The 68,884-nt window shown below is 58.5% G+C and overlaps 2 protein-coding genes across 3 annotated transcripts; one reads left to right on the top strand and one right to left on the bottom strand.

Annotated features, from left to right (window-relative positions):
* Positions 1-9,887: 9,887 nt before the first annotated feature.
* CIMAP1C (ciliary microtubule associated protein 1C) lies at positions 9,888-13,112 on the bottom strand. Its single transcript, XM_004421843.3, has 4 exons — positions 12,992-13,112; positions 12,070-12,180; positions 11,042-11,155; positions 9,888-10,421 (listed from the first exon to the last, which is right to left on the bottom strand). Exons 1-4 carry the CDS (start codon positions 13,110-13,112, stop codon positions 9,940-9,942), a joined length of 828 nt encoding a protein of 275 aa, XP_004421900.1. The 3' UTR covers positions 9,888-9,939.
* Positions 13,113-23,059: 9,947 nt separating this feature from the next.
* On the top strand, positions 23,060-59,378 carry CSPG4 (chondroitin sulfate proteoglycan 4). Of its 2 annotated transcripts, none has more exons than XM_004421842.3 (10): positions 23,060-23,259; positions 42,525-42,688; positions 44,252-47,788; positions 49,115-49,597; positions 49,926-50,102; positions 52,086-52,284; positions 52,366-52,500; positions 52,613-52,779; positions 56,138-56,321; positions 56,631-59,378. In XM_004421842.3, the coding sequence occupies exons 1-10, from the start codon at positions 23,172-23,174 to the stop codon at positions 58,460-58,462; spliced, it is 6,966 nt and encodes a 2,321-aa protein (XP_004421899.2). In that variant the 5' UTR covers positions 23,060-23,171; the 3' UTR covers positions 58,463-59,378. The 2 variants fall into 2 exon arrangements, with proteins under 2 accessions (XP_004421899.2, XP_087284858.1); XM_087428732.1 differs by having other exon boundaries at positions 42,522-42,688.
* The last annotated feature ends 9,506 nt before the right edge of the window (positions 59,379-68,884 follow it).

Raw genomic sequence — 68,884 nt, 5'->3', positions numbered from 1 at the left:
CGAGGGGCAGATTTCCCCTCAGCGGAAGCAAGTGAAAGAGGGTGAGCTGCCCGTCGCCAGAGCTATGCAAAGGGGGCTCTGCTAGGAGACTTCTGCATCAGCCCAACCACTTGACCTTGAAGGGCCCATCTGGCTTGGGGATTGGGGCTGGGTGATGGGGTCCCTGCGTCTGCCCTGAGCTGACAGGGTTAATGCCCAGGGCCCTGAGGGCCTCTTGCCCCTGCTCCTACCCCCTCTTCACATTCACCCCTCCAACTGCCCCTCTTCCTCTGTCTCTCTCTTTCCATCCCTCCATCCCCCTCTCCCTCTGTCGGGAATGATAAGAATTAATTAAATGTGTCCTCAGCTCCTGTCTCCCCACGTCCCCCAGGGAATTAACCAGCCTCAGCACCTCGGGCCTTGTCAGATTCCAGGAAAAACGTAACGCCTGTGCGCTCTGGTGCAGGCGTGCGTGTGTCTAGGTGCCCTTGCACACAGAGGTGCACACGCAGGGCCCCAGGGGCACTTGTGCTTCTGCGTGTTCCTGCGTGTCTGGTCTGCAGGTTCAGCGATGTGCACACATTGGGGACAGTTCCCGAGTCTGGAGACACGGCAGGATGTTTGCGTGAACACGCACACGAGTCTCTTGGCGTGGGTGTGTCTACATTCCGCATGGGCACCTGCCTGCGTGCATGGTACGTCTTCGCACCAAAGTCCACTTCTGCCTGTGCACACCTCCCTGTGGACTCCGTGTGCCCGTACAGGGTGTGTGGGTGGTGTGCGTCACCGTGCCAGTCTGTTTGGATATAGACATACACGTCTCTGTGCTCCGCGTGTGTTTGTGTGCACACATCTTGTGTGCACATCTAACAGTGCGCATGCACTGGTGTATGAGCGTGTCTGTGCACACGTGTGCCATGCGTGTGCACAGATGTGTGTGTGTGCTGTGTACACACACCCTGGCCGCCCCACGCACACAGCTGCTTCCTGGCTCCCCAAGAGCCGGCATCCCTGTCCCCAGCAAGAGCCATTGTGCCACATCTCTGGGGTGACGACGGTGGCAGTAGTGGCAGTAGGTGGCAGGATCCCGAAGGTAGGAAGGTGGAAGGGGGCAGGGGAAGGCACTTGCTAATGAGGCCACCTTCCTTGCCAACCTGGGAGCTGATGCCACTAATTATCGTCTCAGTAAGCAGCTCCCCAGGGAAGGGCTGCTGCCGGAGCCCTGCTCTCTCCCTCCCCTGGGACCCCTTTCCCCACCTCCTCCCAGTCCTGAGATGCTGCAGGAGCCCTGGGCCCCAAGAAGGGCAGACAGAGCGGTGGGGGCGAGGGGGCAGTGCCTAGTCCCACCAGGAGACCCAGGATGCCCACCTGCCTGCCTGTCAGCCTGCTGCCAGGAAGCCCACCTTTCAACACCCTCCTCTGTGATAGGGCACGGTCTCCAAAAGGCCTCTGGGGATCCAAATGTGCATCTGGCAGAAGGAAGGCCCGTACCCCCTGACCAGTCCCTCCACAGACAATGAGCTTGCTTCTGTAAAATGAGCACTAGGCTGGGAGACAGGTGGACTGGCTGATAATCTCAGTGCTGTGTGACCTTGGGCAAGTTCCTCTACCTCTCTGGGCCTTGGGTTTCCTTGTCAGTAAAATAGGGGAAGAGGACTAGAGCCACTTTTTTCAAAAAATGGTGTATGCATCACTGGTGAGACTCAAGACTGTTTTAGATAGAATACAGAGATGGGCATCTGCTATTTTTAACTGTATTTATTTTCATGTATATATTCTCACATATATATGTATTTAACTAGCACATCAGACCCCTGATTTCACACATATTGCTTCAGACAATGCTAAAACACAAATTTAAATTGTAAAAGTGAGCCAGTTTAAAGAAAAATGTGAAGTAAAGAAGAGTAAAGGCGGGGTCCGGCCCGGTGGTGCAGTGGTTAAGTGCGTGTGCTCCACTTCAGCGGCCCGGGGTTCGCAGGCTCGGATCCGGGCGTGCACTGACACACCGCTTGTCAAGCCATGCTGTGGCGGCGTCCCATATAAAGTAGAGGAAGATGGGCACGGATGTTAGCCCAGGGCTAATCTTCCTCAAGAAAAAAAGGGGAGTTTGGCATCAGATGTCAGCTCAGGGCTGGTCTTCCTCACAAAAAAAAAAAAAAGAGTAAAGGCGAGCGTCTGAGTTTGACAAAAGTCCTGGAGGAAGCTGACAAATGGCGGCAGCCTTGGGCCAGAGGGCCTCTGAGGCCTTTCCCTCTCTGATGTCAGTGTGTTCAGGGCCCCAGACCCCCTGGAATGAGAAAGACACAGACTCGGCCCTGGTTCCCACCTTGTCCTCATCATTATCAAGATAGACTGTCCTGTGGGATGGCAGGAGAAGTTGCTATGGGGTAAGTGGGACTGTCCCTCCCAGCCATAGGCCCCCACAAGCTCTCAGAGGACACAGAAAGTGTGCACACATGACCCCAGGGATGATTGAAGCCACATCAGGCACAGGACTGGCCCAGACTGAAGGCAGAGGTTGCAGGGTCTGGGCAGAGACGGCTCAGACTGGGCCTGAGGTCCTGAGGGCTCAGCGGTCACACCTCTCATGGAGCCTTGGGAGGGGGCTGTCGAGACCCCAGACCCCTGAATAAGCTATTCCACCTGTTCTGCCCAGGGAGGAGCAGCCTGTGCCACAGCCCCAAACGTCTCTGTCCTCAAGAGCTGGGTGTGAATCACAGGAATTTACAGCCCAGCCTGGAGTGGGATTTATGAATCTGCCTCGAGCAGGCTGGCGGGGAGTGGCCGCCTGTCAGCCCCCCATTGCCGCTGATTGACGAGGCTGTTTCCTGAGAAGAACAACTCCCCTCTGTGGCAGGCAGCAGAGGGAAAGGCTCCCAGGCCCAAGGGCCAGCCCACCACCCCAACTTGTCCCCGACCTGGACCCCTCTCCGGCCCTCACAGCCCATGCCTCCCCATGACCCCCAGCCCTGCACGCTGATGCCCAAGCAGGTGCACCTGAGGGACCCAGCTCCCCAGCCAGAGCTCCACCCTCCAGACCCTTCCCAGTGCCCGTCACAACGGACCCCTCCCAGGGCCCAAGGCTGGACATGCCACATTCCAGAATGGATCTCTGAGGAAATCCAGAACACACACGCACACATTTCACAGGTGAGGAACCAGAGGTCCAGAGAGGATGGGCCTTGCCAGAAGTCCCACAGTGGTGTGGCCAAGACCTGAGCCCACGAGACCCTGGACTAGTCACTTCAGTGTCTGGTCAGAGCTGATTGTCGGATGGGCACAGGGGACAGTTTTCACCTCCAGTAAGGGCTCCTCTTCAGAGAATGGACAGACCCGGGTTTGAATCTCTGCTTTACCACTTTGTGTCTGAAAGTCACAACCTCTCTGTGCCTGTTTCCTAATCTGAAAAATGGGGCTCAAAATCCCGACCTCCCAGGGTCGTTGTGAAGTTCAAGTGGTATAATGCAGGTAAAGTCCCAGGACAGAGCTGGGCCCCTGGCAGGTGCTCCCTAGGTGGTGAAGATGGTTCGTGATCATCCCTGATGTCTCAAGGGGTCCCACCACCTGGTTTGCTAAGGGAAGGGGGTGCAGTTTAGGGCAGGGGAGCAGGAGGAGCAAGGAGAGGATGTATGTGGGGCTGCAGGGCAGGAGTGAGGCCACTTCCTGCTGGAGGAAATCCTGGAAGGTTCCCTGGAGGAAGTGGCTTCAAGCAGAGGATACGGAGCTCCACCTCTCTTGCTCTGAGACCACTTGGGGGCTTCCTTAGCAGCACAGGGCCAAGGGGAAGCACTCTGCCCTGAAAGCCAATCCCATCCCCAGCCCCAGCCCCAGCTCCTGCTCTGAGTGACCTGGGAGTGAGTCTTTCCTCTCCCTGGATCTCTGCACAACCGAACCAGAGAGGACCAGACAACACTCCCTAGAGGCCTCTTCTGGCTTGACCCTTATGGGAGCCATCAGACCCATCTCATGCAGTACCCAAATCTTGCCACTGGATGGCAGCAGGGAGCGAAACTGGAGTCCAGCCCCCTTCCAGCTGCGGAGGCTGCGGCTACTGCAGGCCAGTCCCTCCCACTGTACCGGGTGCTCTTTGCTCACCAACACTCTCCCCTCACCAGCTGGCTCTCTAGGGAACCAGAGCTGGAGGACCACCCGCATTCAAACATTTGATTCTCCCCACAGCCCTGCAGAGCAGCCAACATTCTCTCCACTTTTCAGATTGGGAGACTGAGGACCAGAGAGGGGAGGATTTGTTCAAGATCAACACCTCATGGCAGAGCTAAGTCTCTTTCCCAGCCCCCAGCCCCCTAGCGGAGGCTGTGTGAAGGGAGGATTGGAGTCAGACAGACTTGGGCCGGAATCCTGGTGCCCCAGCCCTGGCTGTGTCACTGGGCAGGTCACCCACCCTCTCTGACCCTCAGCTTATGTAAGTGCCAGGCCCATAACAGGTGCTGAACGCATGAAGCCACTGCTTTGTTTCTGGTAGACTTTGCACTCCACGAGAGCAGACACATGTCTATCTTACTCACCTGGGCGTCCCCAGAGCCTGGAGTGGCTGGGTGTCCAGAGAATAGTAGCTGCCTGGCACTCAGTAATGAGGTGTCCCCTCCTCAAGTCCCTTCCACCATCCCAGATCAACCCTTTCATTTTTCTCCCTTTGGCAGCCCTGCCTGGTGCCCACGCCCAGCCGGCTGCGGTAGCGGCTCTGCTAACTGGGCTCACCGTTCCCATCTCCCCAGGCCCTTTTCTCTGTCCCTGCCTCTCCCTCAGCTCCCCCTGCACTACACGCTGTTTACGAGACAAGGAGGGCAGTTTCTTCTTTCTCTCTTTTGTCTTCCTTCCTCCCTGAAGGGAAATGTGCTTCCACTCTCCCAGGAAGAGAGGAAGGCTCCGGAAAAGAAAAAGCAAACAAAGGGCAGTGGGCCCGGCCCCCCCACGGGCCACCGCACAGGGTCCTCCTCTTGTCGGAGCCTCCAGGAGCCGCTGGAGTGTTTTGGGGGTAATTGAAAATGTCGATCTTTATTCTGGAGGATAAACAGGGCAGAGGGACGCGGGGAGCAAGAGGGAGAGCAAGAGAGAAGGGAGAGCCGGAGGGAGGCAGCCTTAGAGGGGAGGAGAGCCAGACGGGAGAGCATGGGCACGGAGAGGAGGGAGGGGAGAAGCTGGGAGGAACGGGATGGCGGGCAGCCTCTGCCTCCAGGGAGCCAGGGATGCAGCTTCTGACCCCCACCAGGATTCCGGGGGGGTATGCCCTCCAACCAGCTCCCCCACCCCCGCGAGGCCCAGGACCTAGGAGCAGGAGAGCTGGCGGCCCTGGAGGTGGGGGCTGGGCGTCTCTGAGTGCTGGGGGGCAGGGAGAAGGGATCTGGTTTGTCTTCGTGGGCCACAGCTCCCAACCAAGTGCACCCTGTCCAGAGGCAGGATGCTAGCCAGCAGCTCCTCTGACCCCAGGGTTGGGAATGACACCCCAGCTCCTTCCTGAGCACAGACCCTCCCCACCTCCCCTCCCACAGCCCACCGCCTCTGCACCTGTGCACGTGCGGGGAGGGGAGGCCGACATTCTCATGGTTTGTCTACCGTACCTCTCCAGGGCAGTGGGGGACGTGGGTGAGCCTGAGTGGACGTGGGTATGTGCATGAGATAAAGCAGTGCCTGGAGAGAGAGGAGTGTGTATGTGAGGTAGTAAAAGGCATGTGTAGTGTGTGGTGTGGTGCCTGTGTGCATGTGCAGTGTCTGAGTCTATGCCTCTCCCTGTACGTGTAGTATAAGGTATGTGTTTGAATGTGTCTGGTATCAGGGGTGTGTGTGTGTAGAGTAAGGTGTGGTGTCTGTGTGTTTGTGTATGTGTGGTACCTGTGTGCGCATGTGAGTACACACTGTAGAGAGTGCCCGTGTCTTTTATCCATGTATATGTGGGTAAGGGACATGTGTTTGTGCCCAACCCCTACCTGTGTGCCTGTGTATTGTACATCAGTGTGTCCCTGCACACAGGTCCCGTCTTTTGCTCCTGGCCCAGGATTACTGTCCCCCTAGCTCCTGGCAGCCAGAGTGACAATTGGCTCTCAGGGTCTGTCCAGCAACAACAGAATGACAAAGACCAGCCCACCCACCCCCAGCCAGTGCCCAGGAGGATCATGTGACTGTAGTTTTACCACCAAGGCCTGGTGGAGGTGACCCACGGAGCCCAGGCATCTCCCTGCCCCTGAGGGGAGGGAGGGAGCTCCAGTGGGCCCCCTGCCCTGCACTGAGCCTCATCTACCCTCCAAGTCTGCTCATGGCTGGAGAGAGCTGCTTCTTGTCCTCCCACCGAGCCACCCCTGAACTCCCAGAGGGCAGGGCTGCGACTTCACCATCTTCCAGTGCTCCCAGGCATAGCCAGAGCCTGGCATAGGGCAGGAGCTCAGCACATGTTTGTTGAATGAATGAATGGTCATGTCTGTGTGATCACGTGCCAGGCCCCAGGGCCTAAGTACCTGAGGGCACAGAATTAAGTCCTATAAGAATTAAACCAGGCGGCCGGCCCGGTAGTGTGGTGGTTAAGTTCGCGCACTCTGCTCTCTCGGCCCAGGGTTCGCAAGTTCGGATCCCAGGCACAGACCTGGGCACCACTTATCAAGCCATGCTGTGGCAGGCGTCCCATATATAAAGTAGAGGAGGATGGGCATGGATGCTAGCCCAGGGCCAATCTTCCTCAGCAAAAAGAGGAAGATTGGCAACAGATGTTAGCTCAGGGCTAATCTTCCTCACCAAAAATAAAAAACAAAGAAGAATTGAACCAGGGCTTCCTGCCGGGTCAAGCTTGGCCCCCTGAGTTGTTCAGAAGGGGCAGCAGGGTCAGCACTCAGCCAGGCCTGAGAGGTCATGCCCACCAACCTTCTGCAGGTCACCTACCTCTGTGCACCAACACAGGGAGGCAAGGCCAAGAGACGGGGACTGCTTCGTCAAAAGGTTGATCCCAAGCTAAACGACCCTGTCATTTTGTGGGCTGAGACACAAGGAAAGCCCCATTCATCTTCCCTGGAGGCCGCATCCCCTTCTTGGCGGGGGCTGTCTCTCTTCCAAACATTTTCATCCCCAAAGAGTCATTCTGAACACTCCAGCCTCCTACTCTCCCTCCCTTAGGACCACAGACCCTCCCCAAGGGTTAGTTCTAGCTCTAGGGCTAACCTCCATTCCCTACCCACATCTGGTGGCAACTGGGGCCAGGCTGAGGGTCTGTCACAGCCTGAGCTATGGAGGCAAAAACTAAGATTTAGTCCTAATATAAGTCAAGGATCTCACCCCAGACTGAGCCCCGATCCTGGTCACACACTGAGTCCTGAACCTGCTCACACACTGAGCCCTGACCCTGCTCACACATTGAGTCCTGACCCTACTCACACACTGAGCCTCGATTCTGCTCACACACTGAATTCTGACCCTGCTCACACACTGAGCCCTGACCCTGCTCACACATTGAGTCCCGACCCTGGTCACACACTGAGCCCTGATCCTGCTCACACATTGAGTCCTGACCCTGGTCACACACTGAGCCCTGATCCTGCTCACACACTGAGCCCTGACCCTGCTCACACACTGAGCCCTGACCCTGCTCACACATTAGGTCCTGACTCTGCTCACACGCTGAGCCTCGACCCTGCCCACACACTGAATTCTGACCCTGCTCCCACACTGGGTCCTGATTCTGCTCACACACTGAGCCCCGACCCTGCTCACACACTGAGCCTCGACCCTGCTCACACACTGAATTCTGACCCTGCTAACACACTGAGTCCTAACCCTGATCACAGACTGAGCCCCGATCCTGCTCACACGCTGAGTCCTGACCCTGCTCACACTCTGAGCCCTGACCCTCCTCACACATTAAGCCCCGACCTTGGTCACAGACTGAGCCTGGATCTTTATTTAGAGACAGGCCATTAATTCATCATATGGCCAAAGTTATTTCCCTGGCCTGGGCCTCAGTTTCCTCATGTTTCTAATGGAGGGCCTCAGGATGGGCTAGGCACTAAATCAGAAAACCCCTGTTCAGAGGGTGGTCTGCAGTTCCCCTGACCTGTGAGGCAGTAGAGCATCAGCTGCTGCCACTTGCTAGCCCCCACCCCCGCCCACCGCTTTCAGCCCAAGCATCACTAATTTTTGCAGCCGCTGTGATAAATGGCATTGTCGGCAAAATGACATCTTTCTAATCTGCCGCAAGACAGATGGGTCCCCAAGCTCACTGGCACTCTCGAGCCTGCCCAGGCCAGCTTTGCTGAGCAGTGGGGGGAGTAGGACAGACACAGGACCCCAGGTCTGGGGCGTGGCATGGGATGGGGGAGGGAATTTTGGGCTCAGAGTCAGGTATGACCCTGCTGGGGTTTTCTACAAGCCCCTTTTAAAAATACTCAGTTCCTGTGATTTTTAATATTCCAAAGATAATCTCTGCTCCTTTCTGTCCAAAGTTAGTTCTTCAGTTCAATTTTCTTTTTAATTAAAACCTGAATATCACTCAAATTCTCAAGGATGAGCCATCAGACACTGGTTTGAGTGGCCTTTTCTTCTTGCCTCCCTCCGCTCTCTGGGCAGTGGCCACAGAAGAACGTGCTTCTGCCAGAGCCATGGGGTCTGGGGGATATTCCGCCTCCTCTCCTCCTTCCCTAAGCCCCTCTCGCTCCACACTTCTGCCTTCCATCCTGCCGTCAGCCGGAGGCTGCAGAGCAGGGGTAGAAGTCTGCTCACACCTCCTATGGCCCAGGAAGCTGGGAGGGGGCTGGTCCCAGGGTGGGGGCAAGTCAGCATGGGGGATCGGAATACCAAGAATTGATGAAGGGCAAATACAGCCCCAGAGACCCCAGCCCCACCCCCAGAGAGCTGCAGGAGCATTGGCACTTGTCTGCCCAAAAGCAGCCAAGCCAAAATGGGTGGGGGCTGTGGGCCCGGGCCTGGGCTCACGAGCGATGCAACACTGCCCCCTCCTGGCTAGTTTGTGGCTCCTCCTCTAACGGGCACCGCAGGGCTAAGCTGCTGAGGCTGGGGACACATAAGCAACTCTCCAAAGACAGCAGGTGACATGCAGACCCTCCTCCCAGCAGCCCGCACGGCCCCTTTGCCTCCTCCCTGATTGCAGCCTCCAGGTTCTGCCCATCCTGTCCAACCTTCTCTCACTGCCCAAAGACTCTTCTGAGAATACTGTGCCTTATCTAGCCCCATCACTGAGAACAAAACCTGTCCCCTCCAAGCTGCCCACGATCAGGTCCCCTCATCAGCCAGCCTCCTGCAGCCCAGGATCCTGTCACTCTGAGCCTCCCCCAGTTCCCTGCCCATGCACCCTTTGGTCCCACCTGCATGCCCTTGCCGTCATCTTTACCTCCACCAAGAGTACCCTCCCCTCTACACACTGTTTCTGCTCGGCCTCTTGGGTCCCCCACAGGAAAACTCCCCTCTCCTCCCATCCCAAACCAGAATGACCCCTCCGTCCTCTGCCTGCACCCACTTGGGTACTGACCACTGTCGGGGATCAGAGTCACACAGTTCTGGAACTGGAGGGAAATTGGACATCCTCTGGGCCTACCCCCCACCCCAACTGTCCAAAGGGCAACCCTGAGGCCCAGAGAGGGGCGGAAGCTGCACAGGCCACATGGCACATTAGTGGCAGAGTCAGGACTAGAACTCAGCTCTGCCCAGAGCTCCTTGGAGGACACGCAGCTGCCTTCCCTGGTGAGCCAGAACAGAATTTCTACCAGCAGGGACCCCTACGATGCCTCCCAGTATCCCAGCCCCTCACCCAGGGCAGGGCCCAAAGGAAGTAGCTGTGAGTGTTTGCAAAATGAAGGAATAAATAAATGAAAATATTTATCTAATGCCTCCTGTGCGCTGGACACAGCAGGCAGCAGCTCTGCTACTTGAAACCTTAGTAAGTTGCTCAATTTGGTATAGAAAAATAACCTCTGTGGGGAGGGGCGTGCTCCAGGAGGGGCCTCAGTCGTGAACATCAATGACCAGTGGGCACAGGTTGGGGGAGTGCTTGATGCCCATGGAGAAAGCCGGTGTGCGGGGCTTGTGCACCGTGACCCGCTGGATGTCGTGGGAGCCAGGGCCAGGCCGCGGCATGTGATCCATCGGGTAGGCGAAGCGCTTGGCCATGCTGTAGACGGGGCTGCGGTTCTGGTAGACGGACGGCTCAGGCCGGGCATGCGTGGCCGGCCCAGGGCCTCCTGCCACATTCTCCTTATAGAACCAGTTCTTGTTTGCAGAGGCCAGACTATAGCAAGGAGCAGCTCGGTGGATGGGGTTGTTAGGCCCCAGCAAGTGTGGCAGCTGGTACTGGTTGGGGGCCGGATTGGGGTCCATGACTCTGTATGGGCATCGGTAGCCAAAAGTGTGCTGGGGGGCCCTGCGTTCCCCAGGTGGGCGGGTCTTCTCCAAGCAGTAGTGGCAGGAAGCTGGAGTGGGGCTCAGGCCTGAAAGCAGGTAAATAGAAGGGAGGGGTCTCAGGGCGAGGGCCAGGCCACATCTCCTGGTGTCTGATTGGTGGGTCCAGGTAGGGAGCCGAGGTCTTGCTGAGCCTGACGTGACTTTACCATAAGCCCCTCAGCATCAAGCAGGGACATCATGACTCCTGTATGGGTCTATGGGCAGGGGATGGGATTTGGGTCATCTTGACATCAAGATTGTGACACTGTTGTCATAAAAACCACAAGTGTCATCAAACATCACGCTTGGGCTGGCAGCCTTCTGACATTGTCCCTGTGACAGCACCAAGAAAACATCCTGAAATCACAACAGTCCATGAGCTCATTAGCATGACAATATCGCTGCCATGACATGAGCTCTGCGACATTTTTATCATCACGTCACCCGGCAACATACTTGCATAACATTGGCTTCAAGACATAAGTCCTGTGACACAGACATGGTGATGTCAGCATGGTGACATCGGTGTCTTGATGTGACACTGTAGGGAGTCGCCAGCATCCGCAGACACACCTGGAGGGGAAGTCCTGACCCTTTGCGCTGCTCAGGTCCTGAGGGTGGACCCCCATCCTCCCACCTCCCAGCCCCCCTCCCCATCCCATCTTACGCAGGTTAGAGATGCGCTCCTGCATGGGGACCTGTGGGCAGCTGGACATTCCAAACCGAGTTATTTTGGGATCCAAGAAATAGCAAGGCCCAGGGCTGCATATGTCCATAATCCCTGCAGGGCAGCCAACGAGAGGCCCAGTCAGCCCCAGAGGCCGCCTCCACGGCAAGCCAGGCTTGCTCCAGGCGAGATTCCCTCCCCCAAGAGAGGAACAAGGGCTCCCTCCGATTCCCTGGGTTCTTGGGTGTTTCAGGACCCTGATCTCCTCATCTGTGAAATGGGGCTTTTAATCTCTGACCTGACATCCTCAAGAACCTGCCCAGAGGAACAGATAAAATAACAGCCACACAGCAGCCTGGGCAGCCCTACCAACAGGGGTAGGTGCCAAGGGGTAATAATAGGCACAGTGGCTCTTGTTAGTGTTCAGCGGGGGCCGGGCCAGGCTGGGGAAAGGTATGTCACCCAGGGAGGGCCCTAGCAGACACTCTAGATCTCAGACCCCCAGATATACACCTCCACCCCTGCCCAGCCTCTCCTCTCACCAGCCTTGGCCAGCAGCCCCAGGTCTCCTGTGGCCCTCTGATCCCACCCTTCCAGAGGATTCTAAGCTACCCGGGAAGCTTTGGGGGCCCCCACCCCCACCACATTCCCTCCACTCCAGCTATTCCTGCCCAGCCACTGTGGCAAGTGAACCCCTGGCAGCCAGACCTGAAGGGCCCAGCCAAAGATCAGACAGAAAGGAGACCCTGCACTGTCAGCTGGATAGCCACAGTGTCCCTTCAAAGCTCCCTTGGGAGGTCCAGCTGGGAGATGCCCACAGAGTTGCCTTCAGAGGGGGTGGGTCACTTGGGCCTTCCTGCTGCCTTCTTCTAGACCCACTGGACCACCTGGGTGTCCCTCTCAAGGCAGACCTGGGTTCCCGGGGGACCTGCAGCTACAGAGAATGTCTCCCTGCTTCTCACTGCCGCCCCAGCCATCCAACAATAGTAACCCCACACCCAGGGGTGATGGGCGTGGTGAGCACTCACGCTTCTCCGAGTGCCGGGTGTGCAGCGTGTAGGCTGGCTCCTGGAACATGGAGACATCATGGCCTGTGTCGCCCGTGCAGGATGGCCGGAGGTACTTGGCAGGTCCCGGACCTGTGAGGACAGATAAGGCAGCCCTCAGCCTAGGCCCACGGGATCAGAGGCAGGGAAGCCCCAAAATACAGTGCGCCATGAGAACATCGGGGTCTTTGCTCCCACTCATGTCACACTGCCACAAATGCCACCATCAAGCTGCTTCCTTTGGGGAAAGGCAGTGTTCCCAGAAAAAATCACAATTTCTCTTGGACAGACAATGCATAGTAAGAAAGGTAATAGTTACAGTTAACTGAGAACTTATTCTCTGCCAAGTACTATACTAAGTATTTCACGTGGATGAGTTCAGTTAAGCCTCCCGACAACTCTGAAAGACAGCCACTATTGTTTTTCCCCTCTCACAGATGAGAAAATTGAGGCTTGGAAATATCAATCTGCCTGAAGTCACACAAGCTGGTAATGTGACAATTCTGAGACAATCAGCCAACAGAGCCCAAACATTACACCATCTTCCACGTAGAGCAACGGTCGGTCAGTCATTAAACACGTAGTAAGAATTAGTTTGTCTGCTTTCAGTTGAGAGTAAGATTCAAGGGAAGTGAACAAAGCTACAGCCGGGCTCAAGCCTCCACTGAATCCCAGGCCTTTTTCCAAAACTGGCCTCTCTTCATGCCCCTCCCTCTCCTACCACCCTGAAAATTCCCAGCAGCTAATACTGCCTGAGAGGTTCAGCTTGGAGGTACAGACCCTCTGCAGGCTTCAAGGAGAGTCCGCAGGGGCTTTGCAGGAGCAGGGCTGGAAGGCTGGGACACCTTCAGCAGCCCGGCAGAGAGAGGTGCGGGCCCAAGGTCAGGGCGGGGGCTGCTCTCACCTTTGAGCATCGCCATAATCACAGGGATCTGCTTTACCTCCTGCCATGAGGGCACCTGCACCTTCTCCTCCGGGTGCTGCCCATAGAACACAGAGTTCCCAGCCCCCTTGGGCAGTTTCATGGCTGGGGCTGAGGAGGGACCAATAGCAGAGATCTAAGAGACAGGCAAGGAGCTGGGCCTGTGTGGGGCCTGCTCCAGGTGCCCTGCCCAAGCCCCGGTGTCCACTGTCTCTCCCCCACTGCAGGGGCTGCGTGGGGGCTGGGAAGGAGGCTGGGCCTCCAGCCTGAGCAGTGAGGCCGTCTGGGGTGCAGCCAGCTGCAGGGCCCAGCAGGCTGGAGCTGGGGGTGACATCACCAAAGAACTTGGACTGTGAAACACAGAATGTTTATTTCCCCCAGTTGCCGTGGCGCCTGAACTATGGCGAAGAAATTCTACACTGGCAGCTCAGCTGTGGAACCCTGAGAACTCAGCCCTACTGCCCCCTAAATAGCCTGAGGGTCCCCGGGACCCTGAGTCAGGGAAGGGAAAGGGAGAGGTGAGGTGCCAGAGCCTGCTCTTCTTTCCTGGTGGGCGCCCTGAGGTTGGAGAAGGGATCGGACAGAGTGGGCGGGTCACCAGTGAAGGGTTCCTGCAGCCCGCACAGCCCCCTGGGGTGGCCCTCTACCCCCACCCCTCCCACCTATCCCCCAGATTCTGGACATGCCCTCCCTTCTATCAAAGTCTGGTTTTCCTTGGGAAAGAATCAAGCCAATTATTTCGCACTAAGGTGCCACTGTCTGACAGCTTCCCAGACGGACGCCCACCCCGGCGCACGGGATCCTTAGAGATCCAGGTCCAGCTCAAGGAATACTTGCCAGCTGGTGGCATTCAAGCAAGGAATGGGGAGCAAATAAAGGAGGACGGAGGGTGACACTGAGGCCTTGAGAGGCCACTTCCGGTGCCTGTGGTCAGGAGCACCCCTTAGGGGGAGTACGGGAGGAAACAGCGAGGGGTAGGGAAGATACTCAGCTGCCGTGATTGAGGGATGAGCCCCAGGGCTGAGGAAATGCTGCAGACCCCTTCACCCCTAAAAGCCCAGGAGGTTGGGGGCCCCAGGGCCTGCTTGCCACGCCACCCCCCAATTCATAGCTCAGATTGGGGATTTGATCTGAACCAGGTAAGAGGGTTTCCATCTTGGGAAAATGTGACTGCTGGCTTTAGAGAGGGTGTCTGTCATGGCCGCAGGACACAGATAAGGAACCTGAGGCCCAGAAAGGGACAAGGACCTGACCAAAGTCTCCCATTACAACAGTAGCAGAGATGGAACCAGGGTACAAACCGCAGGGCTCTCTTTGGATTGTAGCCTCTGATCTAATGGAAACCAAACCATGCTCTGGACTCGTCCCAACCAGCAGGCGCGATGAGAACTCGGAGCAGACGAGCCAGACATATTGGGCGCTCTGGAAGACCCTTGTGGGACCGAAAGGCTGGGAACAGAGGGCAGGGTTCCCTTCCCGCCAGCAGCAGCAGACCTTCCTCTCCCTGCCCCTCCCATCACTATGGGGCAGCCAAACCTCCAATTTCTGCAGACGCGAAGACGGGCAAGGATGGGACTGGCCCAGCCTCAGCTGGCCGTGGGCCACGAGCAGTGCCGCCCTCTCACTCCCATCCTCGTCAGCTTTTCCTAGAGGAAGCTGTGGGCCTGCTGGGCCCGAGCCTTGATGGTCCCCTCATGCTGATAGGGGCCAGATGTGAGGCTGGGACCTCTACCTTCTGGGTCTGGGGGGGTCTCCAAGTATTTCAGACCCAGGGAGCCTTCCTGACACCTCGCTGCACTGCTCCTGTCATCCCTGTGGATGGCTCTCTTAGGGAAACTGAGCCACTCTACACTCCAGTGGGTCACAAGCCACTGCTCTTCTGCTCCAAATGCTCCCTTCCCTCCACCTATAATGGAGACCTAGCTCACCCCTGGAGACAGACCCTCAGCCCGCTCCAAAGCTGCTTCTTCCTTCTCTCACAACTCTGTCCCTAAGAGCCCAAGATGGAGCCAGTCCCTGGCCTCCTTGGTACCCAGGCAGTGCCCCTCCCTGTCAAAAGCACTGCTCCTGGGTGGTCCCAGTATCCACAGCGCCCCTCCGCATCTCCTCAGGGCTGCCATCTGTCCCGACTTGTAAGCCTGGCAGCCCTGGCTGGTGGTCTTCTTCCCCACTGCCCAACCCTGCCATTACCCCAGTGACATAGGCCTCCCCCAGGGACCACCCACCAATCCCTTGGCCTCCCAGTTCCCAGACCTCCTCATCTCCAAACACCTCCCCTCCACTCTCAGCTACCCTCCCCCAGCACATCCTGGACTTGTCATCCCTTCCCCCTACACTGACCACACACCTCCCTCTGGGACACCATCCATGTCCTTCCACTTCTCTCACTCTGGTACTCTCACTGCACACTGCCTGCCTATCACTGAGACCCCACCACTGACCCTGCACTGTCTCCTCATCCTTCAGTCCCCTCCTGCCTTCACTGCCCACCTCGTCCAGCTTCTGTCCTGGTAAGTCCAGCCCTGCGTCACCAGGTATCCCCTGTCCACCTGCACCGGCGGCTAAAAGCTGCTGGGAATAGTCTCAGGCCCGAAGCCTAGACTTGCTTCCATGCCATCCCACTCCCCACCTCCACTCTGGTCACCTTGCTCTCTCCCTCTATCCAGAGATCATTTCAAACCTGCCCACTCCGCTCTACAGGCCTGGCCCTCCCTCTAGCCCCCTGCTCTGCCTCCTCCTCAGCAGAGAAAACAGAGGCTTTCAGACTGGACTCTGACTCAAACCCTCCCCGCCACACCGTCAGAACTGGCTTCCACTGTCACCTGCTCCCACTTCCCTTCTGGGGCTTGGGAAGACCCACCAGGACCTTCTCCCATCTCCTCTGACCACTCAAGAACCTTCGTTCTCCATTGCCCCCTCGCCTTGCTTCAACCCCTCATCAACCCTTCTTATCACACTGTACATACCCCACATCCCTTCCATCTATTAGAAGCTATCTCCCTGGCTCCACATACCTCTCCTCAACCATCATCATCATCATCACCATCATCACCAGCATCATCACCACCACCATCATCATCATCACCACCATCATCACCACCATCACCATCACCATCATCATCACCATTATCATCATCATCATCACTGCCCGGATCCCTCTCCCCCAGTCCACAGACAAACTTCCCCAAAGAGACGTTTTCCCTCTTATCTCTGTTCTCTCCTCCCTTTCTCACTTTGACTCCCGCAGGCTGGCTTCAGGCCCATCTCTCCACCTAAACCACGACCTGCACGGAAGCAGCAGCCAAAGGACACTTTTCACCCTCGCCCGATTGGCCTCTCAGCAGCCCTAGACCAAAATGACTGACCACTCCCTCCTTCCTGCAGCACCGCTTCCCGGTTCCAAGATGTTGTCCTGGTCTTCCTCCCCTGTCCCTGCTGTCCCTTCACAGGCTTTCTTCCTGGCTCCTCTTCCTCACACTGACCTTTCAATGTTGGTGTATGTTTATTAATTGCAAAGGGAAAAACAGTAACTTTACAGAAAGAATGCTGGCAGGCACCCCCTCAGCCAAGTGACAGAAGTTAACACCACTGACAATGGGACAGCTGCATGCTGTGTACTTCCCCAGAGGAGGCATCGAGAGGGACACAGCCTCAGTTCTGTGGTGTTCCCATCAAAGGTGCACAACTAAATCCAATTATGAAGAAACCAGACAAACTCAAGTCAAGATTCACTCTACAAAATAACGGGTCTGTACGTGCCAAAAATGTCCCGAAAGACAAAGAAACACTGAAGGACTTTTCCAGATTAATAGAAACTCAAGAGATAGGACAACAAAATGCAACATCGGAGCCAGGATTTTCTTTTGCTGTCAAGGCTATTATTAGGGAAATTTGCAAAACCAGGAAAAAGTCTGTGGCTAGTTAAAAGATTTACACCAATGTTAATTTCCTGATTTTGATCATTGCACTCGGGTTATGAAAGAGAAGGTCCTTGTTCTTAGGAAATACACACTGAAGTATTTAAGGATAAAGGAGCATTATGTCTGCAACTTACTCTCAAATAGTTCAGGGGGAAAAATATATGTATATACATAGAGAGAAAAGAATTTTAAATGTAGTAAAATATTAACATTTGGGAAACTTGGGTGAAGAGTATGTGGGAAATATTTGTAATGGTCTTGCTACTTTTCTGTAAGTCTGAAATTACATCAAAAAAATTTAAAAGAAAAATATGTTGGTGTGTCATAGTTCAGTCCCGGGCCTTCCTCCCAGTTTACACCGCACTCTTCTGGCCTGGGCGGTCTCATCTCCTCTCGCTTCTTCAATCCCATTACCTGTACCCCAACAATTCCTGAATACACATGCCTCTGCTCAGACTTTCTCAGGAGCCTTAGACCCACATATCCGCAGCCTGCACACTGTCACCTGGCTTTCTCACAAGCACCTCAAAATCAACGTGCCCAAAGCTTTTCTCGTGCGATAACCTCTGTCCCTATTTATCTCAGTAAATGATGCCACCACCCATCCAAGTGCCCAAGCCGGAAATCTGGGCTTGTCCGGGACATCTCCCTTGTCCTCACTCCCCACATCCAACACTCAGCAAGTCATTTTGGGGAACTTGTGAGCACCCAAAGGCAGGGCTCCTGTCATTCACCGTTGTGTCCCCAGCCCCCCGACATGTGGTAAGTGCTTAAGAAATATTTGTTGAATGAATGAATGAATGAGTTGATCCATTGATTGATCAAGGAAACATCACTCTTCCTCATGGGAGCAGAGTCCTACTTTCTGAGTCCCAGACACATGTCCAGTCTGGCTCACTGGATAGCCATTTATAGTTGCACAAGTTTGTATCAGTTCTCTATTGCTGTGTAACAAATTATCCTCAAAACCTAAGAGCTTAAAATAGCAATAAACACTTATTGCATAAGTGTCTGTGAGTCAGGAGTTTAGAAGTGGCTCAGCTGGATGGTTCTGGCTCCAGGTCTCAGGAAGTGGCAGTCAACATGTTGGCAGGGGCTGCAGTCATCTGAAAGATTGATTGGGGCAGGGAGATCCACTTCCAGAACAGCTCATGCACATGGATGGTGAGTTGGTGCTGGCTGTTGGCAAGAGGCCTCAGTCCCTCTCCACGGGGGCCCTCAACAGGTTGCTTAGTTGTCCTCAGGTCACAGTGGCTGGCTTCCCCCAGAGCAAGCAATCAGATGAGAGAAGGCAGAAGCCACCATGTCTTTTATGACCTCAAGTTGGAAGTCATGCTCTATCATTTCTGCAGTGCTCTGTTGGCCATACAGGTCAGCTCTATTCAACGTGGGAGGTGACTACACAAGGGTGTGAATGCCAGAAGGTGAGGACCATTGAGGGCCATCTAGGGGGCTGGCTACCACAGGTTTTTCACTGTACAAGGACACCTAGCCAGTGGGGCTGGTTGGGGCTGAAATCTAAGCTTTATGTTCTTGTGTAGAGTAACATATCCACCAAGCCCCACACAGGCTGAAGACAGCCCTGTTAGCTTGCTCCAACAAGACCACCTCTTGGTTATCAGTCTTGCCTCTCCTTCAAGGGATTCCTGCGAGAAGTGCAGAGAACAGGACCCTGGCAGCAACAATTGCCATCATCATAACCACCAGGCACTGCCCTTCACAGCTTATGAAGCCCCAAGGCCTCTGTTGGAGGGAATCATCCAAGCGCCATGGTGGTTCTACAATTTACAGGTGAGGGAAAAGGTGCAGAGAGGCAAGGTGACTTGCCTGAGGCCACACAGAAAAGGCTTGGCAGAACCAGGCTTCTGGCTCCTAACCCCACATTCTTTCCGCTGCCCTGCCCAGCTGCCAGCTCAGACCCATGTCTCCTAACGCCCATGGAAGCCTCATTCCCAGTCCTGAGCAGGTATTTCTCATCCTTTGGGGAGCTCCACCCCACCCCTCCAAGGTGCCTGCCCTATGCTAGACTCTGAGCAAGTATATTCACAAATTTTCCATCCAAACAGGGACTATTCATCCCCCTGCCCAGGCTCTCTCCGCAGGCAGCCAGACGTCCACGGGTAGAGCACAACAGGGGTTAACAGCATGAACCAATATTTAGAAATAGCACAACCCCAGGGGGAGTCAGCTGTGGCCAGCTGGTCACAGCCACTGAAGCCACAAGCCTTTGTGGACGTGGTGTGGAAGACGAGCGCCTGCTTCTGGGAACAGAGGCTCTGAGAGGGTCCCCTACCAACCCCAGCCCATGTCTCCCCAGTGCGGCTTGGGTGTGGCTCAGAGCCTGGCCGCGGCCAGAGCAAAGCCCTGCCACTGGCCTTCCACCCACAGCCGGCTCCCGGGGGCAGCAAACAAAACTTTTCAGCTCCTGAATTGTGTAACTGTTGGGAGTAGCGGCCCCGCCCCTCCTGAGCCTGGCTGCCTGCGCTTGGAGAAGACTTGTGGCTGCCTCCAGCCGGGAGCAGGAGCAAGACCACTCCCAGCAGAGGCCCCTGGGTCAGAGGCCCAGGCCTGGGGCCCGCTGCCGTGTAGCTCCTGGCCATGAGACTGTAGGGCCACGGAATTGGGGCTGAAAGCTGTGTCTTGCACAGTAGTGGCCTGGGTTCTGTGTCCTCCATGGTGGAAGGCTGATCCCTGGAGGTCAGGACCTGGACAACTGGAGCACACCCAGCTGAGGCCCCACGCCATCTGGAACCCGGGCACCGCCATTTACCAGCAAGCCGGCTTGGGCCGCAGGCTCCCTGGGTGGGGCCCAGGCGGTCAGGGTGCAAAACACAGGCGCACTCAGAGTGCCAGGCCCTGGCCGAGGGCAGGACCAAGCCACGGCCGCTGCCAGAGCAGCCGCTCTCAGGCCAAGAAGCATTGAGGGGAAGTGTGACCAGGAGGGCCTGGCCGGCACGCTTGGCACAACTCTGCTGGCAGGGAGGGGGTGATGCTGGGCTCTCTGTCGTCTTGTTCTCCCAGAGGCAGATCACTTGGAGAAACTGAGGCAGCACATACCACAGGTTATTGCAGCCTCATAAGATTCTGAATCCTCCTCCACCCCTGCGGTGTGGGCAGCCTTCTTCATTCTTCAAGCGTATTCTGAGTCTCCCTCTCCCCCGCCCCGTGCCCTGTCTTGTTCTTTGCTGGGATGGAGTCAGTCTAGGTGGCAGGAGAGGCCCTGACCCACACCTCCTGACCCAGGAGGGCTCCCTGGGGGGCACATGGGGAAGACAGAGATCACTACTCCAGGGTGTCTGTGGGAAGAAGGGCTTCCTGGAGGGAGATGAGACGGAGAAAGGGAAGCAGGGGCAGTCAGGGATGCTCACCGAGGATGCCTGGCCAACCCAAGCTAGAGAAAGTCATGGCAATGGTTGGAAGGAGAGACAGAAGGCCTGAGGATGCCAGGGAGGCTCTGGTCAGCTCTCCTTGGGACGGGGCTTCGGAGCCTCGGGGGGGCATGCTGAGGAGGCTGGGGAGGGGACCGCTAAGGAGCGGGCCCTGCCCTGTCCACTGGCCTTTGCTCTGAGACAGTAGGGGGCAGTCAGGGGGCCGTTTCAAAGCAACACGGGGCCTCAACTTTCTGCCAGTCCACTGGGCATTATGCCATTCAGCACGGGTCCCAAGTTCAGGTCCCGCGCTGCAGGCTGAACAAAGGCCAGGCCCGTGTGCACCAGAGCCCCAGCATCTCTCTTCCACTCAAGCTTCAGTTTCCTCATCAGTGAAAAGGGAACACTGTCCCCCAACACACACACTTCGCAGGGTTGTCAGGAGACCAAGTGAATGTTTTGTAAACTGGGAAGCCCAGCAGAGAAAGGAGTTGGGTTATTACTGCTGTGCTGGTTGTCATTATTTTTCGGGGCCTGTGTTTCTCTCCCCAGCTAGCAACAAGGCAGGGGGAGGCTGCGAGCTAATCTGGACTTGCATCTCAGCTGTGGGTGGGAACTCTGTCTGCAGGCTGCACAGACAGACTAAGGACTGCGGTAGTGCTGGTAAATCTGTGTGGGTGGGGGATCAGGGGAGAGGGCAGAAGATGGGGAGGGGGATGGATGGGGAGATAGGGTGGGGGGTGGGGGAAGTCTCCATCCATGTTTGATTCACAAACAAGCAAAAGCCTTCTCCACCCTTCTTTCTATTCCTAAAAAGAAAGCTCTTTTCCTCCAAACACAGTCTTCCCAGCAGGCCCCCCCAACCCTGGGCCCACTCTTAGCCAGTAATTAGCCCCTAACAAGGACCAGGTGGCTTGCTGACTTGAGAAGAAGGAAAAATAAGGGACAGGTTGTGGAAGCAATGGCTTTACTGCCACCAAGACCAGCTGAGCACAGCCCCACCCAGGCCTCCCAGGGTAAACCGGATGGGAGTTCTTAGGTTTGCCAAAATCCCCACAGAACAGCAGCAACTGGCTTCTTAATCAACCCCAGTGCGCATTTATTGAGTACCTACTATATGCAGCTGGCTCTGGAGGAAAAAGTTCAGCCCTCAAAGGGCTGACTTTCCGTCAAAGGAGGTGATGAGTGTGAAGCTGCATGCAATGAAACACGGGGAGGACGTGCAGGACGACAGAGAAGGAGGAGAAAAGACAAGCACTTGTTGAGCACTTGCTGTATGCCAAGCCCTGGGCTAGGCATTTGAGGTACATTAAGGCATTTAATCCTCACAAACCCAATTTTATAACTGAGGAAACTGAGCCACAGGGAGGTAAAGCGACTTGCTCAGTGTTGGACAGCTATGTAGGAAAGCTGGGATTTGAACCCAGGTCTGTCTGGGCTCAAGACAGTGTTCACAACCTCCACACAGACCCAGCCCAACACACTGTGCTGTGGTGGTAAGAGCCCTAGGATTGGGGTCAAGACCTGGTCCCACCTCTTAGCAGCTGTGTAGACTTGCTCAAGTCCCTTAATCTCTCTTAGCCTCAGTTTCTTCATCTGCAAAATGGGGCTCAATTTTTTTGCAAACTATGAAGTGGTGTACACATGGTGGGACTGTCACCGGTCAAGGGGAGGAGCTGGGGAGAGAGTGCATGGTGGGCTGGGGTTGGAGGTGGGCTGAATCAGGCAGGTGTGACAGAGGGATTCTGATGGAAGAGATGAGGGGAAAGCACCCCAGGGGTGCAATTCCACCCATTCGCTGGACAGAGAAACCGAGGCCAGGCAATGCTGAGGCTGGGGCTAGGCAGAGAGCAGGCAGAGCCTCTGGGCACTGGAAGCTCTGAGATGATACTCTCCTTTCTTCCCCGTTTGGGACAGGGCTGATGTTGTTGCCTGGGAGGGAGCCAACAGGAGCAGGGCCCCAGTGCGAAGCTGCTAGGTAGGAGCTAAACCCCGGGCCAGATTTCCAAGAGGCAGCCCCAGGAAGCTGGAAGACCCAGAGTCAGGAGTCAGGAGGCCTGGAGTCACGATCCCAATGGCCTACTCTAGGCCTGGGGGCCTTGCAAGAACTGTTTCTAGCTCTGAGCCACAGTCGCCTCCTCCCTGAGATGGGGGGAGGAGTGGTTCTCACCCACCTTGCAGGGTTATTTTGAGGCAAATAATACCATGGAGTTGAAAATCCCTCCTGCCTTGTGGGAGACTCGAGAACATTTCTTCCCTAGCAGAGGGGGAAACTGAAGCCCTGAGATAGAGGTTAAGGTCGCAAGGCCAGTGGGCACAGAGCCCTGCAGAACCACAGGCTGGAGCCTCTCTGCCCAAATGGAGTCCTGAGGAGGCCTCAGAGGCAAAGCGCCCAGAAGCAGTCTGTGGGGTGGCGGGCATCTGTCCTTCCTCCTGGGCTTGGCATGTAGGACCCTTGCAAGGGCAGAAGGGAGAGGAGTGAGGGGCTGGCCCAGCTCATGTCTCCCCCCAGAGTTGGTCTCCTCCGGGAGCCCTTGAGTCACAGCTCAGGGGGTCTGGGCTTCTCTGAGACTTTGTCCCAAATCTCCAAGGTGGGGCTTGGGTCTGACCGAGCTGTAAGGGTGCCCTCACCCCCGCACGGGGAGGCGCAGCCCAGCACGGGCCCTTTAAGAAGGTGGGGGGGGGACGGCGGAGCCCCCGCCTGAAACTCGAGCGCGGGTCGGCGCCTGCCCCGCCCCCGAGTTAAGTGCGGCGGCGGACGCCCCGGATCCCACCCTGCGCCAGAAAAGCCAAGTTCTCTCAACTCACGACTTCGGTGTCCAGGCTCCGGACTCCGCTCCGCCGCGCGCACGTCCTGCTGCCCAGCCCGCCGCGATGTGCTGCGGCCCGTGGCCCCCGCCTCCGGCCCCCGCCCTGGCCCTGACTTTAACTTTGGCCATGTTGGCCCGACCAGCATCCGCAGGTGAGTGAGGGACCTGAGACCCCGGCGCAGACTGGCACGAGCCGTGGGGGGTCCTTAGGTAGAGAAAAGAGCAGGAGGGCCCACAAGTGGCCCCCAGACCAGGGGGCTGTGCTTCTGCCACTCCAGGCTGGGATCTCTAGGACTTCGACCCCCGTGGTGGACGTGGGACCCCCAGGGATAGCTCTGCATCTCGGGCTATGTGGGTTCTGGTTGTCAGGGTCAGATTTCCTAGGGAATGGCTCTGCACAGGATTGTCCACTATACCCAGTGGGGCCACTCCAATGCCATATGGGCTCCCGGTGCCCAGCAGGCTTTCTGTGACCACATTGGTGCCCAAAGCACACCCAGGGACAGCAAGAAGCAAGCACTCTGACAGCCAGGCCAGGAATGGGGAGGGCAGCGAGGTGCGAAATGGGGAGGGAGCCACCCTGCCCCACCCTATGTGGGGCCCCACATGCACCTCCTCCTCCACCTCCTCCGGCCTCCTCCCCCTGTCCCGTTCCCAAGCTTTGCTCCCGCTCCCGACCCCCTTGTCCCCAGGTGCATTTTCTGTCTGGCCTCTTCACCACCACCTTCCTCTTGCCCTCCTCCTCGCTCCAGTTTTCTCTCTCCTCTCTTCTCACTGAGAAGGCCTGGTTGATGACAGACAGGACCACCCACCCTTCAGCCTCCTAGAAGCAGAGCTGGTGCCCCTCAGACATCCTGTACCCCAGCAGGGGCTTGTCCCTCAGACGGCCCTGGACAACCCCCTGCCATACCTCCCTGTCCCAGGCATTGGTGCTTGACCCCAGCAGAGACTGAATGACAGTTTGCTTTCTGAGAGGTGCTAGGATGTGTCCCCTCTCTGTTACAGTGCCAGAATTCTTTACAGCATTCTTCCTTTAGTTAAGGCATGGTCTAATTGTACCATAAGAACTGTGGCCCCAGGGCCCATCAGTCATTAGTACTCATGTATGAATCAGTGCTTCAGCCAACATCTTCTGCGACCATTCCCAAGAGCAATTTTGAGCAGAGGAAGGGCCTGAGTCTCCCTTTCAGGGGCCCAGGCCACACCCTTCTCCCCATCAGATGGGGAAGCCAGCTCTAATGGACAGTATCATGAGTGCCCAGAAGGGAAATGAGTCAGGGTAGACCCCCCCCACTGGGGTGAGTCAGAGCTGGATCCCCAAGCTCTTTGCTCCTATCCCCAGGGACCCCATCCTCCAAGGTCTCAGGGCCTGGGAGCTGGGCTGAGCCTCTAGGGAGGTGGGAAGGGGACATCTGAGGTGACTGGGGAGGTCTGCTCATCCAGCCCTCAGCCTCCAGCCAAGGGAGAGATTCCAGCACCTCCACCTCCTTGGGCTTCAACTGAGCCATCCTCAAATCCTTCTCTGCATCTACAGTGTGCAGGCGTTGTGCTGGGCAATAGGGAGGGCGTAGAAATGCACAGGCTGAACCTGGACTCATTCAGGAGGCAGAGAAGCAAATTAAAACTCAAACAGCAGTTCCTATCATGTCTGTAAAGATCCAGATGAAGAGTGTGGAGAAGAGAAATTCAGAGGCAAGCTGGGGCAGGGCAGAGAGTGATCCTTGAGCCAAGCCTTGGAAGATGGGAACGGGGTCAGAACTCCAGGCAGGGGCTCCGTGAGCAAAGGCACTGAGGTGGGTATGAGCAGAGGGGTGTGGAGGTAGGAAGGCCAGCAGCCTGGCTGGAAGGCATATTCTGAGCACAAGCCAGGAAGAGCCTTTGGGCTGGGGCACAGAAACCTTAAATGGCAAAATGCAGCCCACAGCCTATGCCCTGTTGGCAGTGGGGAGCCAACAAAGGTTTTAGAGAGGAGAGTGGCATGGCGTCAGTGGGGTTTTATAACATTAAGCCGACCCCTGCCTTTAGGACGGATTTGGAAATGACGGGGGGAAGGGGGGAAGCTGGTATCCTCTCCCCATCCCAGGCAGGGCTCCCCTCCAACAACACATATCTGTCACCATACCTGGCTTAGTTCCCCATCCTGGTCTCTGCAACGGGGGCAGCCGCTACCTGAGGAAGGGATCACTCCCACCCGTCCTGGACACCCCTAGCCCCAAAGGCCCTCAGGGTCTTAGGTACCAGAGTGGGGTATGCTGGAATGCTCTCCCTGCACTCATCAGTATTCCAGAACGTCCCGGTCAGGGGGCCTGAGAGTCAAGCACCCCTGGACACCATCTGGGCCAACCTTCCAATTGTACTGACAGGGAAACTGAGGCCCCAGGGAGGAAGCAGGGTGCTCTAGAGAAGCCCAGCTGCCCAGGAAGAGCCCTCAGTCCTGCTCTGAGGGAGCTCCCTGCCTACACGGGGGCTAGGCTTACGCCACTGTGACAGTGTGGGTGATCAGTGTGGTGTCCAGCTCCTTCTGAACCCTGTGGAGGCCCTCTGCAGAGCGACAAGCATGGGGAGGATTGGGTTTGAGCTGGTGCAGGGGGAATGACGCAAGCAAAACCGGGAGGTGAGGGTGAGCACGGAGCACACATGGCCGGTGGTCCCTGCGCCTCGTCCCTGGCCTGGCCCGGCTGACTCTGAAAGGCAGAAGGTGAGGGGCTCAGGTGGGACTCAGGCAGAGTACTTGGGAGGGTTCCCGCGTTACCTGGGTGGGGGCTCTGGACTGATGGGGGTGTCTTAGAGCAGGGCCGTGGGGGCATCAGGTGCAAGGAGTTGAATCAGGGTAGAGTCTTCTGCCTCTAAGGAAGGTTTGGGTGGGGGCGGCCTGGCGCAGTGGCGTAGTGGTTGAATTCGCACACTCCGCTTCAGTGGCCCAGGGTTTGCAGGTTCGGATCCCAGGTACTAGACCTACACCACTCACCTGGGTTTGCAGGTTCAGATCCCAGGTACAGACCTACACCACTCATCAAGCCATGCTGTGGCAGTGACCCACATACAAAATAGACAAAGATTGGCACAAATGTTAGCTCAGGGCCAGTCTTGCAAAAAGAGGAAGACTGGCAACAGATGTCAGCTCAGGGCCAATCTTCACGGGGGGAAAAAAAAAAAAAGGATGGTCTAGGGGACCAGTGGTGCTGGAGATAGCCTCTGAGCCTCGTGAGCGCGCACACTGCCCCAGGCCTCTGGGGTGCGGCAGGGGCCAGAGCCCTTGGCCCAGCCCACCCGGACTCTGGAAAAGCTGTTCCAGAACCAAGTATAACTGAGCCCCCTCCCAACCTTGGCCCACCCTCCTGGGGAGGACAAGAAGGGCCTTTCAGTGCTGCCCGCCCAGGGGCCCGAGGAGGGGGCTGCGCCAGGTGGGCCAGGCGGCTGGCAGTGTCGGTGGGAGGGGAGTGGGGCATGTGTGGAGCTTGCAGAGGAAGTATATAGGCTGTGTCTGGGAACTGGGCGTGCTGCCCGGAAGGAGGGGCAGGGGAGGGGGAGTTGGAAATAGCCCTGAGTACACACTCACTGGCGCACACAGATGTGAGTGCGCACAAGAGTATGCACAGCCGTGAGCGCAGCCAGCTGTGCTCACAGCCCTGGGCTGGGTGGCGCCTGGGGGAAGGAGGACGGCATGGGGGCAGGGGTACTATGCCACACTGGGGTCCTATCCTCAGTGCCGGGAGGAAATGAGCAAGGGGGCCTTTGGTCCGGGACTTGAGCCTGCTCCCTCTCTGGTCCCTCTGCTCCTTCACCGCCTCTACCTTCCAGAGTGCTAGATTACCGTTATTACTGAATGTGTGTGAGTAATTTTTGAATGAACTGAATTTGATGAACAGTTTTGTGCTTGGATTCCCTCTGGGGTAGGCGCTCCCTGTTCTCTCTGCTTCTCGGGAGGGTCCGTGACTCCAAACGGTGGGGAGGAAGGAGCTGTCTTATAACTGAGCCCCCACCTCTGGAGACACCCGGTGGGGGGCACTCGCCATGTTGTCCTGCTGCCTCACGGCAGCCCTGCAAGTCAAGAAACATGCCCATTTTACAGATGAGCGACTCAGAGGACAGCAGGGACTGGCCTCAGGTCACTCTTTGGGCCATGGTGTTCTCACGCCAACAACAGCCGCTTTCCTGGATCAAGCCAACTGGGCAGCCACCCACCAGTGGGCTCAGGCCCCCCAGCAGGGGAGAGAGACAGGTCTGCAGGGGAGAGACAGCTCCCTGAGGACCCCAGATCTCTGCTCCTATCTCCCCATACCCCTCCAGCAAGGGCCCCCCACCTCTCCAAACCCTCCCCACTTTCTCACTGCGTAAGCCCCCCAACCCTCCCCCGACAGCTAGGGTGGCAGATGAAGCCATGTTTGTCTCAGATGTAGGGTGGTATCCCCGGGAGCTACCATCAAGGTGGCGTGGTGGCATGGCTCACCCCCGTTCTGGACAGTGCCTATCCTATTGACCGTTCCTTTCTCCCGCTCAGCTCCTGCCCACGCCCAGGCTGCTCCCAGCCTACAGAGGAGCCAGCTCTGCCAGGACATCCTGCCTGTGCATCAGCCAGGCCTCCCGCCACTGCTCATGCTAAACTGCTTCCATGTGTGTCTCTCTCATGGTTTAACTGTCGTTGGGGATCACTGAGGCCCCTTCCCCTCCCAGACCTTACTGCAGAGACTCTCCACTCCAAACCAGCCCCCCACATGGTTCATAGGGAAACCAGTGCCCAGAGAGGACAGCTGCTTTCTCAGAATCACACAGCAAGTCCTGACCAGAGTGCGGGCTGGGCCTCCCGGTTCTTTGTCCTTGTACCCTGGTTTAGGCGGTGGCCTTGCTCACAGGACCAGCAGCTCCCCAAGGGCAGACCTCCTGTCTGCTTTTCTCGGGGGTCTCCACTATCTTGCTGCACCCAGGACTGAGCCCACAGAGGGCCACAGAGATCACATAGTGCCAACTGGGGTACTCCAGGGCTTTACATCCACAGGTGGCCGAGCCTGGGAATATGGGGTGCCTGCCCCACCCCAAGTCATGCAGAGCAGCTCCATGAACATGTGTGTAGAGATTGGGGCTTTGTGTAACATGTGGGTTTTTGGGTTTTGATTTTTTTTATTTGGGGAGAAAAATTAGCCCTGACGGGGCTGGCCTGGTGGCATAGTGGTTAAGTGCACGCGTTCCGCTGCGGCGGCCTGGGGTTCGCAGGTTCAGATCCCCGGTGCACACTGATGCACAGCTTGTCAAGACACGCTGTGGTGGCATCCCATATAAAGTAGAGGAAGATGGGCACGGATGTTAGCCCAGGGCCAATCTTCCTCAGCAAAAAGAGGAGGATTGGCAACGGATGTTAGCTCAGGACTAATCTTCCTCACAAATAAATAAATAAAACAGAGTAGCCTTGAGCTAACATCTGTTGCCAATCCTCCTCTTTTTGCTGAGGAAGATTGGCCCTGGGCTAACATCCGTGCCCATCTTCCTCTACTTTATATGGGACACCTGCTGCAGCGTGGCTTGACAAGTGGAGCGTAGGTCCGCGCCCAGGATCCGAGCGTGTGAACCCCGGGCCACCGAAGTGGAGAGTGCGAACTTAACCACTTAACCACCACCACAGGCCAGCCCCTGTAACATGTGGTTTTGATAAAGAATTCTGTGGCTTTAAAAAAGAAAAAAAAGACTTGAAAACCAATGAATTGCTTTGAGTTGAAACATACTGAGAGCAGGGGAGACTAAGGTCAGATACAAGAAGGACTTCCTGGCTTTCAAAGAATCCAAATCAAGATTGATACCAAGGGCCCTGGAAGATGTCCTGCCCCAGGTGGAGCCAGGTCTGGGGGCCTGAAGGCAGGAACTTCCTCCAAGCCAGGCCTAGGGACCTGACCACTCCTAACCCAGCATTCCACTCCTGCCCCTCCTGTAACCAAAAGGGACATTCCTGAGCGTCCAGGTAGGCAAGAGCTTCATGTGCCACCTGCCTGCGGGCCCAAAGACACGATGACTGTGCTAGGTCCTCTCTCCCACAGGATATCAGCCTCATTCAGGGTGATCCTGTGCCCCTCAGTCTGGCTGATGAACTAGGCCATCAGATAAATAGTCCATAATCCCTGGCGCCCTTCCACCGTTGCTCAAGCTGTTCCTTGCAACTGGTCTTCCCTTTTTCTCCCCATCCTTCGACGCACAGCTCCAGCACCACCCGCCTTGGGAGCCTTTTCCAACCATTGATTCCTGAGGCCCACAGCCTGGTCTGCCCCTGTTCTGGGGCCGTCCATCTCTGTGGGGTTACAGGACTTTCTCCCCTACCCTCACTTGGCGTCTGTGCCCTGGTCCATGACCTCCATCAGTGTGACGCCTAGTAGGTGTGCATGCACATGTGCATGCGTACATACACACACACACAGTGTTGCTCAGCAGCCTGGCTCAGGGCTGGGAGAGTGACCAGCCCCTGAGCCAGCAGTTGTGGGGGAAACCCCCAACTCAGGACACTCAGCCCCCAGCTCTATCGCCAGGGCAGAGCCTCTGGCCTGGGCCAGCCTGCTCTCTGGGGAGATAGAGGGGACTGGGGAGCGGAGACCAACTTCCGTTCCCACCTAAGAGCAACCCCTCCCCCCCATATTTTAGGAGGGAGCAGCTATAAATATCAGTGGGCCCAGGATGCTGATTCCCATGACACGCCCCTCCCTGCCCCCTTCCCTGTGCACAGCGGCTGGGGCCAGCCCAGCTCTCCTGCCGCTGGAGGCCGGCCAGGCAGGCCTCGGTCCCAGACACAGACACTTCCCGCTGTGGTCAGGGAAGGAACGAATCACCCTTTTTGGGCGTCTTAGAGCAGCTAAGAGTGAGCTCCCCTTCTGCCCCTGTCCTGACTCAGGCCCCACCTCTCCCTCCCCTGAGTCCTCAACTCCAGAAGCCGCTGCAGGGCTGGGGGAGTCAGGAGGCCAGGCACATGGTGGGAAAGAACATGGTGCTAGAGAACTTGGGATTTAATTCCAGCCCCACCACTTGATGCATGACCTTGGGCAAGTGACACAGCCTTTCTAAGCCTCAGTTTTCCCCTCTCTAAAATGAGGATAAATAATTCCTACTCCTATGTGTGTTGAGGATTAAAGCCCTTTGCCTGGAGTACATGCTCCTGAGGTTGCTGTTACTCTGTTAGTACCATCCTCTTCTGGAGGCAGGCAGACCCAGCAATATGGGGCTCCTGCTTAGGAATCTTTGAGAAAGGTTCCAAGGCAGGAGATTGGATGAGGTGCCCCTGTGAGAGGGTCTGTGTGGGACAAAGTGATGTGGAAAAGGGGAGGTGGGCCCCCAAGGGAGCTATCAGCCAGCCACTGCCTGCCAGCCCTGGACACTTCAGAAAGCGGAGGGGTGTTCTACATCTGACTGACTCTGACCGTGAGGAGAGCAGGACAGCCCCTCCCAGCCCTGCCCCACAGCCCAGTAGCCCCAGAGATGGCGATCATTGAGCCGGAGTACAGCACAATCAATATGGGTTGAAGAAATGACCAAAGGAAACTCAGACCCTGTCCCGAGAGCAGAGGGTGGGGACGAAGAGAATGAGCAGGCACCAGGACCTTTTATAGGACAGGGAGCCTAGAAGCCTGTCTTTCCCTGCTCTCTGCCCACCCCTGTGGGCCCCGATGAGAGATGGCTCAACTGCCAGAGCTCCTTCGGGGCTGTTGCCACCGGTCCTTAAGCAGTAGTGGTTGCACCATGAGGAGCAGAGTCTTGACTGAGGGAGTGAGTGGCGCTTTCTGCCTTGGGCTGATTGGACCCATCAGCGGTGGTGGTGATGCCTGAATCCAGGGATGTGTGAGCTCAGAGTTGGTGGAGGCGAGGGGAAATGAGTCTCAGGAAATGGCTACAGAGTCGGTGAGCAGCCTGGGGGAGTGCTGTCTGGAGGGACACTGGATAAGGGGCTGGCCAGAGCCTGGGCCCCCAGGTCGAGATCCCAGTGTGTGGGCATCCTCTGCCTTCACCCCTATAGAGGTAACTCTTCTCAACAGACCACTGGGCAACCTCACCGCCTCCCCGGATGTGTGCTAATAGAATCCAGGTGCCTGCCCCCGCCTGAGCCTCTGTCTCTGGGCAACTGGTGCCGATGTGTTTCCAGCCACCCATCTGGAGCTCAGCGGAGCCCCTCCAGGGGCAGGTACTCAGATGGGGGCCTGTCCCTCCAATTGTCGACAGCCCTGGGGCAGGAGAGATGTTTTAGGCGTCTGAGGCAGCTGTATAATGGCAGCCCTTGGGATACCTGGCCCTGCTGTGTAGCCTTAGGCAGACCTCTGTCCCTCTCTGGGCTTCTGGGTAGGATCTTCAGTCTCCAAAATCTGCTCTAATAAAAGTCTGAGGACAGAGGCTCTTCTCTGTCCAGAGAGAGCCAGTTGCTTCTTTGGGGCCACACAGCAAGGCAGACTGGGCCTGGAATGGGGCCGAGAGGCAGCCCAGCCTGCCAGAGCTCCTTGGCATCGAGAAACCACTTTCTACCTTGGCATGGAGTCCTGGGGCTCTCCCAGGATGAGAGTAGCGGTTCCTCTCCACCCCCGGTTTGCCTCTTCTACCCGCTGGCCCAAGCCCCGCCCAACCTAAAATAAACCCAGACCACCCCATCTTGTACCAGCCAGACCCACCCAGCCCCTCCAGAGCCAGTTGAGTCACCGCTGGAAGCTGCTCCTTTTTTTAACTGTCTGAGTCACCGGTTGTGGCTATGGCTCCATGACACACACCCCAGGCTACAGCCACCCTACAGCCCCCAACGGCACAACCAAGGGAGGGGTCTGAATAGAGGCTGGCAGCAGGTGTGAGCCCAGGCCATAGCCTCAGCTTATAACCCCTCCAGGCCTGGGGAAGTCAGCCCCTAGCAAGTCTGAGCCCAGACCTTTCCCCACTGGTCCTGGCACTACCCCACCCCGTCTGCCCAGGACAGTCCTTCAGGGTCTTCATGACAAAGCCCATCTTCCCCCACAGCATTTCTTTGCCTCCAAACAGGTCTGGGCCTCCCACCCTGAGATTACCAGGAACAGAGGGTCTCGGGGCCCTGGGCCCCTGTAGGGGGAGTGGGCAAGGCCTGGCCTTCTGGGGTGAAGGCCACAGAGATGCCTCATTCCTGCCCGTCCTGACTGATCCAACCCAGACTCTGACCACTCTGCCGGGACCGTGAAGACTTGATCTGGGACAGAAGCCGCCACTTCCAATCTTCCAGGCTTGCTCTGTCTCCCCTTCTACCCACAGTGTCAGCTGGGCTGCAGATCCCTCTTCCCCCATCCCTGTCTCTCGCTCTGTCTCTGCCTCCCCCACCCCTGTCTCTCTGTCTCTGCCCGCCCCCTCCCTCTGGCTCTGCTCTGTGCTCTTTCCTCTCCCCAGTCCCAGTGGTAGTCCGAAGTGCTCCCTCTGCAACCGGCACCCCCCTCCACAGGTGCCTCTCTGTCTTCCCGGTAGACATAACACACCCTCACCTCCACCCCTTCCCACCAGGGACTCTGGGCCCCAGGGACCAGTCCCAAGTGAAATTTTCCATCCCCCTCACCAAGTCCCTCCTTCCCCTGCCCCAAAGCACAGGCTACATCCTGTCCCCAGGAATGTCAGGATCCCACAGGCGCTTCCTTGGGGGCTGAGAAAGGGGGGCAGGGGGCCTGGGAACAGCCCCACCCCCAGGCCCTGCCTGAGCCGGAGCCTGCACAGCCTCAACCCCATCCATCTCCTGTCTGTGGCTATGGCCTCCAGCTATAAATAGGGGCTCTGATTCTATTTTCTTTAAAAACAAGCACCAGACTCTGTCACCACAGGCCCAAAAAAGCACTCGCTGGCTGGGGCAGTTCCCCACCCCACCCCAGCCATTGTGTCCAGCCCCCTGCCTCTGGGCACTGGCGGCCTGGAGGGCAGAGGAGGCCTGGAAAGTAGTCTGGAGATAAGACAGGTGGGGGAGAGCTGGGGCAAGCTCCCAGTGCAGCCTCTGCCAGCTGGGTCACCTAGGGAGCGTGGCTGCCCCTCTTGCCCTCCTGGGCCCCTCCCTGCTATCTTCTCATCTCCCTTCACTAAGCAGCATCAGTCTTGTCCCCGATTCTCAGTGTTAACAGAGTAAGGCAACTCCCCAAGCCACAGATGAGTGTCTTTGTACCCCAAATACAGAGAAGAGCCTTGGCTGTGGGGAAGGGTGGAGGAGGACTTCTTTCCTGAAGGAGCATGAGGGCATTTCACAGGCAGAAAGCAAAGAAGAGCTTGCAGGGCAGAAGGCCCAGCCTGAGCAAAGGCTGAGAGTGAGGACCTGTCAGGTGTGGATGGATAACAGCCCAAGGCCTGGCAAGCCTGACATGTGGGGTGTTCGAGGGAGGTGAACGGGAAAACCTGGCGGGGCAGGGGCGGGGTCCCCCAGCACCTTCAGTGCCACACTAAGGTTGAGACTTGATCGGGGGGCAATGGGGAGCCATTGAAGTCTTCCAGGCGAGGGAGGATGATGGAGTGACTTTCAGTTTAGGTCAAGTGTGGCTGCTATTAGCAAAACGAGACAGGAAATTCATTAAGCCAGGCAAGGGATGGTGGCCATCTGCCTTGTGGGATGGCACAGAGGAGAGAGAAGGGGAAACGAATTTGAAAGAGAATTTAGGGGCAGGATGGATGCAACATGGGGAAGGAGGAGGGAGAATGACCAAAATGACTTTCAGATTTCTACGCAGCGGTGAGTGGGCGGTGGGGCCTTCACTGGATCGTGGGTGGTTGGGGGAGAGATGACACTGAGTCTGGCTTGAGATGGATGGGCTTGGGTTTGGGGGTTCCTGTGGGTGTTCTTGGTGTAGATATCTAGGGGCACTGGCAGGTGGGCCCAGAGCCCTGGAGAGTGGGTGCTGGAGACAGAGATGTGGGTTCCATGGCAAAGAGGGCAGTGCCTGAGGCTAGGGGAGAAGAGATGGGCTAGAGAGAGTGGGGCAGGGGTGGGGCACAGCTCAGGCACTGTGCACAGTCTGGAGGGGTCCTAGAGTTGGCAGGTGGGGGGTGCTAGGCAGGAACCTATTCTGAGAGGAATTGGGCCTGCCCGGAGTGGGGGGGTCTCAGTCTGGGGATCTCTGGGGAACCTGGTTAGCACAGAAGCCATTAGCAAGGACACTGAGGTTTCCTGGTCCACCCTCCCAGGCCACGCCCTCCTGCCGGCACACCACCAGTGCCAGGAGTTTGCTACTCTGCCTGTCTGTTGTCAGCTCTGCCTGATAGAAAATCCCTCATGTGGGCCAAATGCCACCTCCCTTTGACCATCCCTCAGCATCCCTCAGGTGCTGCTGTTTCCTCCCTTAGCACATGCGTGTGGGCCTCCTGCATGACAGGTGCCCTGGGCAAGGGGTACAGGCCCTGGGTCCTGTCCTCGAGAGCTTCTAGTCTGGCCAGAGGTGGCTCCACAGTACCCGCTGTAGTGACATCTCTCCACCAGCACTTTCTGCTGAGCTGGGCTGGGCTGGCCAGGGGTCAGGTTTGTGTCAGCCTCCCCATCCAGATCTCCTTTCTACAAATGGGAAAACTGAAGCCAGAGAGAGCACATGGCTCTGAGTGGAGGGTGTGCATGTGTGTGTGTGTGTTGGGGGGTCCCTCACCCAAGCCTTTGCTTCCCCCAGTCTCCTGGACATGGACTTCTGTCTGTGGGGTCATCCCACCCCCTTCCCTGTATTTCAGATGGGGAAACTGAGGCAGAGATAGTGGTGGCTTCTCCAAGACACACAGCTTATTGAGCACAAGCTGGGCCAAATCAGTTCAGGCCTCTGTCCAGACCAACAGTCATTGCTTCCTCTGTCCCCCATCCCAGCTTGCACACTCACTGTCTCCAAGCCCTGTCTGCCAGGCTCAGGGAAGCCCCGAGATGCCTCCCCAACAGCCCTGCTCTTAGTGGTTTCTCCTCCCGGAGTGGGGGGGAGACTCAGAGATGAGCAACATGCTCCCTGGCTCTGGATTCAGCCCAAGAGAGGGGTTGGCCTGGCAGCCTCCTGGGGGCAGGCTTCTCACCCTGGGCAGAGCCCACACCCCCTGCGTCTTCACCCTCTTCCCTGACCTCCAAAACCCCAGTGGGCATGGCCAGCACTTATCACTGGTTTTTGGAACGTGCTGTCCTCAGCCAGCCCTGAAGAAGGTCCCTCCCTGATCCAGCCAGTCCCAGAGCCGGACCCCAGCCAGCCAGGCTAGGAGAGGCCAGCTGCCAAACCACCCATGAAAGCAGATGGTCTCCCCTCCCCCCTTCCACCTCCACCCCCGACCCTGACAGAGGGAGCCCCTGAGGACAGGAAGGGAAAAGTGTGTCTTCCCAGGCAGGGGGCCAGTTCTCACACCCTCCTCCCGCTGCTGGAGCCAGCAGCAGATGCTCCACTTTCAATTCACATGCAACAACAGACACATACACACACACACATGCACCCACGCACGCACACACGCCCCCTCCCTGATACTGAAGCACCCAGCTCTGGAGCCACACCCACAGGGGCTTGAATCCAGCTCTGCCCCTGCTCCTCCTGAGGCCCTAGCACAGGCGACTGCCCTCTGAGCCTCAGTTTCCTCACCTGTAAAACAGCAGCTACCTCATAGGGACCCTGCTGGGGCGGGGGGCTGGGCAGGCCCCATGCCACGTGAGGGTCCCTCACTCTGTGTCTTTCAGGCTGGGCCCACTGAGATGAGGGTCCCACTTTCCTCCAGGCCAGGAAGCTGGTGGAAAGGGAATGTGGAAGGGGGCCTGGAAACCCGCTCATCTCCCTGCACAAGGAGGAAAATTATAGGGCAAGGAAAAGCCTCTGGGAATTGCTCGCCACCAGAGCAGCCCCACCCCTCCGCAGCCGGGCTTCCACAAAGACTCCATTGAGGGCCCTCCTTCCTCCGCCCCAGCCGTCCAGTCTGGGTGGACTCTGGGCGGCTCAGTCCGGCACAACCTCTCATTTTCCCTCCCACTTCCTCTGTGTTCCACGTGGCCCCAGGGTTGGGACACGTGGCTGGGAGCCCAGGGCACCAGCCCTGCCCCTGTCAGCGTCTGTGGACTGAACTTAGCATCTCGCACCCACCCGTCCCAGGGGTACTCACCTTCCAGAGGGGCTCCCCAAAATTGGACATGTTCCCCAAGATATGCCCCTCGGCATGGGTGGCCTCTGGGTGCGTGGTTGGAGGACAGTAGCCAAGGCCAGTGACCAGGGTCAGGGCTCAGCCAATAGCTGAGGAAACCGCTGTCCTGCCCTGGCCTCCTCGGCCTTCCAAGGGACCAGAAAGGCAACCAGACAAAAGGTCAAGTACCCTGAGAGCAAGTCGAGAGCCACCTTGACCCCAGCCGAGGCCTCAGTAGTGCTGAGACGAGGCAGCGGCCGGCCCTGCCGTGACTGACATTCCCGCACTCCACTGGGACAAGCTCTTGTCTCCGAGAGGGACAGCTGCTGTTTAAAGTTCCCTGTGACTTTGAACCAACCCGCTGTTGTTCCTGTGGCCGTGGCTTGCGAGGCAGGAGAGGAGCAGGTGGTCAGCGGGCCGCTGGGGTGGCCCTGGGTTATGGACTCCCGGTCTGGACTCAGGGAGGGGGAGAGCCAGAGCCGTGGGCACTGCTGGTCTGCGGGGCGTGAGCATGTCCCAGGCTGCCAGCCCGGGCAGGGGGTGAGTGGCTAGACTGCGGTGTTTCTGTTTCCCTTTGGTCTGACCTGAAGTCTGTCCCTATAACCTTCCCCGTTGTTACCTTTTGAGGTAACAGGCTTGGGGAAAGGTGATAGCTCGGTTTGAGCCTTGAGGGGGCTGTGGGACATGGTGAGGCGGGGCTGACACCTGAATAGACATAGTGACAGCTTCTCCCTTGCCTGGGAGCCCAGGGAGGCGGGCGTGGCTCCAGTCTCCAGGCCCAGACTGGGCACCGCATCCTCAGCTGCCCCCACTCACACACATGCTGTGACGCATGGCGCTGACCTGCCCTCGCGCATGCTCAGGGCTGCATTCCGCCCCATGTGCTGTGCAGGGGTCCGTGGTGCTCCGTAGGGCTCTCAGGTCAGCACACTGCACTGCTCTCCCAGCTCTGAGATGGGCGGGGGCTGTGCAGGGGCGTCAGCCCCTTCGGCTCTGGTTTTAAGTCAGGGAACTTTCCACCCTACCCCAGCCTCCTCAGAGGCTCCCTGGCTTGGGGGCAGAATGCTGGTAGAGTAAAAGCGAATCCCTTGGAGGCACAAGGGCAGGGGATCTGGCCTGAGTTCTGGAGGGCCTGGGTGACCTCAGGGAGGGCCAGCTGCTGGGACAGGGCACCTGGCCCATCCCTGCTCTCACACAGGGCAGCATTCAGCCCCCCGGTGGGCCACCCACACACACACTCATGAGGGGAGACAGAGAGCCCTTCATCCCTGCCTTGGCCCTCCTGGAGCACCCCACCCAACAGCCCCCCTCAGACTCCTTCAGGGGACTCTCCCAGCCTCACCCCTGCCTACCCAGGGTCTGGATCTGGAAGCAGGATCTGCCACCCCTGGTGCCAAACCCCAAGGGGCTATGGTGGAAAAGTTCGGCTTCTCCCCAGAGCAGGCCCTCTCCGCTCCCCAGCTGGCGGGCAGGGTGCCCCCCTCCTCACCCTCCTTGCTCCTGTCCATAGCAGCACCCTCGCTGTCAACATCCTGCCTTCTCTGTCTCTCTTGGTTTTTCCTCCTCCATCTCCTTCCTCAGGCCTCTATCTGGATCCTGAGTTCAGTCTATGTGGAGGAGGGGTCTTTATTTCTCATTCTCAGTTTCAATATCTTTCTCAGGCTTTCTCTCTCTCCCAGGTTGGTTCTTCTTTTCCATCTCAATCGCTGCATATTGCATTTGTGAAGGAGTGAATGAATGAATGAATGAATGAATAAATATGGGTTCCCTCTCTCTCCCCATCCCTCACCTCCTGCTCCGTCTCAGTACCACCAGGTGTACCTCCCCCACATACGCACGTCCAGGTCTCCCACCACCACCCTCAACTGTGGGTGCAGCCCTCCCCACCAGCCATCCTGCCCAGCAACTCTGGGCTCCCAGACTTTCTCCCTTATAAAGTCAGGCGGCAGCAGACCCAGGAATGCTGCTGCTGCTGCCCATGACGCATGCCGGCTGTGGAGCTGTTTGGCTGCCCCCAGGCGACCAGGAATGTGGCTCGAGGAGGAAAGCGAGGCACCAGGGACTGATAGCCAGGGAGTGGGGAGGGTGGGGATGCCCTCGTGGGTGGGGCTCAGACAGGTGCAGGGCCGGCGCCTGCCGGCTGTCTGCTTCTCTGTCGAATTGCTTCTCCTCTGGAGCCTCAGTTTGTCTGTCTGGTAAGCGGAACCCAGCACCCTACTGCAGGCAAGGGCTGTGGAGAACTTGGCTGTTGTGGAACCCATCACCCAAGGGCTGGGGGCCCAGGGCTGGGGAGGCAGGAGGCCCCAGGCCTGGCTTTCTGGTCTGTCCTCGGGCAGGGTAGTGCTCCCAATTACAGCCAGGACCGGGCAGCGGGAGGAGGGGGCCAAAGACAAAGACAGGGAGAGATGAGGACAAGCAGGGGCAGAGGCCGACAGCAGGGTAGCCGAGCCGCCCAGACAGAGCCGAGGGAGAGATGGGAGAGCCAGTCTGGCTAGCCCCCGGGGCTCTGAGGACCCAGGAGAAGCAGGGTCTGCAGCAGCCCCCGGACAGGAGGGCATCCGTGCGTGAGACCCTGCCCCTGGCCAGCCTGGGAGGGGGTGGGCAGCCTGATGGGCAGAGACACTCCCCACCCAGTGACCCCTTGTCCTCAGGTGAGGGTTGGGTGTCACAATGGAAGTAAGCCTCATGTTTGACGTCCCCCAGGGCCAGAGACCAGGTCCCCATTCATACATGTCCCGAGAGTGCCCCCAGGGAGCCAGGAGATGTCAGCACAACCTGTACCCTGCCAGAGGGTGGCTCGCTGGGGGACTTTGGCCTGGGCTTCATCTCGCCATGTGAGAAGGGGCTTGGTGGGGAAGGACACAGGCTCCTTCTGTGCCCCTGGCCCTCCTCTCAGGAAGAGGGCTGGAGCGGCCCCGCCCTGGCCCAGACAGCAGCGCCCTGTTTGCGGCAGGAAGGGTGGGAAGCTGTGGGACTTCTCCACCTTCAGCAAACCTCTAGAATGGATGGGTGCCGGGCAGGAGGGGCGAGAACCCTCCAGGAACACACGGCCCCTTTCATGGAGCCAGGCCCAGCCAAGTCAGGGCGGGCGGGCACCGAGGGGCAGGACAGGCCTGGGCACAATCGTTGCTCTGTCCTGGCAGCTCCCGGCCCACACGCACGCACATGCACAAACACACAGCCTTACGCAAACCCAAAATACATCCCTGGCAGCCACCCACACATTTGCACACATACAGATACACATCTCCATAGCCTTGGACACTCACCGACATACCTCATCCCAGGCAGAGAAACCCATACGTGTGTTAGTCTTCCTGCCCCTCCAGACCCCTTGGGGCATCCTGCTCCCCCGTGCTGAAGGCTTGTCACCACCCAGGCAGCCCCCATCATTAACCTTCTGCACACTCATATTTGAGAGCAGACTCCTGGGCTGGGAAGAGACCTCCAGGACTAATCTCCACAGACAGGAGGAAGGAGTGCCCATTTTACAGAGTGGTGACGCTGAAGCCTGAACTGGGCCCCTTCTGCTGGCCCAGAGGGCAGCACACACAGCTGCTGCGGGCCTGAATGGGTGTTGGATGCATCATGGATCTTTTTGGCCCAGGGGAGTCAAGGGCAGGTCTCCAAGCATGGTGATGCCTCCTCTCCTCCTCCCACCGCCTCTGCATCCCAGTCAGGGTGCTGAGCCTGGCTGGGCCCATGCTACTTTTCCCTCCACTCCTCTGTCTTCAACTTTTCCAGAGCCTGTGGATCCGTGCCAGTCTCCCACTTGGCCTTGCTACCCTCTGGGACTGCCCATTCCCTTCCTTCTCTGCTTCTCTATACCATCCTCACCTCCTCCAGGAAGCCCTCTGGGATTGACTCCTAGCTCATTACTTCTTTATCCTGCATCCCCTCTCCAACTCCGCCCTGCTGCCCCCACCCCCTGCCCTAGGACAGGGATTCTGGGTGCTTGCAACTGCAGCCCATCAGAGACAGTAAACAGAGGTAGGGGGAGTGGTGCTGTCACAGTTTCCAAAACCCTGGCCAGCAAGGCCTCAGAGGCCTCCGGTGGGGCAAAGGGGCTGCCTGGCCTGTGCGCTCCCAGTGGCACAAGGCAGCTTGTGTGAGCCCTTTCCTGCCTAGCCTCACAGGAAGTAGCAGACCCAGCCCCTCAATGGGCCCATTCAGACCCCAGCTCTCTGGAAAGTACCTCTGCTTCCTGCCGCCCTCCCACTCTGGTCTGGAGAACCAGGCCAAACAGGCTGCTCTTCTCCCCTGCTGGGAGGGGGCTGGAGGCAGGTGGTTCAGTGGTTAGAGCCAGCCATCTACTTCACTTCCTGCCTGGGCCAGAGCCCTGACCTGAGCAGGCCCCGGCAGGTTTACATACACCGTTAGCAAAAGGGAATGTAGATGGGCGCGTGGGCTCACTCCCACATAGAGGAGGGAGATGGCACCCCTCCCCGTGGGTGGTGTGCCAGTAAATGTTTAGCAACAGGCTCTCTGGGAGACAGGGAGCCCCAATGTGTAGTGTTTGCCTCTTTTCGTGGTATAAATATTCTCACTGGGCAACATAACCTGGCTTGCAAAATTCCTGCAAATTTATCAGTCAGTTCTTGCCAGCTGCTGTGAGCTCCGGCCTGCCACGGTGGTGGCTCCATCCTCTGGGGGCCACGTGCCCCCACCCTCTGTGCTGTGCCTGCCCTCAGTTTAGTGTGCTGCATTTTGTTCTTAAGAATCAGTGTCCTCGCAGATCAGGTGCCCCTGTAGGTGCCCGCCACCTGCCCGTCCCCTGGTCTGCCCCTCATTGGCACCGTGGTGTGCTGGGCCTGCTCAGCCGTGCCCACCCAGCTGGTTCTGCAGTTCTTGTTTGATTTCTTTAGCTTCCTGACAAGGTTCTGGTCTTGCAACAACAGGACATAACTAGAGGGGCTCTCACGCAGCCCGAGGGGAAGAGCATTGTCTTGCTTGGACATCCCTCTGGGCGGTGTTGGCTGCTCTTAGGGCATACAAGTCTCAGGCTCTTCCAGTGGCGGATGCTCCTTCCTCAGGCGCATGTCAGCTGGCTTGGCTGGCCGGGACCAGCCCATGTGTGGCTGGTGCCAGGTCATCCCTACCAAGGCCAGCAGCCTTTACTCACCCACACAGGCTTTAAGGGAAACCCAACAGGGATGAATCACTTTATAACCATTCCTGTCCATCCCCCTCCAGCCCTGGACCTCTGGGAGGCAGAGTCAAAGTTATATTTGGCTCTAATCTCCGCAAAAGGAATGGACCAGAAATTGTGGCGGCAGGCTGGAGGTCAAGGGAGGCTAATTTTGAGAAACTGCCTGGAGGGAGTGGCAACTTAAAAAGAAGAGGTGTCCCAGTGTGGGACAAAAGGGGCCTGCACAGTCACCACTAACCTTGGGAAACCCCAGATATGGCCTGCTGTCTTGGGAGGCCCTCTTTGGCCTGCCCAGCAGACCCTCAGCCCCTCCCAGGCCTGTCTGCAGCCTCAGACCCAGGCCTGTAGAGCTCAGCTGTTGTCATCCCTGGCTCCCTGGCCGTGGTGGAAACAATGGGGCCGGATCTGACCACTCACTGGGGACCGTTAATAGTTCTACCACAGGAAGCAATACGGGGTGATGGAAGAAGTTTTGGCCCACTTTGGATCCAACACTGCACGTGGTCTCCATCTGGCCTCAGAGCCTTTCCTCCTCGGTGGACTCAGGCCAACAAACTGCCACTCCCACCCCCAAAGACAGCTGGGAGCATGGCCCAAAATAGAAGCAGGGATCGGTGGGCTGCTTGTCTTAGCACCACTACCAGGCCCCAGCCGTGGTCCCAGCCAACCATGGAGGTGGGGCATGGCGTGGAAAGCATTGCCCAGAAGCCAAACCATAGGGGCACTTAGGAGAAGGAATTTTAGCGGGGATCAGTTTGGGGGAGGGGTGGTTCTCCTGGAACTCCATTCCTGGGGACTGGGACCACCAGGCCGGGTGATCAGGCCAGTGATAGTTTCCCTTTGGGCCAGGGAGGGGACAGAGCCAGGGTGGCGGTTCCTCTGGGGACCAGGGGAGGAGAGGCAGAGCTGCAGAGGCCCCTGGCCCCAGGAACCTCTGAGGAGGAAATCTGAGTTGCTTGAAACTGCTGGGTCTGGTCTCCTTCAGAGCCAAGGTCTGGGCTGGGCACAAGGTGAGGCTGTGCCTTCTGGGGCCAGGACCAAGCAGGTGCTGGCATCTGGCAGAGGCCCACGGGCCAGCGCCATGTAAGAGAACCGTGAGGGTGCGCCAGCATGAGAGCCCCTCCCTGCAGTCCACCCGTCCGCCCTGCAGCACCTCTCCTCCTCCAGGCAGGAGTCCAAGCCCTGACCACAGCCTCCTCTCTCAAGCAGCCTCCTTCTACGGGGAGAACCACCTGGAGGTGCCGATGGCCACGGCTCTGACCGACATAGACCTACAGCTGCAGTTCTCCACGTCCCAGCCCGAGGCCCTGCTTCTCCTGGCGGCAGGCCCGGCTGACCACCTCCTCCTGCAGCTCCGCTCTGGCCGCATGCAGGTTAGTGACATCTCCCTGCTGGACTCCTTCTCTAGCTTTGAATGGCCCCCAACCGCTGTGTGACCTTGTGCGAGTCACTTTCACCTTGGGGTCTGCGGTCCTCCACTGTGAGTGGACCACAGCATCCCAGAACTTGTGACTCCCCATGAAGTGGCTCTGCCCTCCCACTCTCCAGCCTCACTTCTCACCACAACCCCTAGCTGGCCCTTTGTGCTCTGACCGCACGGACTGCTTTCAGTTCCCTGTGGTCTCTTGTGGTCTCTTGTGGCCTCTTGTGGCCTCTTGCTGTCTCTTGCTGCCAGGCCTCTGCTCCCCACACTCCCTCTGCCTGGTGCTTGCCTCACCCCTTCCCTGCACCTGCCTGACTCCAGCCTGTCCTTCAAGGCTCAGCGTGGACCTCCCTTCCTCCAGGAAGTGTCCCCTGGCGCTCACCTGGGCTGGGTCCCCTCTCCTGGGCTCCAGCACCCCCTGTGCCTCCCTCTGCATAGCACCAGTCACCCTGTGTCGCCATTCTGTCCACAGTGGTAACAACCAGTACTGCCACAGCTTCCTCATTTTTCCATTTCATCCTTCAAGTCACTACAGGCTGTATTAGCAAGGAGTCTTCTGGCTCTCTCTTGAGGCTTCCTCCTAACCAGGAAGAGTTTGAGAACCCAAGTTTGGTCTTAGTCCAAATGCGGGGGAACCATCTGCTTCCACACCCCAGTGGGGAGAGGACTGTATGGCCCGGTCGTCCTCAGTCCATCTGCTGCTGCCATTGCTTCTCACTGCCACAAGGTGTCACTGTTGAGCACAGCCTGGTGCAGCCTGGTGCAGGTGCTCGTCCTCTCTGCCAGGTACAGCCATGCCCCACCGCCAGAGAGGGGCTCCGCACTTGGACTCCCAAGGTCACGGTTCTTAGCACTCTGCTCTTTCAGTTCCCGTACTCTGCCATCCTACTATCTGGTTGTGGGAGCACCGCACCAGAGCTAGTTCCCGTGTCAACGTCACAAAGACAGAACCATGTCCCTCGTCTCTCCCCAAGGATCTCCCCTCACCCCAGGTCAGGGAGCTTTTCTTTACTAAACCTTCAGAACACAGAGCGGCTGATTGGGCTCCCTGTCCCTGAACAGTGAGCCTGGCAGCCTCGGTGACCCCAAGGTGTTTTGCCCTACTTAGGGGGGCTCATCAGGGGAGTCCCATGTGCCCATTATTCCAGGGATGGAATCTTCTGAATTCCAAGGTGGTTTTTCTGGCACCTCTCAGCCACGAAAGGAGAGGACGAATAAAAAAGTCCAGATTGAATCTCTAGGAAAGCATCTTGCTATACTAGTCAGTTCTTGGTGGGCAGGGACCACGTCTGATTCACGTCAGGGTCCCCGGAGCCCGTCCAGGCTTGGCACAGAGATCACTGGTGAGTGTTTGGGGGATGATAAAGATGAGGAGAGAGGGTGGCATGAGAAGCCCTTGTCCTAGGCCCTCTGCTCTGGGGACCCCAAGTGTGGGGGACCAACTGTGCTCTTACAGCAGAAGTGATGGATTCACAGTGCTGCCCCCATCCCCCATTCCCCTGTCTCTCCGCAGGTCAGACTTGTCCTAGGCCAGGAGGAGCTGAGGCTGCAGACCCCGGCAGAGACGCTGCTGAGCGACTCTGTCCTCCACACTGTGGGGCTGACTATATCAGACAGCTGGGCCTCCTTGTCAGTCGACGGGTTCCTGAACACCTCAGCCCCGGTCCCGGAAGCCCCTCTGGAGGTCCCCTATGGGCTCTTCATGGGGGGCACTGGGAGCCTTGGCCTGCCCTACCTGAGGGGAACCAGCCGACCCCTGAGGGGTTGCCTCCACGCAGCCACCCTCAATGGCCGCAGCCTCCTCCGGCCACTGACCCCGGACGTGCATGAGGGCTGTGCTGAAGAGTTTTCTGCCGGTGATGACGTGGCCCTGGGCTTCTCTGGGCCCCACTCGCTGGCTGCCTTCCCTGCCTGGGGCACGCGGGATGAAGGCACCCTGGAGTTTACGCTCACCACACGGAGCCGGCAGGCGCCCCTGGCTTTCCAGGCAGGGGGCCGGCATGGGGACTTCATCTATGTGGACGTATTTGAGGGCCACCTGCGGGCTGTGGTCGAGAAGGGCCAGGGCACTGTGTTGCTCCACAACAGCATGCCTGTGGCCGATGGGCAGCCCCATGAGGTCAGTATCCACGTGGATGCCAACCGGCTGGAAATCTCCGTGGACCAGTACCCCACACGCACCTCCAACCGTGGGGTCCTCAGCTACCTGGAGCCCCGCGGCAGTCTCCTCCTCGGGGGGCTGGACGCAGAGGCCTCGCGCCACCTCCAGGAACACCGCCTGGGCCTGGCACCAGGGGCTGCCAACATCTCCCTGCTGGGCTGCATGGAGGACCTCAGCGTCAATGGCCAGAGGCAGGGGCTCCGGGAAGCCTTGTTGACTCGCAACATGGCGGCCGGCTGCAGGCTTGAAGAAGACGAGTACGAGGAGGACGCCTATGGCCCATACGAAGCTTTCTCCACCCTGATGCCTGAGGCGTGGCCGACCATAGAGCTGCCCGAGCCCTGCGTGCCTGAGCCGGGGCTGCCTCCTGTCTTTGCTAATTTCACCCAGCTGCTGACTGTCAGCCCACTGGTGGTGGCCGAGGGTGGCACAGCCTGGCTTGAGTGGCGGCACGTGCAGCCCACGCTGGACCTGAGCGAGGCAGAGCTGCGCAAGTCCCAGGTGCTGTTCAGCGTGAGCCGTGGGCCACGCCACGGCGAGCTAGAGCTGGACATCCCGGGCGCCCAGACGCGGAAAATGTTCACCCTCCTGGACGTGGTGAACCGCAAGGCCCGCTTCGTCCACGATGGCTCCGAAGACACCTCCGACCAGCTGGTGCTGGAGGTGTCAGTGACCACTCGGGGGCCCGTGCCCTCCTGCCTTCGGAGGGGCCAAACTTACCTTCTGCCTGTCCAGATCAACCCTGTCAATGACCCTCCCCGTGTCGTCTTCCCGCACGGCAGCCTCATGGTGATCCTGGAACACACTCAGAAGCCGCTGGGGCCCGAGGTTTTCCAGGCCTACGACCCAGACTCGGCCTGCGAGGGCCTCACCTTCCAGCTCCTTGGCGCCCCCGCCGGCCTCCCCGTGGAGCGCCGAGACCAGCCTGGGGAGCCAGCGACCCAGTTCTCTTGCCGGGAGCTGGAGGCAGGCAGCCTAGTCTACGTCCACCGCGGGGGGCCTGCCCAGGACCTGACTTTCCGGGTCAGCGACGGGCTGCAGGCCAGCCCCCCAGCCACGCTGAAGGTGGTGGCTGTCCGGCCAGCCATTCGGATCCGCCACAACACGGGACTGCGCCTGGCCCAGGGCTCCGCCACACCTGTCTTGCCCACCAACCTGTCGGTGGAGACCAACGCTGTGGGGCAGGATGTGAGCGTGCTGTTCCGCGTCTCCGGGGCCCTGCAGTTCGGGGAGCTGCAGAAGCAGGGGGCAGGTGGGGCGGAGGGCGCCGAGTGGCGGGCCGCACAGGCCTTCCACCAGCGGGATGTGGAGCAGGGCCGCGTGAGGTACCTGAGCACCGACCCAGAGCACCGCACCGAGGACACTGTGGAGAACCTGGCCCTGGAGGTGCAGGTGGGCCAGGAGACCCTGAGCAACCTGTCCTTCCCCGTGACGGTCCAGAGAGCTACCGTGTGGCTGCTGCGGCTAGAGCCACTGCACACTCAGAACACCCAGCAGGAGACCCTCACCACAGCCCACCTGGAGGCCACCCTGGAGGAGGTGGGCCCGAGCCCCACCGTCTTCCACTATGAGGTGGTTCAGGCCCCCAGGAAGGGTAATCTTCGGCTACAGGGCACGCGGCTGTCAGACGGTCAGAGCTTCACCCAGGATGACCTGCAGGCCGGTCGGGTGACCTATGGGGCCACAGCACGTGCCTCGGAGGCAGTCGAGGACGTCTTCCGTTTCCGCGTCACAGCTCCGCCACACTTCTCCCCACTCTACACCTTCCCCATCCACATCGTTGGTGACCCGGATGCTCCCGTCCTCACCAACGTCCTCCTCTCAGTGCCCGAGGGCGGCGAGGGCATTCTCTCTGCCGACCACCTCTTTGTCAAGAGTCTCAACAGTGCCAGCTACCTCTATGAGGTCATGGAGCGGCCCCGCCATGGGAGGTTGGCCTGGCGGGGGCCGCAGGACAAGGGCGCCATGGTGACATCCTTCACCAACGAGGACCTGCTACACGGCCGACTGGTCTACCAGCATGACAACTCCGAGACCACGGAAGACGACATCCCATTTGTGGCTGCCCGCCAGGGCGAGGGCAGTGGTGGCATGGCCTGGGAGGAGGTACGAGGCGTCTTCCGCGTGGCCATCCAGCCCGTGAACGACCACGCCCCCGTGCAGACCATCAGCCGCGTCTTCCACGTGGCCCGAGGCGGGCGGCGGCTGCTGACGACAGACGACGTGGCCTTCAGCGACGCTGACTCCGGCTTTGCTGATGCTCAGCTGGTGCTGACCCGCAAGGACCTCCTCTTCGGCAGCATTGTGGCTGTGGATGAGCCCACGCGGCCCATCTACCGCTTCACCCAGGAGGACCTCAGGAAGAGGCGAGTCCTGTTCGTGCACTCAGGGGCCGACCGTGGCTGGATCCAGCTGCAGGTCTCCGACGGGCAGCACCAGGCCACCGCGCTGCTTGAAGTGCAGGCCTCGGAGCCCTACCTCCGTGTAGCCAATGGCTCCAACCTTGTGGTCCCACAGGGAGGCCAGGGTACCATTGACACAGCCGTGCTCCGCCTGGACACCAACCTAGACATTCGCAGTGGGGATGAAGTCCACTACCGTGTCACGGCCGGCCCACGCTGGGGGCAGCTGCTCCGGGACGGCCAGCCTGCCACAGCCTTCTCCCAGCAGGACCTGCTGGATGGGGCCATTCTCTACAGCCACAATGGCAGCCTCAGCCCCCGTGATACCCTGGCCTTCTCTGTGGAGGCAGGGCCTGTGCACACGGATGCCACCCTACAAGTGACCATTGCCCTAGAAGGGCCACTGGCCCCACTGCACCTGGTCCAGCACAAGAAGATCTACGTTTTCCAGGGGGAGGCGGCTGAGATCAGAAGGGACCAGCTGGAGGTAAGGGGCTGGGGCGTGAGCAGAGGCATGGGCCAGGTAAGGGGGCCTTTCCAGCCAGCCGTCATGCCGAGCGTGCTTGGATGTTTTGAGCTGTGCCTGTGGTGGCTCCCGGCTCGGGTGTGTGTACATGCCTTGGGCCTACACCTTTACATGTGTGTGTTGTGTGCCTGAGGGTTTCTAGGGGGTTGGTTGTATGTACTGCTGCCTGTGTGTGTGCCTCCACGTGGCTTGTGCATGTATGGACATGCTGTGGCTAACCATGCAGATTCCTGGGCCCCACCCAGACGACAGAATCTCTGAGGTGAGCCCGTGAATCTGTATTCTAATAACAAAAAGTTCTCTGGAGGGTGTTCATGGGTACAGACTCTGAGGACTGTAGGCCTTAGAGTGAGGCTTGGCTGCCCCGCAGTCTCCCGTGTCCTCAGCTCTTTTTCCAGATGAGGACTCAGGGTCTGGAGAGGTCTGCTGACCACCCAGGAACCTCAGAGAGCAACCACACAGCAGGCCCACTGACTGGCTGTGTGACCTCAAGCAAGTCCCTTATCCTCTCTGGGCTTTCTTCTCCTTACTGCCGGTTTCTTAGCCTCTTGTGGTTCTGGCTGTCTGGACTTGTGGGCAGACTGTGCCTACACGTGTCTGATGTCACGAAGTCTTTGCCCTACACAAGTAGCTACTGGTGGAACAGAAAGGGTGTAACTTGACCAAGGCCACACAGCAAGACAGCAGATGGGCAGCGCCTTGAATGCTGACTTCTAGGGAGTGCCCTTCGGGTCAGCAGGAGCCATGGAAGCCTTCAAAACAGGGCTGATTTGGGCTGTCTGTGACGTGGAGCGCAGGCTTGGAAGAGTCCCGGGTTTCAATAGCAGAGAATGGGGAGACTGTATTCCAGGCAGAGGGAACAGTCCAGGCAAAGGCACAGAATCAGGAATGTGAGTTTGGGGGTGGTGTGTAGCCTTCTGTAGCTGGACCATCAGGTGAGGGAGCACCAGCCACCCTTGGTCTGGACCTGGGTCTGCAGGCTCCATAGGGCCCATAGTGTAGGAGTCTGTGCCACTAAGAGGGGTGGGGCGCCCTCTGGTGGTGAAAGATGGCAATAGTGGGGACAGAGGCATCCTGTGTGTGTGTGTGCATGCATGTGTTGTAGGTAGGTGTGGGACGTATGTGTGTGTCTCTGTCCACACATCGGTGTGGGGTGAGATTGAATGTCTGTGTCACTGAATTTGAGGATGTGTGAATGTGTACATCTCCGAGGGAGTGTCTGTCTTAGAGGCCAGGACGGCCGCCCTCTGTGACCCCAGTGGGTACCCGTGACGCTCTGTTAACCAGGCAGCCCAGGAGGCAGTACTGCCGGCGGACATTGTGTTCTCGGTGAAGACCCCACCAAGCGCCGGCTACCTGGTGACGTTGTCTCGCGGCACCACGGCGGCCCAGGCACCCAGCCTGGACCCCGTGCAGAGCTTCTCTCAGGAGGCGGTGGATGCGGGCAGGGTCCTGTACCTGCACTCCCGCCCGGAGGCCTGGAGTGATGCCTTCTCCCTGGACGTGACCTCAGGCCTGGGTGCTCCCCTCGAGGGCGTCCTCGTGGAGCTGGAGGTGCTGCCCACTGCCGTCCCACTGGAGGCACAGAACTTCAGCGTCCCTGAGGGCGGCACCCGCACCCTGGCCCCTCCTCTGCTGCGCATCACTGGGCCCTACTTCCCAATGCTTCCGGGCCTTAGCCTGCAGGTGCTGGAGCCTCCCCAGCACGGCGCCCTGCGGAGAGAGGAAGGACCTCAGGGCGGGACCCTCGGCGCCTTCTCCTGGAGAGAGGTAAGGCTGTCAGGGAGGCCCTGGTGCAGCCCAGCTCTGGGGCAATGGGGGGAGCCCCAGTCTGGTGGTATGTACAGAGAGGAGGCAGGGAGCCCACATTTATGGAGCACCTCTGCTTTAGATAGCTCATCTCGTTCCTTCTTCACCGGGCAGAGAGAAATGATTGTCCCCACCTCCTTCACTCCTTCACTCCCTCACTCTGGGAGAAATGATTGTCCCCACATCTGAAGGAGTCAGTCTCCTCCCACACCCAAAGGCAGGGCGTGAAGACCCACCATGGGTCTCAGGCCTGCTGAGGCCTGCCCTGCAGCCCTGGGCCTGCCCACAGGTGGAACAGCAGCTGATCCGCTATGTGCACGACGGGAGTGAGACGCTGACAGACAGCTTCGTCCTAGTCGCTAATGCCTCAGAGATGGGCCGCCAGAGCCATCCTGTGGCCTTCGCCATCACCATCCTGCCTGTCAACGACCAACCCCCCATCCTCACCACAAACACAGGCCTGCAGGTGAGCACATTCTAGGGCCACGTGCCACCTCTTCTCCCAGAGAGAGGCCCAGCACATAGCTCCCCCTCTCTGAGCCTCGGTTTCCTCTTCTGTAAAATGGGGGCACTGCCACATGCCTCACTAGGATGTTGGGAAGAGGGAAGAGCTATTACATCGAAAATAGAACACAGGTGTGAGGCTTTGTCATTGGACACTTGTAACTGCAGTAGGCGGCCTTGTGAATGGCCACGCTTGGCCCTGCTGTTCCCTGGACTCACCATCAGCAGGAGGCTTTTTCTATAGCTCAGGACCAGAACTCATGAAGAAAGTTCTTTCAAGTCCCTAAGGGTAGACTCCAGGTGGGGAACAGTTAAGCTTCACATCCACCCCCAGAAAGTGAAGGCCACAGCCTGGCTCCCCCAGCCCCTGCACCTTATACCACTGCAGAGCAGTGGTGCCCCTATTCAGCAGAGGGGGAAGCTGAGGCCCAGATACAGGTGACGGAACTTCCCCACAGTCACAAAAGTAGTTACTGGTGGAACAGAAAGGGTGTAGGTTGACCAAGGCCACACAGCAAGATAGCAGATGGGGGTCCGGCCCGGTGGCGCAAGTGGCGCGCGCTCTGCTGCGGCGGCCTGGGGTTCACCGGTTCGGATCCCGGGCGCCCACCAATGCACCTCTTGTTAAGCCATGCTGTGGCGGCGTCCCATATAAAGTAGAGGAAGATGGGCACGGGTGTTAGCCCAGGGCCAATCTTCCTCAGCAAAAAAGAGGAGGATTGGCATTGGATGTTAGCTCAGGGCTGGTCTTCCTCACAAAAAAACAAAACAAAACAAAACAAAGAAGATAGCGGATGGGCAGGGCCTTGAATGCTGACTTCTGGGGTGTGCCCTCTGAATCAGCAGGAGCCGTGGAAGGCTTCAAAAGAGGGCTGATTTGGGCTGTTTGTGACATGGGGCACTGGGCATCTTTGGTGGTATAGGATGTGCCCGTGGGGAGTGGCCCAGTCGTGGGGAGGCGGACAGATGGGTGGGGTACAGGCTAAGGGCTGCCCTGGGACTGCAAGTGGGTGGTGCTGTGTGGCATCTTAGCCACCAGGTGGTGCTGTCCACCATGTTTGTGCCAGAAGCCCAGCGCTAAAGCCCCGCCCCCATACTTTGTGGCCCTCCCTCTGGAGCTCTGGCTGGGGTCAGCCTGGGGCTGGAGGAGAAGCCCAGGACTCCCAGAGGGCTGTTTTCCAGATATGGGATCCCCTCCCCAATACTGCCCACAAGTTGCTGACCCTGTAGGATGTGTAATAGGACCCTGGGAATGGAATCCTGCCCCACTGGCAGGTGACAGGCCTGAGGGGGGCTCCCCTTCACTCTGAGCACAGAGAGGGGCTGCCCACACCCAGGCACCCCTCACCCACCTGCTTGGGGCTGGTGACTTCACTGGGAACCCATGGGCCCTCGTCGCAGTGCTGCTTCAGTGCTGCGGGACGGGGGCCAGCCATCAGCCTCTCCAGCTCTCCGTGCCTCCCACCCCGTCCCTCACCTGGAAGGGGATCCAATTTCTAAGTATCCTGGGCTGGCAGAACTCACCGTTCCCCTAGTGTGCCCAGCCCCTGCCCACACTCACTGTGGAGGGTCTGAAGGGAGACGCCTGCCCTGCCAGTGGGACAGGGCCAGATTAAGCAGCACTGTCGGTCAGGGGAGGGAGGGTCTCTGGGGGCTGAGAGCCTGGTGAGGGTGAGAGCTGGGGGCTTCCTGAGGTAGGGGGACATGAGTTGTCCTTGAGGGACAGCAGGATTAGGGCAAATGGAGAGCAGGGAGCCTGGGCGTGGGGCCCTGGGGTAACAGGAAGGTGAATGGGGTAGGGGGCCCAGAATGGCACAGCCCTCGAAGCCAGCTGAGGGCCTGAGCTGCAGTGCGCTCAGAGCCCTGATGGTGGCCCCAGGGCCAGGGAGGAATGGGGGCGGTAAGCTTCGAGGGGGCAGAACTTTCACGGGGCCTCTATCCCCAGATGTGGGAGGGGGCCACTGTGCCCATCCCTACAGAGGCCCTTAGGGGCACAGACAGCGACTCAGGGCCCGAGGACCTGGTCTACACCATCGAGCAGCCTAGCAACGGACGGGTAGTGCTGCAGGCGGCCCCGGGCACTGAGGTCCACAGCTTCACACAGGCCCAGCTAGACGGCGGGCTCGTGCTGTTCTCACATGGAGGTGGGTGCTGAGAGGTGGGGATGCCCTGAGGATGGGGCACCAGCCGGGGCCAGCGAGACCCAATGCCACCCCCGTCCTCAGGAGCCCTGGACGGAGGCTTCCACTTCGGCCTCTCCGATGGCGAGCACACCTCCCCCGGACACTTCTTCCGTGTGGTGGCCCAGAAGCAGCTGCTCCTCTCTCTGGAGGGCAGCCAGACGCTGACCGTCTGCCCAGGTGGGTCTGCTGAGCGAGGGTGGCACACCAGGGCCATGCTACCTCTCCAGTGGTCACAGCCCTTGCCCTGGCTCCTGGTCAAAGGCTGACAGGCCCCTTTTGCCTCTCGCAGGGTCTGTCCAGCCGCTCAGCAGCCAGAGCCTGAGAGCCAGCTCCAGCACGGGCACCGACCCCCACCACCTGTTCTACCACGTAGTGCGGGGTCCCCAGCTTGGCCGGCTGTTCCACGCCCAGCAGGGCAGCCCTGAGGAGGCCCTGGTGAACTTCACTCAGGCCGAGGTAAGGGCCCAGCTCGCTACAGCCACCGCTCAGACCACCTAGCCTTGGGCGGCCCACTCTGCTGTGGACACACAAGTGGACACCGGCGCCAGCTCTAGCTTCGTTGGCAGCAGACCCTCCCTGGGCCCGCATGGTCCAGACCCCGCATGCCTTGCCCTCCAGGAGCCACCAGGCTGGTAGGGCAAATGGGGCTTAGTGTTCCAGGGGGAGGGAGGAGAATGCAGATAGGGGCTGCAGGAGCCCAGAGCAGGGATCGGGTCCTGGGGTTTGGTTTCCAGAAGGAAGCTGCAATTGGACCCTAGGGGCTGGAAAGGGTGCACTGTGTGGGGGACACAAGTAGACCCCAGTGGCTGGTGAGGTTCAGGGCGATGGAGTTAGATGAAGGCAGCTGTTGGGCCTGTGGGCAGAGGTGTGAGCCTGGGGCTCATGTCAGGGGCCAACAAGAAGCAGAGAGGATCCTGGGAGCAGATGAGTGGACAGAAGACAGCTGAGTAGGTAGAGCTGGGAGTGAAGCTGCCATCCGTCCATCAAGGCGGCATCAGGGCATAGCTGTCCCAGAGTGTACCAGAGGCCACCAGTGAAAACTAGAACTCTCAGCCCTGGGAAGAGGCAGACTGCTAGGCTGCTGGGATCACGAGCTCTCTGTGCTAACTGTGCCAGTGGCACCAGCAGCCATCACTTAAAATTAACGCCCCTTCTGAGAGCAGGAGGTGCCAGGGCGGTGTTGGTTCTCCCCGAAGGCAGAGCTGGTGGGGAGCTCTCAGGCATCAGGGAAGGAGGTGGCTTTAACGATGTGGGAAAAGGTTGCTTGGGTCTCTCACATCAACATCCCCCAGGCCTGGATTCTGCTGTGGCCCCTTCCTGGCCCCTCCCCACAATGACATATTCAGCAGGCTGGTGGCTGCAGCAGCTGTGCGCCCTGAGTCCCTGGGAGCCTTTGTCACTGGACGCCCAGGAAGGAAGAGGGAACAGGACTAGGCCTCAGGGCCCCTCCCCCCCCCGACAGTGCTCCCCCCACCCCCCAGCAATCTCAAGGACTAGATTGAGTGGCCACAAAGGGACCAGGCTGGCAGTGCCACCCAGGGAAGCTGGGAGGAGGCTTCATGGCAGAGACACGTCCCCACCTTGGGGAACGGGGCAGGGCAGGCCTGGGGAGTGTCTGACAGCACCACTGTCCCACAGTACTCTGAGCTGAGTGGGACAGGGATCAGGTGTCCCCATTTGGCAGATAAGAAAACTGAGGCTCACAGAGGTCAGATGACTTTATTCAGAGCACATGGCTGGTAAGAGGCGAAACTAGGACTTCACCTTCTGACTGCTGGTCCTAGAGTTCTTTCACCAGAGGACACTGCTTGCTCCCAAAGCTCAGGGACCCCTCCACCCTTGCCATGATTTGTCTCACCCCCAACGGGACACCTCCCACCCACAGGCGCTCCTGTGCCCAGGCACCCAGCCTCCCACCCCCACTCCCAGGGGTCTCCATTTCCTTCCTGCCCACCCTTCAGCCTGGGCCAGAGGTTACAGCTGGCAGTCCTTATGGGCCACAGCTGGCCCACAGATGTGTTTTATTTGGCCTGCACAATCCGTTTAATATTTTTTAATTAACGGTCAACCTATAACCTTTAGAAGATTTCACCGAAAAACCTGATTTCCAGTTTCTTAAAAGGCCTGTGTTCCCTCTTATATCAATCAGCTGAGGAGCAGCCACCCCTCTCGACAGGGCTCTGCTCCCCCTTTAGACCGAGTATGGCTCCCCCTTTAGAAGGGGCAGTGCCCCCTAGGTCACCAGAGCCCCACTGCTCCAAGAGTCGCCTCACACTAAGGAGTGTCCATCTTACTATTGCGCAAGTCCTGTTTTTCTGAGAAGGAAAATAGTTGCCTGTGTCCCTTAAAGGGGAAAACAAAAGATAAGCCAAGAGGACACATTTGGCTTAGAAGGGGGAGGGAACTTATTTCTTTATGGAAATGAAGAATATTCCTTGGTGTTTTACATGCAGACTGCCCTAGAGAACAGCACGTGTGGCCGGAGTGGTAGGAGGTGAGATCGCAGGGGTAATGGGGTCCCAGCAAGGTCTTTGTGGTCAAATGGTGAGCCATGGCACTGTCTGAGCAAGAGTAACATAACCTTACTTACATTTTTAAAGGCTCACTCTGGCTTCTGTGTTAAGAACAAACTGTAGGGGGTAGGGGGCCAAGGCTGGGACACACTTAGGAGGCTATCACAACAATTCAGGCCAGAAGTGATGGTATGTGAGATAAGGAGAGGGGTCAGCCATGACTCCAGAGTTTTATCCTGAGCCACTGGAATAACACAGCTGCCAGCATCTGTGGTGAGAAGACTCCGGAGGTGGCCTGGGCCGGAGTCCGTCTGGGGCAGGCTGAGTTTGACAGGCCCTTAGACATCCACATGGAGCTGCCGAGGCAGCAGGTGGATATATGAGTGTGGAGTTCAGGCCAGAGCAGTCCGGGCTGGTGATCCAAATAGGGGCGTCATAGGCATTTGAAGACGAGAGAGTGGTCCAGAGCAGGTGGGGAGTGCCTGTAGCTAGAGAAGAATCTCAAGGCCAAGCGTAGACTTTGGGGAGAAGAGGGGAGACCAACAAGAGAGTCTGTGAAGGGGCAACGAGTGAGGTAGGAGGAAAGCCAAGAGAGCAGAGCGTCCTGGAAGCCAGCCGGTGTGTTCTGGAAGGAATGCTCAGTTGTGTCAAACGCTGCTGAGCAGGTGAGCAGGATGAGGTCCGAGAACTGACCACGGATCTGACGACATGGAGGCCACTGGTTTTGATGGCATCACAGGAGCAAAAGCCAGGGTGGAGTGTGCTCAGGACAGCACCGGAGGAGAGCCCGGTCTATTCTTTTTGGAGTTTTGCTGCAAAGAAGAGCAAAAAGCAGGGAAAGCAAATGTTGTTGGAAAAAGTGAAGTCAAGAGTTTTTTAAGATGGAAGAATAGCATAGTTTCATAATGATGGAGATGATCCATTTTGGGGGAAATTGATGCCGTGGGAGAAAGAAGAGAGGTAGTAGGAGTGGTTGAGAGAAACACGGATGGAGTTTCTCTCTCCCCGGAGGCTCAGAGAGATGAGGTGATTGGCCCAAGGCGGCAGAGCCGGCATTTGATGGGCATCTGGCTCCAGAGCCCGGCTCTTCACTGCCACGTGATTGCCTGAAGGCAACTCACTGAGGTAGTGAGAGAGAGCACGGTTACAGACACAGAGGTGGGCACAGCCGGGGGAGGCGAGAGTGAGGCTGGGCACCGAGGGGCTGTCAGGGAGACCGGAGCAGGCATTGCCAGTGCCAGCTGGGAGGGGGCTCCTGGGCTGGACCTGCCTCTCATCCCAACAATGGGGTCTCCCCACAGGTGTATGCTGGGAATGTTCTGTATGAGCACGACATGCCCCCCGAGCCCTTCTGGGAGGCCCACGACGCCCTGGAGCTCCGGCTGTCCTCGCCCCCTGCCCCTGATGTGGCCGCCACCCTTGCTGTGGCTGTGTCTTTCGAGACTGCCTGTCCCCAGCGCCCCAGCCGCCTCTGGAGGAACAAAGGTGAACAGCATCAGTGCTGGCAAAGTTGAGGGGACACTGGGAGAGGCCCACGGGGGAGGGGACACAAGGCCAGGGTCAGCAGCTCACGTCAGCCCCTAGGACCTGGGAAGTTATAGGACGGGTGGGTGAGTGGGGAGGCCTTGAGGTCAGGAGGGAGACGTGGTCCTTATCCTGCTGGGGACCCTGAGCCCCATCCTGGGGTACTTGGTCTGAGGGAGGAGGTACAACCTTGCCTTGGGGGCCTGGTCTTAGGGTCCATGGTTCTTCCCTCAGTGGACTGGACCTTCATAGTCTGTCTCCCACCCCTAGGTCTCTGGGTCCCCGAAGGCCAGCGAGCCGAGATCACCACAGCTGCCCTCGACGCCTCCAACCTCCTGGCCAGCGTTCCGTCACCCCAGCGCCCAGAGCACGATGTGCTCTTCCAAATCACACAGTTCCCCACCCGGGGCCAGCTGTGGGTGTCTGAGGAGCCCCTCCACGCCGGGCGGCCCCACTTCCTGCAGTCTGAGCTGGCCACAGGGCAGCTGGTATACGCCCATGGAGGCGGGGGCACCCAGCAAGATGGCTTCCGCTTCCGTGCCCACCTCCAAGGGCCAGCAGGGGCCTCGGTGGGGGGACCCCAAACCTCAGAGGCCTTCTCCATCACAGTGCGGGATGTGAACGAGCGGCCGCCTCAACCACAGGCCTCCATCCCACTCCGGCTCACCCGGGGCTCCCGCATCCCCGTCTCCCGGGCCCAGCTGAGTGTGGTGGACCCAGACTCGGCTCCTGGGGAAATCGAGTACAAGGTGCAGCGGGCACCCCACAATGGCTTCCTGAGCCTGGCGGGGGCCAGCCCTGGGCCTGTGACCCACTTCACACAGGCCGATGTGGATGCTGGGCGGCTGGCCTTCGTGGCCAATGGGAGCAGTGTGGCAGGCATCTTCCAGCTGAGCGTGTCAGATGGGGCCAGCCCACCCCTGCCCATGTCCCTGGCCGTGGATGTCTTGCCATCCGCCATTGAGGTACAGCTGCGGGCACCCCTAGAGGTACCCCAAGCTTTAGGGCGCTCCTCACTGAGCCGGCAGCAACTCCAGGTCGTTTCAGATCGGGAGGAGCCTGACGCAGCATACCGCCTCACCCAGGGTCCCCAGTACGGGCATCTCCTGGTGGCTGGGCAGCCTGCCGCAGCCTTCAGCCAGCTCCAGGTAGATCAGGGGGAGGTGGTCTTTGCTTTCACTAACTTCTCCTCCTCTCACGACCACTTCAGCATCCTGGCACTGGCCAGGGGTGCCAACGCGTCAGCCACAGTGAACGTCACTGTGAGGGCTCTGCTACATGTGTGGGCAGGAGAGCCATGGCCCCAGGGTGCCACCTTGCGCCTGGACTCCACCGTCCTAGATGCGGGAGAGCTGGCCAACCGCACGGGCAGTGTGCCCCGTTTCCGGCTCCTGGCAGGACCCCAGCATGGCCGTGTGGTCCGTGTGCCCCGGGCCAGGACAGAGCCCAGGGGCGGCCAGCTTGTGGAGCAGTTCACTCAGCAGGACCTTGAGGATGGAAGGCTGGGGCTGGAGGTGGGCAGGCCAGAGGGTATGTCCCCTGGCCCCACAGGGGACAGTCTCACTCTGGAGCTGTGGGCACAGGGTGTCCCACCTGCTGTGGCCTCGCTGGACTTTGCCACCGAGCCTTACAATGCAGCCCGGCCCTACAACGTGGCCCTGCTCTCTCTCCCTGAGGCTGCTCGGACAGAAGCAGGGAAGCCAGAGAGTGGCACCCCCACGAGCGAGCCGCCAGCAGCCTCCAGCCCCGTGCCCACCATGGCCAGCGGGGGCTTCCTGGGCTTCCTTGAGGCCAACATGTTCAGTGTCATCATCCCTGTGTGCCTGGTCCTGCTGCTCCTGGCACTCATCTTGCCCCTGCTCTTCTACCTCCGCAAACGCAACAAGACGGGCAAACACAACGTCCAGGTGCTGACCGCTAAGCCCCGCAACGGCCTGGCGGGCGACTCGGAGACCTTCCGCAAGGTAGAGCCCGGCCAGGCCATCCCCCTCACAGCCGTGCCTGGCCAGGGGCCCCCGCCAGGGGGACAGCCCGACCCAGAGCTGCTGCAGTTCTGCCGGACACCCAACCCTGCCCTCAAGAACGGCCAGTACTGGGTGTGAGGCCTGGCCTGGGCCCAGATGCTGATCGGGCCAGGGACAGGCTTGCCCAGGCCCCGGCCCCACTGCTCCCATGCCCTGGTGCTGTCTGAGTATCCCCAGAGCCGGGGAGACCTGGGGACACGAGGGGTGGAGGGTACTGGGAGGAAGTCCAGGGGTCCAGGGCGGAGGGGAGTCAAGAGCTGGAATCTCAGTGGCTCCCTCTGTGCCCGGAGAACTGCAAGGGGGCCGAGGCCAGAGGCAAGCTCGGAGTCAGGGCCCTGCCCTGGAGCTGGTTTGGGCTGTCAAAACCAGAGCCACCTCCCAGATGGGTCAGGACTCTGGGTCCTGGGTCTGTGACCTTGGGTAAGTCACACCTGACCCAGGCTGCTGAGAGGGCAAGAAGAGAGGGAGGGGAGGGGCAGACGGGGATTCCTGGCTTTTCCCCTCCAAGCCAGACCTCCCCTCATCTCGGCCCCTGGGTTGAGACGAAAACTTTTTCCCCTGGTTTTTTAAGGAGGTTGGTACTTCCTGAAGCGGAGGGCGGGAGGAGAGAGCCTCTCTACTCTCTGGAAGGCACAAGCCAGTAGAATAATATATTCAGGGTGCAAGGTGCGGGGGTTGCTCTGGGGATGGGTTTATTTAAGGGGGATTGCAAGGAAGCTATTTAACACAGTGCTGAGCTAGCCCAGACTGATGGAACCCCTGTGGGTGTGGGATGGAGGAGGGTCTGAGGCCAGTTCATTCCCAGGCCCCATCTGGATGGGCTTAGGGCTAGGCAAGCATGGGTCTGCGGCCCAGGAGCCGACTGGGCTGGGGAGCACGCAGGGTCTCAGGCCAAGGGCTGCTGCAGGGCCTGTGTTCCCCAAGGACTGGGGGGTGGGCACCTGGGGACTCGGCTCCATGGGGCCTGGATAAATGGTGCTTTGGAGGTTCTGAACAGCTGTGTGTTGTTTGTCTGACCATGCACTGGGCCCTCGTCCACACTGGCCTGCACTCCCCTGGGGCAGGCCATCCCGCTGGGCCTCAGCCAACAGGGTGGACAGGGCCACGCGAGCCCTGAATTTCCACCTTCTGGGGCCTTCCAAACCTCCTCTGCCCCCACCTGTGTGGGCAAGTTGGCCAGTCTGTGGGACACAAGCTAGGCCCTCTCCAAGGAGCTTAAAGAAAAAAATGAAACCAGGAGATGTTCAAGGTCCCAGCCTGAGATTTCTTACCCTGAGTTTTGGCCTCCACAGTCCGTCCCTCCCCACCCACCTCTCAAGAGGTTGGAGCAGCAAAGGTGAGGAGAGTGAGGAGGACTTGAGGATCCCAAGGCTGGGACGTGGTGCTGACAGGGAGGCTGCGAGGGGTCGCCACACGTGCCTCCCCTCTGCTCCCTGGGGATTGTCACAAGGAAGATTTCTGCTGGTCTCCACCCTTGCAACAAGAGGACACAGGGTGCTGCTGTTCAAAGGCCAAGGAAGCAGCAAGGACTCTGAAAAGCCAGCTCTCCCTGTACCTGGCCTGAGAGTCCATCATTCAGATGGAGATGGGTTTGAGACACAGCATCTCCAGAAGGCCCTCTGTGAGTTGCTGAGGAGCCACCACACTCGGGCCCCTTCCTTTTTGAGGATGTCCCAGGGTCGGGGGCAGTGGAGACAGATTCTGGGTCCCAGGGGATACCCCGGGCCCTGGGAATAGGTTGAAGTCCTCAGAAGAAAAGCAGCATGAGAGGTGTCTGAGCTCTGGGAGGAATGGGGGGACAGGGGCCTGAGCACAGCCAGATTGGGGGTGGAGAGCCCCAGCCAGCCTGTGGCAGCTGACCTGCGTCTGTCCCTGTGCCTCAACGTCTGTAACATGAGCCAGGACTAGAGCGAGAGAGGAGATTCTCTTCCCCCATGCTGCCCCTGGACCACCCTTCCCCTGATGCCCTTCACTCTTCAGCAGTCAGCCTCCTAGATCCTCCTTCACTCACTCAGAAGTTTCAGCAGGAAACCCAGAATCCTGCTGAAAGGGCCCCCGGAGGATAAAGGGGACTGAGAGCCAGAGAGGGGAAGAGGCTTGTCCACATAGCAAAGCAGTAGTTGAGTGGACCAGACCCCCGAGGCCCAGCCAGCTCTTGTTGCCACGCTCTCCTCAAGGTGGGTGGCCAGGGCCCAGAGGTGGGGACCCCCGCAGAGATTCCTCCACACAGGACCTTGGAGCTCGCAATCCTGGCCCCAGCTCTCTTTCACAAGCCTGGTCTCTCCAGCACCCCCCAGCCCAGGCTTATACAGGGGCCCTGCCAAGCGTGTCTCCAGGCCACACCCTACACTCTGCCCTGCCTCTCCCAGGAGCTCAGGGCTGGATCCTCGGGGCCCTGATATCTGGGGCCAATCTCCACCCAGGGCAACCAGTTTCCCCGGGAGTGTAAGCTGAGACAAGGGTGCCAGACCCGCCAGGCAGGATCTTGCCTCTTCTCCGATTTCCCCCCAGTCCTCCCCGGAGGACTGACGACACCCTCTCTGTCCACACAGCCTGGCCTGCCCTGCCCTGCCCTGAGTGAGCTGGCCCCGGCTGACACTGCTCCAGCTCCTCTAAGCCTCTGCTGGACAGTGGGCTGGCACCCAGGCATTGTGCCAGCAGCTCTGCCAGGACCCGGGAGAGGGTCTTTCACTGGCACACCAAGGTCAGAACCCACTCTAGATGTGGGGACTTGATTTATGTAAATCCCTTGTAGATTTCAGATATGCACCCAAGGTTTGAGGGGTTTGCTAACCACTTGACAAAATAGCTCACCATCCCCTTCATTTAAGGAGCCAGCTCCTCCCAGGCACTGAGGATGGGAGCCAACCTGTGTACAAGTGTTCAGGAATGTCTGGGAGCCTCTGACCCTCCACACACACACACACACACACACACACACACACACACACACACATAATGTGCACTTGTGCACACAGCTGTGCACCTTCAGACCTTCAGACACACAACACAGAGATAAATACCTGCCTATATAATACACACACAAACACATACAGGTGCACACAAACTTCAGAGATAAGTGCTCCTCGCCTGTGGCCCTCCCACAGTCCCAGGAGCGGGCCATGTTGAGCCAAGGGGTGGGACGCCCTGCTCATCCAGGGACCCAGGCTGACATCAGCAGAGCTGGGAAGTGACCCCACAGTGGGAGCATAGTAGGAGTTGCCAGAGGGGCTCAGATCCCTAGGTCCACGTGTTGCCCACCTCAAGCCTGTCCACCCCTCTAAGTGATTTAGCCTCTTAGGTGCTAGAGAAGGAGCTCTCTTTGAGCCCCTCTCCTCATTCTAGGAGCTGGCCCTTTAAGTGGAGTTGCTATGGCAGCTGTGGAACCCACGGAGCTGGATCCATCCTTCTCCAATAGGAAGCAAGAGAAATGGTCCTTCCCTACCACAGCCCGCCCCACCCCCCACCAACCTCTCCTGACCAATGGGAACTGCCAGGGGTGCTGGCATCTTCGTCTGGGCCCCGAAGATTACGGATCTTAAAGAGATAGAGGTACGTGGCCCGCCTCCTAGAGTTCTCTGGTTGGGTCTCCTTTTCCTGGCCGTAACATGTGAGGGAGCACTGGCAAGTGGGTGGAGCCGGGCTGGGAACCAGACCTGCTGGACCCCTCTCTCCACAGCCCCCATCCTCCCTGAGGTTCTCTCATAGTTAACACCATCCCTGTGTAGTTACTGCTAGGATTAGTCAGGCATTGGCAAGGGCATTTTGTGCCAAAAATGCTGTGGGAGATGCAGATAGAATCCACCCAACCCTTCCTGAAGAGCCCCAGACATGCCAGTGAGTACCTACCACACCATGTGTGAGCCCTAACCCGGCGGTGTGAGCTGGCTGGTGAGGGGAAGCCCAGAGTGGGAGGGCAGCTGGCTCTGGCTGCTTCCTTCTCTCCTTGGAGAATGTTGGGTCTTTCCATTGGAAAGGGCAGCCATGTAGCAGCTAACGTTGAGCATGCCCAACTTACCTCCTGGTCACATTTCCATCCGCAGTGCAATAAGGTACAATGTTTAACTGACAGCTGCTGTCCTCATAAAAGGTGCCAGCTCCTAAGAGGGCCCCTGTGGCCACCAGGATCGCTGGTGGGTTGTGCTGAGTTCCTTCACATTTCAGATGTTCTAGAAGCCCCTAAAGACAGAAGCAGCCTTTGGTTAAATCAATCTGTGGCCAAGAATGGAGTTTTCTACCCAAACGCAGCCTCAGCTGGGGGCTGGAGGAGCTCCCTTGCCCCCAACCTGGGAACTGTCAGCTCTGTTACCCCAGAGCCTGGAGCTAAACCCGAGGCTTGCTTCTGATGCCTTGTGAGGTCTCAAAGGACTCAAGTGATCCAGTCTTGGGGTCCTGAAGGCCCAAATTAGATGGATTGTCTATGACTTTGAAGCTGAGGAGGGCGAGGCCAGCAGCCAGGTCTGATCCAGTGGGGAGGGTCTGCAGGAAGCCCACTCCCACCCTTACCTCCCAAAGACAGGTCCCTGGAAAGTGCAGCAGCCCCCTACACCCTGCCTTCTGCAGTCCAGCTTGTCCTTCCTTCTCTGTCCCCTCCCTACCTGTCTGGGTCTCCCTTGCAGAGGGAAGGACAAAGGGACGTGTCTGGCCAAGGTCACCAATCAGTGCATCAGGTCTCCCCCACGGGGGAGCAGCAGCAGGCAGCAGAGGAGGAGGGAGAAGCTGTCTGTCAGGCTACCACCCAGGCCTGGTCAGGAGGAGGGGATGGGCCTCCCAGAGCTCTCCATCCTGTGGAGGGTGGGGAGCAAGAGAGGCTAGACTGAGGCTGCCACACTGACTGTCCCTTCTGCCCCCAGAACAAATGCTGGCTGTGGCCCCCAGCCTGTGTGCTGCCCCAGTGCTGGGAATGCCTTCAGGGCACCCGACTCCCCTACCTCCCAGGTGGCTGAGGCCCCCAGCCTGGGCAGAGGCCCCAGCCTTCTACCTTGTAGTAAACACAGTTCAATGCTGTGTGCTCCATCAGGGCAGGGTCTGGCCTGGCCCAGTGCTATGTCCGTAGTAGATGTCCAGTAAACTTCCATTGCCAGAATAGATCCCCTCCCTTCCCACTGGCCAAGAGGTCTCTAATGGCCAATCCCACCCAGACCACCCTTCCTGGGTCCCCCCTCTGGTTCCTCCGGCTTCCCTCATCCCTCTCGGGCGCTGGCTGGGCTTCCAACTGCTGCTCTGGCCCCTAGATCCCTTCCAGAGCCCAGGCAGACCAGGCCCTAAGTTTCTAAGGAGCAAGTTTTAATCTGTCCCTCCCAGACTCTTCAGAGCTCTCTCCCTCCATGCTCACCCATGGCTCCCTCCCACCCAGACACCTGGGGTCTGTCTGCTCAGGGCCCCATGGACAGAACAATTTTACCAAATCATATGTGGGGGCCCACCAGTTGATTAAATAGAACAGGAGGGGGAGCCAACCCAGAACCCGTCACGCTCAGCCTCCCCTTGCCACTACAGCCCCTCCTCAGAACCTCCTCTGCCAGCTGGTCTAACCACTGCAGGGCTCACCAGGTCCCAACCTTCAGGGGCAAGGAGTAGAGCAAAGCCAGAGGTGACCCCCCACCCACCCACCCATAGAACCCTGCATTCAACTGGGGGGCTGAGTCCCAACCTTAGAGGAGTGACTTGCCACAATCACACAGCAATTCACTGGCAGAGCTGGGCCTCCTGGAGGCTCGGAACCCGTCCAGATGCCAAGGATGCATCTCTCAGCAGTGGGGCTCCTGGCACCTAGAGAGACATCAGAGCACGTGTGGGTGGGCCAGGGCTGCCAGACATGCTGGTCAGGGCAGAGACCTCCAGGAACCAGAGACAGGCAGGGGGACCCTGTCAGGTCTTGTTGGGGAAGGTGGAGCCTGATCAAAAGGGCTGTTGAGCAAGCAGGCAGGTGGGCGAGGCTGGCAGAGCCTGTGCACTCCTGGAAGGCGGTGACTCAGGGCAGAAGGGCCCCTTCTGAGTCAGCCCTGCTGAAAGGTTGCCTTATGGGTGTAGCACCTAGACAGGTGGCTGGGGCAGAGCCCAGGGACCCCAAGAAGCTTCCAGGCCTCAGGACCTCAGCCCCTCTGCCCCATGATCTGCCCTGAGAACCCCAGAGTCTGGGGACAGAACCCATGAACTGAAGGAGGGAGGGCAGAGGTGGTGACTGTGTCTGCCCCCAAGGAACTTGTGCAAGTCCATCCACCTGGTCTAACTCAGGGTGGGATCATGGACCCCAGAGAGTATGGAGCCAGGCCTGGGGGAGCTTGCAGCCTGTTTTCTGCCAAGAGCCCCACTTCCCGTCTTCATTTCTGCCCCATTTCCCGTCCTTACCTGCATCCATGGGACGCGGCCAGCCAGAGGCCCCAGCCTAGCCCCCACTCCTCTGCCTGAGTTAGGACCTGTCAGAACAGTGCAGCTGACCAAGGCTTCTTTTCAAAGGGTCACCAGTATGGCAGAGCTCTTAGAACAGCACCAGGCACACAGTGAATGCTCAATAAATGTTGACCGTGAGGACTGTGCTTTGATAACGGTGGTTATGACTGAATTGCCTAGCATGTGGGGCTGGCTATTGAAGGTGCCGAACGAATGTTCCAAGCTGACGTTATTGTTACTATTGTAATTTATTACAGCCGTCACAGTGCCTGGCGCGTAGCAGGTGCAAAACGAATGCTCAGTCCTCCTGGAAGGCCAAAAGAGGGACATCGAGGCATTCTCCTTTGCTGGGCTTTGGCAGGGAGAGGGAGGTGTGAAGCAAGGGTCAAGTTCTGGGTAGGAGAAGCTGGCAGCCTCATTTCCTCCCCTCGTCCACCGCCACCCCATTGGTTCAGAGGACTCTCCCTGAGGTTGGGGTGGGGTGGGCGGGGACCATCTGGCCTTCCTTGGAGGAGGCTTGGCCCTGGGGACCCAAGGGGGAGGAGCCCCGCTGGAACCTGCCTGCCCAGGTAGAGGTGGACAGGGTGGGAGGGGTGGGCTCAGGGAGGGCCAGAACATAGCGGCTTCCTGGAGGAGGAAGCCCGGGCTGTGCCCTGAAGAGCAGGAGGTACTATGGTGAAGGCAAGGCATGCGGGTGGGGGACAGATGATGCGGAGCCTGAGATGAGGAGACCAGCCCTGGAGCAGACAGGGGCTCTGGATCAGGCTGAGAGAAGCTCCCGTGAAAGCCCCGGTCTGATGGGGGTAGCTCCCGGGAGTAAACCTGTGCTGGGCTGGAAGCATGTTCTTCTACACTGCCCACCTTCCAAGGCCAACCCCTTAAGATGCAGAATGGGGTGGGGAGTGGGGGGCAGCTGAGCCCCTGGGCCAGAACTCTGCACCCTTTTACCCCCAGTTTGGCCTCAGTTGCCCAACTACCCAGGAGTCACCCTAGGAGCCTTAGGAGTCAGCCAGGATGGGATACCACCACCTCTCATACATACATACCCCACGCCCCACCCAGCTGATGCCAGCCCACTGGGCAGGGCTTCAGTGCCTGGGAGGGAGGAGGCTGCCCGCTCTGCAGGCTGGGACAGCACAGCCTCAGCCTCCTGCTCGTCAGAGAAGGACAGGGAGGGGCTCTCGGGCCACCCTGGCCTGGAACCCAGCCCTCTAGGGGGCGGGGCAGGGGCTGGTGCATACTCCCTCCCACCCTTTCACACTCCATGCCTTGCTGAGAAAGAGGGAAATACTCCTTGGAGCAAGCAACTGGGTCCCGGGAGGTGTGGGAGATGACGTCAGGGAGGAAGCACGCATTCAGCCACCAGCTGCTGCAGCAACACACGTGCACACACACACATATTCACGGGACTGCCACATGCAGCTGCTCACACAGGCATGTGCAAAGGCACTCACTGGCAGTGGCAGACCTGTGCAAACCAGAACCTGCACACACACCCTCCTCGGCGACCTGAGACACAGCCACGCAGACGGTCCCAAGTCACCTGCTGTGAGCCAGGCACTGTGCGAGGCACTGGGGATACAATCGTGAGCAAGACAGACAAACCCCGGCTCCCCGAAGGCTGCCTTCTAACAAACAGATACACTTAAAAGCTAACTTTTGCACTGAAGTATTTGCAGATCACATTGTGGGATGTCTGGAGTTTGCTGGAAGCAAGGGATGTCGGTCGGGGAGTAAAATATTGGCCCAGGGTTGATAATTGTTGAAGCTGAGGTATGGGCACATGGAGACCAATTATACTAGTTTCTCTATTTTTGTATGTGTTTTAAACTTTCCATAATAAAAAGTTAAATTCGTACACATATATAATTGGGAGTTGATAATAAGTAAAATGAAGAAAAACAAGGCAAGGTAAGGGGACCGAGGACTAGGACTAGGAAGGCTCTTCAGATTGGATGGTCAGAGAAGGCTTCTCCAAGGAGGTGACATTTTAAGCAAAGACTTGAATTAACTGAGGTTCGAACCACACAGACTTCTGGGTGGAAGAACATTCCAGGCAGAGGGGACCAGCAAATGCAAAGACCCTGAGGTACAAGCAAGCTTGGCGTGTGTGAGGAGTAGCTAGCAGTCCAGTGGGTCTAGAGTTCTGTGACCAAGGTGACAGGGATCCAAGGTGAGATCAGATGAGATCAGAGAGGGGGCTGTGGCTGGGGGAGGAGTTTGGAATCTGGCCTAAGAATGGCAGGCAGCCCTGGAGGTTGAAAGCAGGGGACGGACATGATTTAATTTAGAATATGGTCTTAAAAGATGGCTCTGGCTCCTGTTAGATCAGCAGGAGCAGGAAAGAGAGCAGAAGAGCAGCTTGGAGGCTACTGCAATAGTCAAGACAGGTGTGGCAGTGGCTTGGGCCAGGTGGTGAGATGGTGAGATGGGTCAGATTTGGGATCTCTTTTGAGGAGCTAACAAGGCTTTGCTCATGGATGGATGTGTGCGAGAAAGACAGGAGCTAAGCATGATTCCAAAGCTGGGCCTGAGCTTTGGGGTGAGCGGTGTTGCGTTTCCCAGGCTGAAGAACAGACAAAAGCATGTGTGGCCAAATGCCTGCACGCACAGAGTGCTACATGCGGCACAGGGGCACACACTGACAGGCACTCAGCAACCACACAGGTGGAGGCGCACACTCCTGACACCAGGTGCAGGTGCAGACCCCATCATTGCACTTCTGCCTGCCCCACCCTACCCCACATCAAAGCCCCAGAGCCAGAGCCCCACCCCCCCAGCTCAGCCTTGGCCCTCACAGGACCCCCGGTCTCAGCATTTCCCTACCAACTCTCACTACCACCCCCCCATATTGGCCCCTCGAGCAAGGAGGCTCCTGATTCAGTTTCTTTCCAGACACCAGAGCCCTCCCCTGGCTCCAGCTCACTGCCCTTGGCCTCATCTTTCCAGCCCCCATGGCCAGATCCCGCTCCCACACCCCAGCCTGAGGCCCTACCGAAAATTATCACTCAACAAATATTTGCTCTGCACTCTCTATGGGCCAAGCCCTCTGACCTTCCACCCGCTGACTTGAAGGCACAGAGCCACCGCCACCTCATACCTGTCGCCTGCCCCCACTCCCCTCTCCCCTCAATTCCCAGCACCCCTGCATTCACTCTCCAGTAGGACAGTTGCTCTCACCCTGCCCAGCCTGCCAGCCTTAGGAGGGTGGCCTGGTGCAGTGGAAAGGGCACAGCTCTGTGCCCAGGCATACCTCAGCCCCGTCTGCCATTGAGCAGCTGCACGACCTCACACAGGTGACTCAATGCATCTGAGCCTCCGTCTGCTGGAAAATGTCGGCAATAGTTATCACCTTCCAGACAGTCGTGGGCAGCTAGCTAACTCATGGAGGCACTTAGCCTGATCCCAGCACAGAGTAACACACAGCAGCCACTCAGGGGCAACTGTTGTACACTCAGGCCCACCCTGCCTGGCTGGCCTGTGTGGCTTTGAGGACACGCACACCTGGAGCAGTGACAGTGCTCACACTCGTGAACTCGTGCCCCTGTGTAATCGTGGTAACCATCACTTGAGTGATATTGGGAGAAAGCGAGACTGAGTGGTGACCTTGCCTGAGGCCCCCCAGTGAATCCGTCAGGGGAAGGCCTGGGGTGTGAGCCTGGATCTCTTAACTCTTGGGCCATGGCGTCCTGCGTGTGATGGTGTGTGTGACCACCTTCTGCCCTGGACTGACAAATAACCATGACAGCCAGCAAGGAGTCTGCTCCCTGTGAAGACAGGGTGACAACATGGCACAAAGCTCAAGGTCTGGGGATGTCGGGGGCCTGGTCCCAGGCCCAGCCCTGCCATCCACCTGCTGTGTGACCTTAAAGGGCTTGCTCAGTCGGTTTTCTCACTTATGAAGCGGCCCTGCCTCACTCTAGGGTTGCTCTGGGGCTCTGCTCAGAGGCTGAGAACCCCAGCTGCTCCTTCTTGAGCACTTTCTGTGGGCAGGCACTGTCCAGTGACGTGTTCTGCTCATAGAACCCTCCCAACAGCCATCTGGAACTCCTGTTATAAATGGAGAAGCATGGAGCAGTTAAGAAACATCCCTAAAACAAGTGTGTG

This window comes from Ceratotherium simum, chromosome 3 (genome assembly GCF_057802395.1).
Source record: "Ceratotherium simum simum isolate JZ-2026a chromosome 3, ASM5780239v1, whole genome shotgun sequence".
Lineage (NCBI taxonomy): Eukaryota > Metazoa > Chordata > Mammalia > Perissodactyla > Rhinocerotidae > Ceratotherium > Ceratotherium simum.
The sequence above is the reverse complement of the archived record's forward strand: the minus strand, read 5'-3'. Positions and strand labels throughout refer to the sequence as shown.

Coding starts and splice junctions, on each gene's coding strand:
- CSPG4 (XM_087428732.1), top strand. CDS start 23,172: ATGTGCTGCGGCCCGTGGCCCCCGCCTCCGGCCCCCGCCCTGGCCCTG. Junction 42,689..44,251: donor TCCGCTCTGGCCGCATGCAG/GTTAGTGACATC, acceptor GTCTCTCCGCAG/GTCAGACTTGTCCTAGGCCA. Junction 52,285..52,365: donor CGTGCTGTTCTCACATGGAG/GTGGGTGCTGAG, acceptor CCCCGTCCTCAG/GAGCCCTGGACGGAGGCTTC.
- CIMAP1C (XM_004421843.3), bottom strand. CDS start 13,112: ATGAAACTGCCCAAGGGGGCTGGGAACTCTGTGTTCTATGGGCAGCAC. Junction 11,156..12,069: donor CACCCGGCACTCGGAGAAGC/GTGAGTGCTCAC, acceptor GCTGCCCTGCAG/GGATTATGGACATATGCAGC. Junction 10,422..11,041: donor GGAGCGCATCTCTAACCTGC/GTAAGATGGGAT, acceptor ACCTGCTTTCAG/GCCTGAGCCCCACTCCAGCT.